Below are 72,089 nucleotides of genomic sequence, written 5' to 3'. Positions count from 1 at the left end.
GAATGATACAAGGCTTAGTTGTTTTTGCTTTCTCAGAAAATAAAAATACTTTTTCCTTGGAAAATAAAAATATGTTAAAAGTCAATGTGACACTAATGCTTTCTGGCAGAAATACATTAAAACAATATTCCAGAGGCAAACCAGCTTCTGACACAATATGAAATAAACAATTCTAACTAGCTTTCAAAAATTAGAGGTCATGTATATTGGCGACCAAATCACAATGCCTTATATCTTTGAGCAAAAATTAATCTACTAATGTAATTTTATTTATAGTGGTCTTTGACTTACATCCATATGTTGTTTTGGCCGTCATGCACTCTATTGATGCATTGCTAAATGAAAGTGAACTATGAAGTCTTCATAGCCAAAACTTTTCTTGTGTTCTTGAGGAGACACCGTAATGTGTCCGGTACAAATCTGTACTTGGTTAGATCAATAAAAATAAATCTTGCATTCATGGATGTATTAGGAAACTTCCAGAAGATTATTGGATTAGGATTATCCTAAGCAGCTATTGTTAAACCTAAAGAGATAACTGCATTTTGAAAGGGAAGGTTCTTAGAACAACAACAATAAAACACAAACCAAAACCCCTAGAATTTCTGTTCATTGACTGAAGATCGGTTTACTGTAGTAGTGATAACACAAAGCAAAGCAACAAAAGATATAGTCTACAGATTTGTCTTTACATGCGCTTCAAGTTTGTTATCATATGGGATAGTAAAATTCCAAATGTGTAGATTAAAAGAAGACTTCATTTTAAAACATCTGAAACTCATCTTTGAAATACAGAATTAATTTCTTTCTGTATCAAAACAAGTTCAGAACCATAGATTAACTCACTCCTGTTGCAATATGCTAATACAAAGATGACACCTCAAATAAAAAATAGCAGTTATTTAATAAAAAACATAAGCCTTAAAGCAAATTTTGCCTTTTACCTCTTACTTATTTTGCCTGTTTTATCTTATTCATGGCAGTTGTCCTGCCATGAGTAGTGTGACGTGGAGAGTAAGGTAGGGGGAATGAGTTCAAACCACATCATAAGGAATCCAAATATTCAAAGCACAGTGATATGCTGTAAAATACAAATTTTAATGGGCATATTTTGGGGAAAATTCTACCTTTCTCTTTTTACATTTCTTCTGCATGAATAATGGAGTCAATGTACTAGAGTCTACTTGTTTATTTATTTTTATGTTTGCGTGTTCGAACATAGACTAACTATATAACAGGAATTCCTGAAAAGCAGAATAAGGTCTGGATATGCACTAATGGATTGATGTTTGTAATTAATGCCCTGAATTGTGTCCAGCCTGATGCTAAATCAAATGTTTAATGGGCTAAAAGTACTGCAAGCCAAGATAAGGTTGAAATCCAATATGATGATACTTGTCCATTTTGTCCTAAAGGAGGAAGGAATCCTGAAAAATGGAAAATCAGAAGCAGGAGGACGGGAGTATGTAGGGAGTTACTCAACAGGGGACAAAAATGCAAGTGAGGTTGCGTATGTGTAACATGATCAAGTTGGAAAAATAATCAGATGAGCTGGGAGGCAAAACGAACCTGTAGTAGAAGTCGGCATAGTCAGGAGATAGAAATCTGATGCTGGAGAGAGTCTGAAGCTGAGCCCGATCAGTCCGATTTGAGCTTTTCAAAATGCAAATTCCTCCTGCTCAACAGGACATCATCCAGCGAACGCAGTGTACATTAGCTTAAAATAACTCCATTTGAATTGGTCTTCAATCTGAGAGTTTGTCTCAAACAATATCAGAACTCTGGAGTGTGTGAGATTCTGCAAGCCGAGCGAGAGCCAGAAGGATCCCCTGCAATTCAATATTCAGCAGCTGTTGAAGCTTTTAAGTTCCTAATGTGCAAGAGGGAGTCATGGAAAAAAGAGTCAGGGGAATAAGAGATTTTAGAAGCACTGTTGCTGACTTGCAGGTGTAAATGTCCACTGAAGACTGACGTAAATATGGGGGAACTGTCAGGGAGGGCTTGCAGAGAAACACAGGAGCTGCTGAGAGAGATGATGTTTCAACACTGTCAAAATTGTCAGTGTGTGTATTAAAGATGGCAAGGATGAAAAATGAAATGCTGGGTTAATAACACATCAAGTTGAAAGAAACTGAAGGGAGGCTGGAGAAAGATCAGGCTAGGGCATCAGAGATCACAGCAGGGTAGTGGAAGTATTATATCTACAGATGCATTAGAAATATAAAATGAGGACTTCAGCTTCCAGACACTGGGAATCTGGGTTAGAGCTTCAGCTGCCAGACCCACCTGAGATTCTGGGAGATGCACGTGAAGCCCCTTGGCAAAAGACATAAAATGAGACACTGAAAATATTAGGAAATATTATTTAAGAAAATCTGTAAAGAAGCAGTAGAAATTATAAAAGAAAAGCATTGTAACTTTAGTTATGGCTTATAAAACCCCCGATACGAATCTGTCTTAACATCTTCCTTCCTTGCTTCGTACTTATTTAACATATTTTCCACGTACAATAGTGCCTTTATGCGAAGTTTCAACTCTTCTACAGCAAGTGTTACTGACTTAATATAAAGCTGCTCTTTGAAAGAAGAGTTACTTTCCCTTTTGGCACTTCTAAATATTTCTGTTTCAAATTTGTGCTCCTTTCCCCCTGAGATCTGAGTTGCAGAGCTGCTTCCTTCAGTCCCCAGTGGAGGCCTATTTGTATTGGCTTTGATGTAAGCGGTAAGCTGCTTGGTTTAATTTTAACTTTTCAGGGGAAGAGTTTATTCACAAATGAATTACACAGCATGAAATCTTAAAAGCTGCAGTTAGATGCTCATGTCAAAAACGCATAATGAGTTTGGTTGGGGAAAATGTTACAGAACTGATGTTCTTCTCGTCTAAAAGGACAATGCACTTTCATGAAGAGAGGACGGGCACGATGGAAAAGGCATGCTTTGACATCAACAAGGAAGGAGCTGCAGAGTGACATTTGATGTGCCTGTTGGGTGAACTGCGTGTGCAGGCTGGAATGAGATCTGTTTCACAGGGAGAACACAGATTCCCAGTTTCCAAATAACACGGCCAGAACGTGGCCTGCTGAACTGGCCACCTTGCTTTTGGGATGCTTAGCAATGCTCTACCTTGTAAGCATTACAGTTAATTTTTGCCATATCATTTAAGTCTCTGTGGTCATTTGTCTAGTCCCAACAGTGTGCATCATATTTTAGAGCAATAGTAAATTGTCATGCTTGAGGCTGGGCAGCTCCCACAAGCTGTGTGTCTTTGATCCTTAGGAAGCCACAAACCTCACTGAAACTTGTAGACATCACAGCTCCTTTCATTCATTTTGTTTAATGAAAGCTGCAATAGTAGATGCTACTACGACAGCTGCAAATCAGCATGGCAATACTGGGGTAGGTTGTGAGCTGAAGCCTCTAAAAGAGATCTGCTGACTCTGAAAGCAGATGTGGGACCCAGGCGCTGTTTTGGTGGAGGTGGGTGTGTTCAAGATAAAAGCCAGAACCAGAAATGCAGGCAGAGAGGTGTTTTTGGGAAAACAGTAGTTTGAGTACATTCTTTGTAAATAAACATGATTATATATAAGAAATTACATAGAGGTTGCACCATCACCAGTTAGTCTTCCCAATGGAAAAAAACATGCAAGATACGGAAAGCTGATTAACTGCTGGGGCTAAAGAATAAACTATTGGTCTCTTCAAAATTAGAAGCTCTTAGTTTAGAGCTGGATGTTTTCTAAAAAGATTTAAAGTAACAGCAGGGAGCTTCCTGAGATGAGCTTATAAGTGATGTAGAATTGAGAAGATAAAACCTTCAGGGCAGCTACACAATGTCTGGGCAAATTAAGAAGCCCAGCTGCAATGCTGCCAGCTCAGAAAGGCAAGATGGATAGATAGAGCCACCAAATTTTCCTTTACTTTGGATATAGATGTTAGTGTTTATAGACCCAAAAAGGAGTGCCATTAGAGAGTGGAAGGTTATTACTATGAAGGTCTAAAGATTTTAGTGACGCTGCAGAATTATTCCACTGCTCTTGGTTTGGGAATAATAAATTCAAATACACCTAAACCATAAGGAGTTGGGGTGGGAATAGCAAAGATGAAAGCTTTGCCTTATAATAACTAGAAAAGGAAAATATTAGCTGTATCTGTGTTACTTCAGCACATAGGCAAAAATCTTCCCTGAAGTTCTAAGCTTGCGTCACTATCAGCCAGGTCTTCTCCATAAAGGAAAATTCACCAGCAGTTTGAGTATCACAGGTGTAGGAAAAACATCACCAATGTTATATTGGGTGACTATTTCGAAATCCTTCCATAAAGCCACTGTAATTCAGCTCATCAATGCTCTAAATCCCTGAGATAACTAGGAGTACCAACATCAGATAAAATCCAAGAAGGAGGATGGAGACGTTGCATTTCTACGCTTGCAAAACCCAGCCCTGACCCACCAGGTGGTGGCAGGAGAAGCTTCTGAGGCTGGTCACCATGTACAATTTTTTTACTCTCTCCTACAGTGTGTAGAGCAACAGAGGATGATGCATTAGGTTTCATTAGAGGGTGAAGTTACATTGGGCCTGAATCTAACAACGAAAAATTGCATAGCGTTTCCATGGGTCACAAGGAAACATGTGTCGAGGGTTTAGATTGCGGGGTGACAATAAAACCCTGGCAGATGTATTGTTAACCTCCTCTCCCCCACCACTTCCCCCTTTTGCCCCTCCCTCTCCCCCCTTCCCACTCAGGACAGGCGATCGGGAGGGAAAGAAGAACAGAGAGAAGAGCGTTGGAAAAATCAACAATGTTTTACTAATGCTACTAATAAGAATAGAGAAAATTATACAAAATATGCAAAACCAATCTTGAAAGTCTCAGCAACTGCAGAGCCGGCACCCAAAGTCCTGGATTGGACTCTGCAGCCAACCGGAGCTGGATTCAGTCTCTCACTAGGCCTCAGTTCACAGGGACGACTAGCAAGGTCCTCTCCTAATGTTGCCATAAGCAGAAGGGAAAAGGGAAAGGGACGAGATCCTCGTGATCTCCCACTTTCATATGAAGTATCACGTGAATGGAATGTTATACACAGTTGCTCAGTTTCTTGGTCACTTGTTTCTCGTCGCCCCTCTTGCAAGATGTCCATCCATGCTTATCAATAAGTTTGCATTCCATTGCTGGGTTTTACCAAAACATGTGTCTGGTTCTCCAGGAAAATGCAGCTAATATGAAGGCTTTAGCTGACAGGCAAATTCACTAAAAGAGAAACTTGTTTTTAACAAAACCAGGACAACATGGAAGAAAGTACGATTTATGGAAGGAGCAATAATGTGTCAGCTTTTTCTAGGAGGCCTGCAAAGACATGTAAAATACAGTAATGCAAAGAAGAAGGACAGTATAATTAAATTGCTTAATAGACACCACAAAGCAAAGCGAGATAAGCAAACAAGAGAGCTTGATGTGGTGCAAGAAGGGAGATTTGACAGCCTGTGAGGTAAGAATGAGTCTGTTGAATTGTGGTGGTGGTTCCTTTTTGAACAGCTATACTTGAAGGAGGTTCTCAGAAGTGACTAATTTGAAGCATTAGGAAATAAGTCTGTTAAAAAGAAATCTTGATTTGTGATTATAGAACAGGTTTCGTAATTATTGCAATGAGCTATCAGGGCAGCAGGGGGGAAAGCACTATATGTGTCCAGGAATCAGCCTCCAGAAGAGTGCGGGGGCTGCGAGGAGCGATGGGCTTCTGCCAAAAGGGATGGAGCCATGGTCCGAGCAAGGAGTGAGGGGCTGGCAACTTTGCCAGATGGCACATGGGGAGACCTGTGGTGCAGAGATCTGGCAGAAGGGCTACTGACCTCTTGGTCCCATTTAAGATTTTGAGGACTTCAGTGAGACAGGTACGATGTCAACCACAGGCTGGCCGAGCACACGTGGATGTTGCAGGGCCTGTTGCAATAGGACAACGTGTAATAGTTTTAAACTAAAAGAGGGGAGATTCAGGTTAGATACGAGGAAGAAGTTTTTTACAGTGAAGGTGGTGAAACACTGGCTCAGGTTACCCAGAGAGGCGGTAGATGCCCCATCCCTGGAGACATCCAAGGCCAGGCTGGATGGGGCTCTGAGCAACCTGATCTAGTTGAAGATGTCCCTGCTCATGGCAGGGGGGTTGGACTAGATGCCCTTTGAAGGTCTTTTCCAACCTAAACAATTCTATATTTCTATGTACTTTACCAATCATGCAGATGTTTGGGTCTGGCAGCAACACAAGAGCTCAAAACCCTCTGGACTCACAACTCTCAGCCAATGCTGTCACCTCTATATGCTGCGTCACCTTTGTTTTTACATCCCCTTAAAAAAAAAAGAAGAACCAAATATGCCTGCAGCTGCAAGGGTTTCTTAATTCTATCCTACTGGTGACACACAAGGAACATCCTCATCCGCCATAAATCATTCTCAAACTAATGTAAATATTTGTTAATCTAGGGCCCTTTTAAAGCTATGTTGCAGCTTTACCTGTAATTCTCATTAGGCAACACTGTGGCCTGTATCTGCAATAACATCTAAACCAGTCATTTTTCTGGAACATCTGTGCTCAGCTGGAGGAGGCAGGGGGGAGATGTATAGTCTTACTGATGTAACTATCCAGCTAAAACACGTTTCTGCCTTAGAAAGTTAGAGAAATGACAGTTCTCTGCCAGCCCATGACCTCTGGATTGGTGCGTATGGACTTTATCATGTGGAGCAGTCAGCTACAAATTAATAGAGAAAAAAAATACTCTTTGTCCTGTGAACCATGCTATCCACAGACTTATACCATTATTTCTTTATTCAACTACTTTTCTTGTTCAGTTCCAGTTCTGCTCTGCCTTGGCATGATCCCAGCCAGGACTGAATATGGATTTCAGCAGAAACAAAATCTCTGCTGGTTCAATGCCTCTTTCTTGTTGTGATACATATATTATCTAGGAATCAGAATGCAATTAAGATTAATGAGTATGAAGATTATTTTCTGACTTTTTGTGGTTCTCATAGTTGTATCTGTTCCAGCATCCGTGGCTATTGGAGCAAGAATGGGGGATGATCAAAATATGTATTCTATGTAAGCATATATGACATCAGAAACACACTAAACATCCCCTGCAAGCACCATCTAAAAATAAGGGAGACATATATTACCTATATCAGAGGCTTGTATAGAGACAAAACAAGAGTAGACACTATCAGCTTTGGTTATTTTGAAGCCAAACCACTCCAATCTGGACTGAAACTCTGTGACCCAAACCTCCCTCTGTTGAGGGCAGAAATAATTTTGAAATTCCAAGATGAGATGAACCCCAGTTTCAACTTCCAAAAATAAATTCAATTTTGCAACCACCATCCTGTCATGTCAACAAAACAGAGAACAAATTATGAATTACTGAAATATGTAATGATATGTCTTTTTAATTAGAAGAGGCCAACCTGTGTTTGCCCAATGATCATTATACAACTTTGCAGCACTAGATTATACATTATTTGAACACTGTATTCCTAAATGAAATAGTTGTGAAGTGCTCCCTTTTAATATGCATGTTTTACTGTCAGATAAAATGAACTGTAATGTTTATTTCCTTTCATCTGTCTCCCAATTTACCATATATATATGTGTATATATATACACATATGTCCATATATACATATATATACACATGTCCATATATTCATATGAATATTTGTTCACAGTGGAGCATAAATTCTTGGCACATTAATGAAAGGCCCAAGTTGTAACAACCTATGATATATAAATTTGGTCACCAAGTCTAAAGCAGCGAATCTCTTCCCCAATAACATTACTTGGCATTTAACACTAATTGCAAAGCTAGTGAATAAATTCTCACAAAATACACGAGTGGAAATGTAGGTATTATTGCTACTGCTGTTAATGTGCTCTTTCTTATACAGTGACACGAGGCAGAAAGAATTTAGTTCAATTAAACCGTATTACAGGTGTTACAGCAAAGAGAGGTCTGGCCCAAAAATCTCCTTTTGCCCCCTTTTCCCCATACTTTGGACTTTGAAACCTTTCTGCATATAGGAATATTTAGCAAAGACCATGATTTTGTACAACCATCTGACTTTTGAGTCACCTATACTATTTCCACAGTAAGAATCTTGGTGGACTGAGAAATAGCCAACAGTGTCACAATATTTTTGGTGTAAATTGCTACGTGGAGCATCACTGTTACTTTCGGGAGGACTGCAGGATATTTTAGACTTAGGTAAATTACAACTGTGAACTTTCTGTAGGCCAAATAAAACAGCACAAAAATATATCCCCTCCACGCCTAGCAGTTGCAAGGCTTTCACAAGAGAAAACACAGCGATCTAACTATAAATAGCAACTTAACTAAAATTAGATAGAACTGGCAGGCTCCCCTGTATGAATGGGAGCACTGTTAATATGCTCATCAGGTACTGGAAGGGCTCCAAATCTGACAAGGCCTGCTACGGCACAAACTTTCTGTGCCTGGAAAAATGAGCAGAAATGGCTGAATGAATAGGGCCAGGGATGTTTTCATAACTGGATAATAATGTCAGAGACTGCCTAACGATGCTGATTAAATTTAAAGGGGGTACTGCAAGTAGGGATATTTCTCCATATTCCTTATTGCTTTGCTTTGTTTATGCTAACAGTAAATGCTGTTAAATCTAATGAATAAAGAAATGCGGAAAATCATTTAAGGGAAAATTAATACTGAGATACTCAGCAAAGTTAAACCAAGCTGGCTAACCGTGTGAATTTAAAGCATGGAACTGCTTTTGGATGTTTTCATTCAGAAATGGTTAAGGCTTCTCTACACTCCTACATGATGAAGTTACTCAACTGAACAGTGAATAAAAGTGTGAATTGATGGTCCACCCGGTACTCTGTACTAATCTGCTGCCTGTTCCCCTGCTATGGAAACACCAAAAATGCTACTTGGCTTTCTCCAGTTCAAAATCAGCCCTATAGCATGGAAAGTGTCATTATGGTCACAAAATGGCAGAGAAACTTAGACTACACAGATGATACACACTGACCTTCTTCCTACACGTAGCACCATTGAAATACAATCACTTCTGCACCTGCTATCAGTCAGCCAACACTTCCATGGATAGCTTTTTTTCCCCTAAAAAAAACCCCCAAAATTAAGTTACCTCATACAAAGGTACCTTGAAGGCATGCTGTATTTCCACAAGGGAAATCAGAGCAAAGTAGCTGATGAATTGTGAATTTACACTGAGCTTATTGTACAGTGTCTCTCCCACGTTGAGAAACCATTAGTTTACTTCAGTTTAATTCACTTTGAGCGTGAATTAAGTTAAGGTAATTGTGGCCAGCTGACTCCTAAATGAGTGTCTGTAGAGAAATTATATATCCTCAAGTTATATTCACTTTAAATTCACATCTTTTCTTGCAAATTCATTTTGACATCTTCTGTAGGACAAGCCGTTGGGTATCTTGGGCTTGTGCCAAAGCACCTTGAAGATCAGGAAGGAGATTTTGAACTAGTCTCAACAGACGGAAGAGAAATCTGATTCTCAGAGGCTTCTAGATTAAAAATACTACAGATTTTTTTCTAATAAACAGAAAACATATAAATGGCTCAAACATAAAGGGATGTTTAACTATTGTAATTTAATGCATTTATGAAAAATATTAAAAAGAAATGATACAGTACTTAGTCTATGCCTTTCTCAAACGGGTTTTTGTCAGCAATTATGTTCTAATTAATCTAATTACTTAATTGGGCTAAAATATTTGCTATCATGGCTGTTTATACAGATATAATATTTTTATATAGCTGTACCAACTTGTTTTTAGTGTACAAAATGTTTTGCGTCATACATAATTTCATTTCCATTCTGGCTTCAGGAAATAAGCATAAGTTATTCTAACTCCAGCTCAAAATATAATGACCCTTTGAAACCGATATTGCTCCAGCCCTCCTGCAGATTTGTCACCATCATGTTAAAAAGACCGTATCAGTGGTCTGAAGTCTTCTCAAAGCTGTAATGAAAAGTAAGTTTAACCTTAGCTTGCCGATAATGTCTTTGGCTTAGGAGAAAGTTTGTGTAAACTAGGGCTTTGAAATTTAATCTTATGGCAGGTTAAAAACAAGACTGTTGTTTCTCATGGAAGGGATTTAATATTAGGATTAACAACTTGATTAGAAAGGTTATGACCTTTGTTTATGGAATAGCTTCTGTATTTTTAGCCCAATAGGAATGAAAGCTTTGATGTACAGAGTGCTGATAGTGAAGCATGTATTTTTCACTGGGAAAATGTTACGTGTCAGTTGAGGAGAAAGAATGAAGTCTAATGAGGATCCAAATGTGCTTGTTGAATCACTGTGTGTGCATGGAAGGAAAACAACCAATGTGACGAATTTACCAAAACCTTCCTATATGAAGATATAAAACCTGTTGGAATATTGCTGTATTTCTTTTGGAAAACATCTTTTTGGAAGACCACGCACACACTTATAGTAACAAACTCTGAATATTCAAGAATGGGAGTTTCAGAAACACAAATATCCTGGATTCTCAATTGGAATCTCAATAGAAAAGATAATTAATCAAAAACTAACAAAGCAGCTACTGAAAGTTCAGGCTCCACTCCACAATTCCAGCTTATTTTCCTCCTTTCTAACTGCCTCGCTTCTTCCACATCAAGTATGCTGTACACTTATTTGTGAGACAGCTGCCACTAGAGGTCAGATGTTTATCATTCTCTTTAGTGTCATTAATAACTGTTAGTGCTGTACAGTTCGAATATAACGCCACGGCAAACTGCCTAAAATTATTCTCTTATTTATATATATGTAGATATAAATACAAATTAGAAAACCGTGCAAAGAGGACTTGTGCATTTACACTGAGCTCATGAGTTATTTGGAAATCAAAACACAAAATTTAGTTGGAATTTCATGTAAGAAATTTGTAGTTTTTAGTGTGCTATGTACAAACGTGAAACTTCCCAACAAACAAAGAAACATTCATTGATTTGAGTTACTGTTCTACCAAAAATAATAGAGAAGCAATAGATTACACAGAAGTAATGGTGATGAAAATACTTGCTAGACACAGTACTTGCCCGTTTTGAGTGATGTACAGCAGTTTTTTACAGTAATTTGTACCAACCCAAAGTAGATGAATGTGCTTCTTATTTGGTGATGGATACTCCTGTCCTTTGCATTTAGACTGGGTTCTGGTAGGTGAATAGTGAGATGAAGTGGGCCCAGCAACCTAGACTCCACAGTCTGACTTAAACCAAAATTGCCAGAGGGATGTTGGATTCAAATAAACCAAGTTCTCACAAATTACAGAAAATTTGGCAACAGACTAGTCAAAAGCGACTGTGCTGGGTCAGCTGAGATGGGGTTAATTTCTACACTGCCAGGATGACTGACCCAGAAGTAACCAAAATGGGTATTTGATACCATATAAGGGCTAATGACCAGCGTGTTTTAAAATACACATTTACTATATTATTAAGTGATCACTATGTTTCTTTGTTTGTCAATATGGCTGTGTCACCTGAATTCTTACATGCCCTGTGTGTTCCCTGATGTGCTGTTTGTTACATCTGGGAAAAGGATTAGGTTTATCATGTTGCTTTCCTGTATAACATCAACCTATAAGATCGTGATTTCATTTCTTACATATGTCTATTGGTAAAAGAGATAGTTGGTAATTCCATACCTTGGGCACCATGTCTATGAATTGATTAGTAATTGCACCCAGTCTATGGAGAAGATGGGCCAGATGGGGTGGGGCAGAATTTTCCCCCGTTTCTTCACCTCTGGCTTAGGTGCAACAGTTTTTGAGGATTTTGAACACTCTGGTGATATTCAAGCTGGCATGCCCTTGTTGCTATGTCTTCTGAACGTGTGTCAGGTCACATACAGGGTTACAAAAGGGTGTGTTAAGAATATCACCCATAAATTTGCCCCAAGGTTGGATGATCATGGGTGGAATGGCATGTAGGGAAGCACAGGCAGGTATCTAGAGAATTTCTCATCTCCAATGGTTTGGAGTTTCACTCCTGGACAACTGCAGGACTCTGGTGAGGTGACAGAATATTTCAAAGGAAAATGCTCTGGCTATTCCAAAGCACAACTTATTGCACTGTGCTGGGTCCTAGCCAGTATCTCCCAAACACTGCTCAACACTATATAGCACACTTAGGGCAAAGAGGAATAACAAACCAACAGGCATTAGAGCTGCATCAAATGCTGCAGCTGCTGAAACCCCCGTGACAGGCACTGTGGCTACCCAGACCCAGGCGGCATGTGCTGCAGCTGAATCAGAGAACCAACCTGAGTCTGTATCAGTTGCCCCCGTCCATAAAAAGAAATATGCAAAGAAATCAGTTTGCTTAGTGAGGGAAGAGGATGACCCAGACCTATCACAAGAACAGGAGGAGGAGGCAGAACCAAAGATCTCTGTCCCCAGGTGAGCTGCAGGATATGCGAAAGGATTTCAGCCCTTGGGATGATGAGCACATTGTTGCTTGGCTACTCCGATGCTGGGATAATGGGGCCTGTAGCTTGGAATTAGAGGGCAGGGAAGCCAAGCAACTAGGATCCCTTTCTAGGGAAGGAGGCATTGACAAGGTGACTGTGAAAAAGACACAAACCCTCAGCCTCTGGAGGCAACTTCTGTCAGGTGGGAAGGAAAGGTACACTTTCAAGGCAGATGTCACCTGTCACCCAGGCAAGGGGACTACCATGGAAAAAGGTATCCAGTACTTGAGGGAATTAGCTGTTCTGGAGGTGATTTATAATGACCCCAACAACGAGGATTTACCCACAGATCCCAATGAAGTCCAATGCGCACAACTCGTGTGGTGGAAGTTCCTATGGAGTGCACCATTGTCCTATGCCAGCTCACTGGCAGTAATGTCCTGAAAAGAAGCAGAGGAACAAAAGGTGGATGAATTGGCTGGCCAGCTCCAGCGATACGAGTGAAGTCTGTCTTCCTCCATGCAGGCCTGTGTCTTGGCTGTGGAGAAACTGCTGGACATGCTAGCTGAAGATGGCAGGATGGATGCTGTCAGATTCCGATGGATGTGGTCAGCAAAATAGCAGCTATGTCTGCACCAATTGACAAAAAGAAAACTCAGGCTTCCTTGGGTGTTGCGGGTTTTTGGAGAATGCACTTTCCAAGCTACAGTCAGATTGTGAGCCCTCTCTATCAAGTGACCCGGAAGAAGAATGATTTTGAGTGGGGCCCTGAGTAACAGCAAGCCTTTGAACAGATTAAGCGGGAGACAGTCCATGCTGTAGCTCTTGGGCCAGCCCAGGCAGAACAAATGTTAAAAATGTGCTCTAAACTGCAGCTTTGGCAGAAAGGTTGACCCCTGGGGTTTTGGAGTCAGGGATACAGAGGACCTAAGTCCCGCTACACTCCAACTGAAAAGGAGATATTGGCAGGATATTAAGGCATTCAAGCTGCTTCTGAAGTGGTTGGTACTGAAGCACAGCTCCTCCTGGCACCTTGACTGCCAGGGTTGGGCTGGATGTTCAAAGGGAAGGTCTCCTGTAGCCATCATGCAACTGATGCCATGTGGAGTAAGTGGGTTGCATTGATCATGCAATGGGCTTGAATGGAGAACCTTGATCACCCAGGGATCTTAGAAGTGATTGCGGAGTGACCAGAGGGTAAGGATTTCAGAGTATTGTCAGAAAAGGAGGTCACGTGCTGAAGAGGCCCCACCATGTAATAAGCTACCAGAAAATGAGAAGCAATATGCCCTGTTCACTGAAGGGTCTTGTTGTATTATGGGAAAGCATTGGAGGTGGAAAGCTGCTGTGTGAAGTCCCACATGACGAGTCACAGAAGCCATTGAAGGACAAGGTGAATCGAGTCAGTTTGCAGAGGTAGAAGTGATCCAGCTGACTTTAGACATTGCTGAACAAGAAAAATGGCCAGTGCTTTATCTCTGTACTGCCTCATGGGTGGTGGCAAATGCCCTGTGGGGGTGATTACAGCAGTGGAAGAAGAGCAGCTGGCAGCACAGAGGCAAACCCACCTGGGCTGCTGAATTGTGGCAAGACATTGCTGCCTGGCTAGAGAACCTGCCTGTAAAAGCGCACCACGGATTCCCATGTGCCTAAAAGTCGGTCCACTGAAGAACATCAAAACACTCATCAAGCTGCCAAGATTAAAGTGGCCCACGTAGATTTGGACTGGCAACACAAAGGTGAGTTACTTGTAGCTCAGTGGGCCCATGATGCCTCAGGTCATCAAGGAAAGGATGGAACATATAGATGGGCTCGTGATGGAGGGGTGGACTTGACCATGGACACTGTTACACAGGTAATTCATGATTGTGAAATGTGCTGCAATCAAACAAGCCAAGTGGTTAAAGCCTGTGTGGTAGGGGGGGTGATGGCTGAAGTGTAAATATGGGGAGGCCTGGCAGCTTGACCGTATTACACTCCCACAAACCCAACATGGCAAGCGCAATGTGCTCACCATGGAAGAAGCAGCCACAGGATGTCTGGAAACACACCCTGTGCCCCGTGACACTGCCTGGAACACTATCCTGGGCCTTGAAAAGCAAGTCCTGTGGTGACACGGCACCCCAGAGAGAACTGAGTCAGACAATGGGACTCGTGTCCAGAACAACCTCATAGACACTTGGGCCAAAGAGCATGGCATTGTGTATATCACATCCCCTATCATGTGCCAGCCTCTGGGAAAACAGAACAGTACAATGGACTGTTAAAGGCTACACTAAGAGCAATGGGTGAGCAATGGATGCTGGAACTTTGAGAAACTGGGATTCAAATTTAGCAAAGGCCACCTGGTCTGTTAACACCAGGGGATCTACCAGTCGAGCTGGCCCTGCCCAGTCAAAGCTTCCACACACTGTAGGATGGGATAAAGTCCCTGTGATGCTCCTGAAGAATGTGTTGGGCAAAACAGTCTGGGTTACGCCTGCCTTGGGCAAAGGCAAACACACACGTGGGATTGCTTTTGCTCAGGGACCTGGGTGCATGTGCTGGGTAATGCTGAAGGATGGAGGAATCCGGCATGTAACTCAGGGGGATCTGATTCTGGGTGAGAATACTCCCATGAGGTGAACTGTGTGATGGTAGTTGCTGCATAATACTATACACCAGACTACCAATATTCAGTAAACATCTTTCAAGTTAATAAAGAATGAACTTCAACAAAACTCAACAAAATGTGGCAATAATGGAACCAGAGCTGGCTCCAACAACTGGCCTCCAGCCGCCCCCTCGAGCTTGATGCCTTTGACCTGCAAACCACAAGCACAAACTACCCATTCCAAATAGAGCATGCAGCAATGTAACAGTCCAACATGACATGCCAGCTTTCCTGCCCCAGGAGACTGTCCTGATAGATAAAATCCAAAGTCATGGACTCAATGAACATTTCAAAGGAATGAGATTATGCCATGAACTAAGGAAAAAAAAGATGTGCGTATACACGTATATTTAAGGTGGTTGTAGTTAGCTGAAACATATTGGTAAGTGTAGGACCTGAGCATGACATAAATAGTATAGAGTAAGAGGTGGAATGTGCTGGGTCAGTTGAGATGGGATTAATTTCTACGCTGCCAGGATGACTGACCCAGAAGTAACCAAAGGGGATATTCGATCATATAAGCTCATGCTCATTTACATAGGGGAAGAGCTGGGCAAATGGTATCTCTGGCTGGCATTGCTGGAGTGGTCTGGGTGGGCTCCTTCTCCACCACGTGGTTTGGTGCTTTTGGATTTCAGGCAATGAACTGCAGCTCAGGGCAAAGGTGGTTTCTTGGTGCAAGCTGTGCCCGGGGCGATGGGAGAGTTTTTCGGTGGGAGCTGCAGTTAGGAGCCCGCATACCCCTTTGGAGTGGGGAAGGGGCTGCAGGGGGGCTGCCTTGCGGTGGGATCCCTGTGTGGATCAGGTTGCACTGTGTGCCCATTGCTTTTGTAGTTTCTTCCATTACCGTTGTTACTGTTAGTTCAGTTTTGTTTTCTTTCCTTCACTGTTCCGTTAAACTTTTCTTATCCTAACCCACGAGTTCTGCCTTTGTTTTCTGATTCTCCTCCCCATCCCACTGGGCACAGGGGAGGGGTGAGTGAGTGGCATGTGGTTTTAGCTGCCGGCTGGGGCTAAACTACAACAGCAACACAGATCTTTCTTTGCCTAGTGATGTGTAATGTGCAAAAGTGAGCAGACAGCTGCACGGGCAGCATGAGCATAGGGATAAAACAGCTACTTCGCCCCCAGATGAGGGGAACTGGAGAAGTACCATTCAGTATGGAGCTGAAAACAATGGACATGAAGCTAAAGGAACTACAGGAGAAGACATGGCCAGCTGATGTTCCCATCACACAAAATGCATGGGAAATAAGGCTTTGTTCATTTTCCAACACACATACAATGTGTGTATGTATAGAAATAATTCTGCTTACATAAGTCTTCAATTTTTCCAGCTCCCTCCCAATAACTTTATTATCTAAACAATACGTGATACTACATTGTATAAAAATATGAAGAATATAGAAAGTTTATTGGGTTGGGTCTTTCCCAGTGAATGCAGTGAATATTCACACAAACCAATGTGAACAGAACAATCATTCCAGATCCAAATACATAATCTTTCCACAGATCATGAATACTTATATATTTTTATGCAGGATCAAGGCTCAAAATGCCTAAGAAAAACCAAGAACTTAATTGGTTAAAGTTCGATGTTATTTAAATCAATTAATAACAGTACAAGGCGGTGACATTGCTGCACTTGTACCTAGCTCTGCCGACCTCCACCTGTATGGCTGCACTCCCAGCACCAAGTCTCCATAGGAATACTCATTAAATGATCTTCTCATTATGCCATCTATAGGCCAAGGTATGCGGTAACCTGTGCAACAGGTATTTAGCAAGCAGCTTTACGGTCACTCAAAAACCCATGCAGACTGAATCCAGCTGGTTAATCTGGTGTTTCTGAAAGGTCCAAAACAGCAAAAGGAAAGGAGCTCCCTACTTAGTGTTCTCTTTCATGACACTATTCTTGTGACATGCCCCTGTTGCACAGATCTAAGCAACAGCAGGGTTGGTTTTTTTTTTTGCTTTTTATAGAAGAGATACATGCAACATCATCTTTGCTATCCTTTCTTTGTTAAATAAAACAGTTGGGTTCAACTTTTTGTCAGAAACCACTCAGTAGTAAAAAGAGAGCTCTAGGCTATCTGGATGCAGCCCTTTGGCTGTGTGCTAATCAGCTCTGAGTATTGCTGCTCTTCCAGCCATTTAAACTTCTGATTTGACTAGCTTTTCACTGGAGGCACTCTTCCCCAAGAAAACCTGGAGAGCATGCAGCTTCTCTTTAAAATATATTCTTCCTGATATGCAGAATATCTCATGTAAACTGCACAAAGATGATCTTCAAAGCTTACTCTTGCGTTCAGTACCTCTTTGAGAATGCAGTAAATTCTCTTACAAAGACTTCTGTGACAGGACCAGCAATCATTATATGTGTCCTGGAGCACAGCCTTTTATTCATTGTCATAACTATGTTTTTAAAACTTTTTCCAGGTGTGTTTGAAATACATAATTTGAATTTGCGATTCAACCTTTTACCTCCATGAAAAATTGCAGGGGAGCTTTGGTAAAGTGTTTTATAATCCTGACAGGTAGAAGGGTAGTATAAATTTAATCACTGAAAAACTCAAAGCACACTGATTGTGAATTTCTGGGAGATTTAACTTTATGATCAATTAGATAAACACTATAATTGATTAAACAGCCAGCTTTTAGAGGGCCTTACTTTCTTCTCATTGCAGTTACCCTCCTCTCTTTCTCCTGATTTATGTTCATTTTGGTTAATAGAGATTCAAGTTCCAGAACAATGAAAGACATATTCAAATTACTGTGAAAAGCCATAGGCGAGAACTGAAAACAAACCTTTATCATTTTCAAGACCATAATTTCAAAAATTGCACTTTTCTTCTAAGAAATGCAGGCCACTTCAGAATCTATTTGTAAACCCATTATATACATATATATGTATATATGTAGATCTTCATCATAGCACCTGCCTAACCTCAGGGCTGCTCTGGAGCTCTGCAATACTGTAATCATGCAATTAGCCATCGTGACACAAGGGAACATACAGAAGCAGCAGTCCATTTCCCTTGGTGGCGCAAGTCTCTTCTCAGTTATCTGATTGTATTTTGAAACTTGTTTTTCGCTTGGTAAAAGGATTCCTGGGTCTGCAAGAAGATAAGGTCCACCACACTTCTTTGATTCAATACTGCATCTATAAAAACATCTGGCTTTTCTTTTTGAACTTTACCTGAAACGACACATTTAAAAGATAGAATAGTGACTATTCAGAGAGCCTTGATATTCACCCAATCTCTGCAATCTGTGGACTCAAGACAGCTGTAAAATTAATGGTATTCACAGGCAAAGTGTGAATTTTGTTAGAAATTTTAAGCCTTTTTCATTTAAAAACAAACAAACAAAAACCCAACCAAAAAAAAAGCAGAAGCCACCTGAAGATAATTCCCCGGAGTTACAGTTCCCAAGAGATTAGAGGGAAAGGAATCCAAGAGGGGTTTTTAAATTGCAGAAACTGAATCAATACATTAAATTCATGTGGGTCCAACTTTACAGTCTTAACATGGAGAGACTGTATCCTCGTCTTGTTTTGTCTTGGGGCATGTTAGTCCCCGCTCTCTTCAACAGACAGATTTGCTCAATTTTTCTTATAAGGGATATGACTCAAAGAAACACATTGTAGGTTCAGAACATCTTTCAGGATCTGGCCCAAATTAAGAAACTGCAGACAATATTAGACAATTTTTGCTTTCTCTGCTAGAAAAGTATTTTTGATAATTTCAGGAGAGAGAATAAAAATCACAAAGCCTTGAGTATCAGTCAAAATGATTAGGAGTAAGGAGTAACTGTGGTGCCACAAGTTTCTTTGGGGTTTTGAGACGTTAGGTTTTGGTGGTGGAGATCTTTGGAAGTAGAAGTCTGGATATTCTTATAAGCAGCAGAATAGAAAAAAGTTGTAAGTTGTTTTATGTCCAGGTTTTTTCTAGTCTCTTCGTCTTGTTTTTTAACATGGCTTGATGCAGCGTAATCAGCAGTACAAAAGTCCGCAGTTACTCAATGTTCGTTTACTTCATGCGAATATTTTTGTTATGAGATAATCAGTATTTTAGAGGATGGCACAATTCTCCTGTTACTATTTTAAACCAGCTGCTGGTAATTGAAGAGTATTCGCAGAGTACTGTAGGATACTACTTTATGGTTTGCTAGAACTGGATTTAGGGTTTAGTGGTTTTGATGACTAAGTTGCTCAGATTCTGGTGTCTGTGCCATAAAGCTCTGTGTGCATCTGAGAACATCCTCAGAAGATGGCCTGCAACATTTTGTTTGAAATGTCATGTAAATATGTTTCATGTCAAAAAGTCATTCTAAAATAACAGCTATTATATCAAACTCCCGCTAATTTGTCATCAGGCCTGAAATCTCTAAAACATATTGTGCATGGTTTTTACTGGTTTTTTTTGAACAGTAATTTTTTTCCAGCTTCAGAAGCATCTTGGTATATCCTGAACTTTTATAGCAAGAGATGTTTATCCTCGTGGACAACTTTTCAATTCATTTCTTAACAATACCAACATCTTCTCTGTATCCAAGCGTAAAAGCAGTTAAGAGGAGAAAGCTACTTTTCTTTCTCTACTGTGAACCTGGCAAAAAGCCACCTCATTTATGCTGCCAGGACGAGGAAAACAGTAATAATACAGAGAAGAATATGAAAGAACTGCAGTTAAACCTAGTCCATGTGATAGATATGCACAACAAATGCAACTACGAAGAGGCAAAGTTGTGAGTTCCTGAAAAGCGGCAGAAGGTAAAGCCCAGTGAATATTAGGTAAAGAGAAGCAATATATCCCAACTAATAGAACATTCCTAATTCCTGTTTAGTGCAGCTGCTAGATGCTGTGGAGAGTACAGCAGTGTGCTCACAGCACTGTGTTACAATACAGTTCCATTTGGTGCACTACAGACGTAATGTCCGTCAGTGCTGCAGGGCCCAAAAAGATGTCCTTACAGATCCCTTCGGGCTTCAGCATGCATCATCTCTTGTGATGATGTGCTTTGCCTGAGGTAAAAACAAAAGGTGTTTTTATTCCATACATACAGGCCTTATAAAGCTGCAGTAGCTAAATTCAGTGTGACTAATATTAAGAGGAATGGCTTGAACAACTCCTGAGTACGACCTGCCAGTGATCTCGGTGAGCTCTGCTGTTGTCTGCTTAGTTCTCACAAACCATTTTATGATGATGACTACAGACTTGCGAGTGTGAGCAGTGCAAGCTTTCTGTGCACGCTGGCAAATAGGAAGAATAACTTCGTTAACACTAGATGGTTGCACTTCCTAAAGCTAAGCCACTGCAGATAGGTTTGTTATTGTAGTTGGCAGGGTTTTTAATGTTGTTGGTTGGTTGGTTTGGTTTTGGTTTGGTTCCTTTTTTTCTGAAAAGCAATGCTTTTAAAATCCATTTAATGCTAGAAAGATTAGTATAAAGTGATGTGTTGTCTCCTCCTGCCTTCACGTCTCTATAGGTTCTGGCACAGTATTTTTGAGGCATGTCAGTAAAAGGTAAATATATACAAGAAATATATGCATCCTTATATGTTACCCCTGAGACAGGCATTATACTTTTGTCTTTGTTTTGCAGTCCGCATGAGAACTGACTGTCTCATAGGCTGTAGTTTTGCTGTGTCAATCAATCACTGATACTTTTTGGTACTGATATGAGAGGAAGAGGATAATTTAATTTTGCTGTTTGTTAGGATTGTTTAAAATAACTTTCTGGTTTTGTCTCTCTTCTACACTGGTGAATCTGGCAAGGCAAAAATACCACAACACTTTTATTTCACAGAAACCAGAACAAAGTTGTTTTGCCCATGTGCTCACAGGGTATGGGCCAGACAGCTTCAGTGGTACTAGTAGAGACTAAGGGACAGAGGTGTCAATAGCCGCCCTGCCTTCAGGCTCTGCTTAAAGTCCTTCACTGCTAACAAAGTACAATCTGAAGGTCTCTGTTTCTTTCCTCCATGATGTCTGTGCATCTGGTACATCTTAGCAGTGTGTTATTTTTCCTCTTTGCATATCAGCTTCCCACTCCTGAGCCTCAATCTGAATACCACCCATAAAAACCGATGAAGCATGCTAAGTCCAAAGTGGTATTAGTAAAACGGGTGCCATGTCAAGCTTTCATCATGGCCTTTATTGTGACCCCTGTGTTCCCCTGCTCTTCCTGGTGTTATCTCCTGCTGTAGCATAAACTCCTCCAGGAGGAGCTATCCCTTTATTTGCTGCAAAGCACTCAGATTTCCTGTGATGAATAAAAAATAACAATGGTGGGTTACAGTATGCACGGCATGAAGGACATGGCTGCCAAGAACGAAGGCTTGATCCTTGCGTTCCACAAAAAGAACAGCTCAGTGTATTTAGCACATTGCTCCAAGCAATTAATCCTGCAAATAAAGGTGTGGGTTTTTTTTTTTTTCCTAAGGCACATGAGTATTATTTTTTTAAAGTACGTGTTAATTCTGCTGGAGCAACAAAGCCTCAGAATTGAATTACGTAATTTTTATGAACCCTATGATGACTTGTGATCAGGAATGGAAAAGCAATATAAAATAATAGACTACTGTATCAAACATATTTGCTCAATAATCTTTTTGGTATCCAGGAGCTTATCAGAAACCTTGTGTCAGGTACAGGCTGCTCTGTGTACAGCCTGCTGTTTCTCACCAGAACAGTATCCAGTTCAGCTATCCAGACTCAGAAAGCTGCAGGGAGATTGCAGCAAGAAGCATTCAGTATAGATTTTCATATATTTGTATTATCAAACTTCTCTTTTAATGTAGGGTTTGTCCCTTCACAATGAAGTAACTCTACCTGGAGACTGTTTAGTGAACAGCCTTGCTGGACTTGGACCCATTGGACACGGTTTAACGTTGTTTACAGATGAGAAAAGCAGGGCCACCAGATCAGCAACCAAATCTAAAACTGATTTCAAAGTACGTTCTCCAGCAGTACAATACACACCTTTCAAATTTATGGACATGAGAGTGGAAATCTGAGAAAAATACGAAATCAAGCATAAATTATCCAAAGACAGCCTGACTTTTGTGAACCATGGGGACAAATTAAATGCGAATACCTTCCAGAAGAAAACAGTGTTGCTAGGTCTCTAATCTGACTAGATTAATTTAACATCTGTAGGTGTGTTTCTAAATCAAAGCATCATTGCAGTAATATATATACCAGCTGTAAAGTTTCTGTTTCTGTAGTGAAAATAATAATGTAAAAACTAGAAACAGGAAAACTAATGAAAAAGGGTTAGTTGTTCCAACAGGGCTCTTCAGAGTTAGGGGAGTTTTTTTAAGTATTTTATTAATATTTTATTTTAAAGCAGAGATTAATTGGGTTTGGATTAAGTACATTTTGATTCCAGTATTACACTTGATTTTTTAAAATGTATAGTTCACCATCATTTACTTAACACATATTTTCCTGCATATAGTTCATGGGATTGATAGTGGGATAATGACTGATTCAAGTCTTTGTCTTTTCTCTAAGAGCAAATGAAAACTGTTAAACAACTGTCTTAGGATCTTTAGCTATGCACAGGCAAAGAGCACTCCACAAAATTAAGTGAAATTATAAGATTTTGCCCCAAAGAACTGAATACTCTGGTAAAAAAGGGCAAGAATTCTAGTATAATTATGTTCATAGCCATCAACTTGACTAAATAATAATAATAATAATAATAATAAGGTTTGCAAAAGAAATAGGCCTTTAAGGACTAATATAAAGACAACAGGAAAGGACAGCAGGGTTGCTTGCTAAAAGGGACATTGCCTCAGTCGAGGGGTTTGAACATAGGAAGGAAGAAAAGAGGAATAAAGCTAATACTGGTGCTATGGGAAAACAAATGACCCAACAGTGATTTCAACCACTCCTTGATCTACTTCTAAATATCCAAAGCGGGTGGCCTTTGCCACCTTCTTCCCAGGTGTGGTTTAACAAACAACGGCACTGATGTAACACCTCCCAGCTGCAAGGGGGAAGGTCTCGCTTCCTTCTGCCCTCTTCTGAGGTCATCAGACCCTTGGGTCTGCTCTGGTGTTTGGTGGCTCCCAGCAGACTCAGCTCACTAACCCACAGAAAACTATGCAGTCTCCTCAGCAGGTTAGTGAAGCAAATCTTGACTCACTAAGGGGCTACATTGATATTAACTCAGAAGACTGGTCTGCTGCCAGAACACCACAAAATACAGTTCTGTAGCCTGCAACACCTTGGTTTGAGAATTTCTTCCTGACTCAATTTCCAGTCCTAAAATTAAACTATGGTGTCATACTCGATGAGAAAAAAAAAAAAAAAAAATACATTTTTACTTTGTATTGTAATTAGAGCTTTACTGGCTCAAAAAAAGGAAGCCTTGGGTTTGTTTTTACTTACACCAAAGCACTCCTCTTAGAGCACAGTCATATGTAATAGTTAATCTAACTGTAAAATCTGAAGTGGAGAGACAGCACTTGTAATTCTACTACCACATAATTAGGTGATGTCAGCACACTCACACCCTTGGTTAATCTAGCCTCGTTTACCCTATAATAACATAACAGTGCCTTGCTTTCAGCCCATTTTTCAGTAGCACAGGTAGTGTGTGTGTGTGATGACAAACCTGCTGACATGTGGGAGAGTGACAGGGCACGTTATCTTTGACATAGCTTCAACAAGTAATCTCCCAGAAGGTAAACATTTCCAGATTAGACATACAGGATAGGTATCCAGAGAATATTTTTTTTTTTCTGTCCAGGTTAAATGGAAATAAATTGGAGGTATACTGAGCTATCAGATACATCAGAAAATCCTAGTCTGGATATTAAACAAATATTTGTAGTGCTGAGCCCCAGGATAAACAGCAAATATTTTGTTTTCTTTTAGCAAATATTTGCAGAGTTGCACACAGATGAATTAGGTAATCAAAGAAACTGGAAACAGTGTGACTCAAAATGGATGCAAAACTCTATGATATAGCTCTAATTATTCTTGTACAATGCTTTTTGTACTTAGCTTCTTGCAGAATGGCATCAGTGATCCACCTGTCCCGTCAGCAGTGTTTGCCAGTGGCCTGGGAACCTTTGGGACTTCCAGCTATGGCTGTTAAACCAGGGAACCCATGCAACAAGTGTATGCAAACGCGGAGAGATAGGCGGCTGGCAGGAGAGGAGGCAGCTTTTGAGGACTTGCTGCTTCACTTTCAAACATTATGAATTTTGTCTGCCAGTTTCTAGAGCCAAATGTAGCAGCAGGCTGAATGCTACCTCATGCCATAAACAGGAGGTAAAAAGTGAGAAAGGAAGGGAATTAAAAGATGCAGACCTGATAATAATTTTAAAATATGGGGGATGCTCTTTAAAACAACTCAGTTAAAAACTAAACATCTGGTGACACTAGTATTGCAGAAAAGCAGACTTCAAATAAATGCCTGCTGCTTACAGAAGTCCTTGCTGTTTCCTTTTTAAAACCATATATCCAGATCTTTATTCTGTCTCTCACTGCATTTGGAGTGAAATGAGCTGAGAAAAGGAGGTTTCTTTTTCCTTTTCTTTTTTCCTTTTCCCTTTTCATTTTTCTTTTCCTCTGGCAAGACTGTGTGAAAGCTTTGGAAAGCAATCCGGATTTGCATCCAGCTCTGAATGCAACAATTTTTATTTCTTGCAGCTTCAGTATCAAATTATTTCCATGAGGTTTCCAGAAGCACATGAAGCATTTTGGGCACAGTTTCACTAAAGAGACAGAGGACTAGCTGCACAGGGATCTGTCACATGCAATTTTGTTTACCACTGCTTATTTGCTAACCTCCAACTTCAGTGAGTCATGGTATTTTTAGTAGCATGCTATCCATTCCATAGGCTTTAACACGCTCCTCCACTTAATTATTAACAAAGTCCAAAGGTATCCACCCCTCTCCCACACGGATCTTCCAGCTAAACACAGCTCCGTAACTTCTTGTTATTGAAAATTGTTCTTTACAGTTTGGATAGAGACACTGTTAGTAGTTGATGCTTTCACATTGCTGAAATGACATCCTTTCTCAGTTCTCCAACCTCAGAAGGCTTTCCATGTTACGGCTCCTGCCGCTGCTTACATTCCTCATGTCAAAACAACCAGGACTTGCCCGCACTCCAGTCCTACAACCATCTTCTGCCTTAGCTTCTCATGATTCTGCTGAAATCACCTTCTTTTCCAGGATACCCTGTAGCTATCTTCTAACTAAAATAAGCCCTTTACTCTCTTTCGTTACCCCTCAGATCACTTGCTACAGTCGTTTCTTTGGTCAGGCTTAGCTGTGGTTGGATGCCAGGCTGATTTCAGAGGCAGCGCAGATGGAAGGAATTCAGCCAGCGCTCCATTGCAGCACGCCACCTCTCCAGGACCTGAGGGATGTGCCAGGAATTAGATCAGGAAATCATTCTTATTTCCTGCTGCTCTCTTTAATTATCTTTCAGCTGAACAGGTCTCCTGATCTGCTTCACAGCACAGCTCTGCAAAGAGTTGGAATTGGGAAAACCGAGGGGTGGTGCGCTATAGCACGAGAACAAAAAAAGCTGGTAATGTGTGTTGGGGTGTTTCTGAGGCCACGCGATCAGAAAACTGTGGCCTTTCTGCTGCTGGCCTGAGATGAGCCTTCCCTCAGTTTCTAGCAAACTTGTTAGCATGTCTCATAGCCCGGTAAATCTGCATGTGTTTTCAAGTCTCATCTGACCTCCTTCTTCTGTTTACTTTCTGTGTGATTTAATGTCTTGTTTGCGAATTGTTTTATCAAACACTTTAAACAATTCCAAAAGTTCAGTCTTGCTTTAAAAAAATCTAGCTAGGACTTAGTTATGAATAGTTCATTTTCACACAACCAAGTTGACCAGTGTAAAGAACGGGGAGATGTACTTGAATGAGAATATGGACAATCAAAGTGTGAAGGAAAAACTGGTACCTGAAAAGCATCAGCCTAAGTTTATATGTGCTGCTTTTGCTTAAAAATCTGACTTGTAGTTACACAGTGGTTGAGCAAAGAGCCCAGAAATGAAACATATGATTGTTCCTTATAAAAGGCAGTTCTAGCATGTGCTCCATGTATCAGTCATGAATGCTGGAAAAGACTGGGTGTAGCACAGTGAGTGTTAGTCATGGCCTGGAAACGGGGTAGGAAAACAATTTAAGCTGAATAGTTACTCAGCTAATTGCATTGAGTAAGTGTCAGATTTACACACCCTAGAACCCAGACTCAAAATTTTTACTTGATAGTACGAGACAAGTAATTGGCGTTTCTCCAAGTGGGGGGAAATACTAGAGGCTTTCTAAAACTGCATCTGTGGTAGTATAAGAGAACAGAAAAAAAAATCCTTGCATTAAGGATCTTGGGCTGCAACACTGTGATTAGATGAGCTCAGGAAAATGCACTGGAGTGAATACAAAGTACTGGTTCTGTGTGGTGCGTATCCTACCTGCTTACCATGTGCCACCGCTCTGAAACCAGCACCCAACCTGTACTTTCCCTTTAATTGTGCACCCTCCCCAAAAAAACACCTGCAAACAAACAAAACAAAAACAAACAAACAAAAACAAACAAACAAAACCAACAAAAAACCCCAAGAGCTTAGCTTTAAACTCACCTTCAAAAGCCACGGGACTCTGCACCAAAACAAAACTATGTGCACATGATTCACACACTGACTCTCCTTGGGTGCTCTGGCAGTAACACAACTTCTAAAATCACTGCAGCTGCTTGCTAAGTAAACATGCTTACACCTTTGGTGCATGAAGAACTGGTCTGAAGGGTACATACTTAGTATGGAGGCAAACCTAAGTTCCAACATCAGTTTTAATTTCTGCGCTTGGACTGGATTATTTACAAAGATATGAGATCACAGGAAGTTGACACTTACATGGCAATTCCTTCTTGAAACCTGCATAAAACATGAGCAAAGGTGTACAAACTACTGAACCTTAGATTAAGGCTACAACTAAAGCCAGACAAGGATAAATAAGTATTGATTGAAGTATACTGTGCGAATTTATCAGTTACAGTGTCAGCTAGTCTAGGCATGCAAGGAAATATATACATGCTGCAGAGGTATATAAGACACATTTAGAAGAAAACCAAGCAGAAGTTGCAAATAATTGTATTAAGAAACATGATTCACCATACCCTCTTGCTTCTGTGTTCAAATATGTTGTGCTAGTATACAGGCTATTCAGGGAAAGGCAGATTTTTTGCATGGTTATTAAAGGACAGTAGAGAAAGCACAGGGTATTAGAGGAAAGAAGGGTTGGGAACTGGAAGCAGACTTCAGTGGCACAGAGTTGACGTAAGTAGTAAAGAGACATGAGAGGGACAGTAAAAGATAGTTTTAGCTGGAGAGGGGGAAGAATGGAGGCCAGAAAAGATGGTGCAAGAGGCAGCTAGTGAATAAGATACAATCACAGCTATGATGGCAGTGACATGGAGAGATTTTAAAGATGTCACCCGAGAATCTCAGTGAGACAGATGAAACTGTCACATATCATGGCAAGTACCATGGGCATCCAAGGAAGGAGAAAAAAATCCCAGTAGCAGAATAACAACATTTCTCCCTTGTTCAAGATACTGAGCAATGATATGTTTTCCAAAATAGTATAATTTTATTATACTAACTGATTTTTTAACAGTTCTCAGAGACAATAAAACCATAAGTAAATCTGCTAAATCCTGCTGAGTCTGGTAATACTGTGTCCAGTACAAAAAGAAATTTCTAGAAAAGGATTCTTACACTGGAGGAAGAAATTATTCAGGTGAGAAGATAAGGGGGATTTGGAAAAGAACAGCACAATTGAGTTTGAAGAGTTATTGCTTTTTCCCATAAATTGTTTTCAAGTTGATAATTTCCCCTGTGGTTCTTTCACATCCTGCAGAAGGCTCAAGTGTGGGTTTCCCCTCAGAAAAAGTGTGTGTGGGGGGCTATTTTCCCCCTCTCTGTCAGTTCACCCTTAATGTCTGCGTCCTGCATTAAGGGAAGGTGCTTGCTCACTGCTAAAAGCTTTTCTTTAAAGAAAAACTTTATTAAAATGGAGAAATGAAACAGATTGATACTAATAATCAGGGGAGTAGGGGGGTGAGGGGGGGAAGAGAACCTTCACATTAAAAAAAATGTTAATTCATCAATTCTCAACATTGCTTCCAATAATATAGCTATCCATAGTAATGATGACAGCACCACCAGAAAAAAGAATATCGGTTATTATAGAAATTCTAAATATTTTGGGGTAAGAAGGGTTAGTGTATAAGTTTAAAGCACTATCATTTTACATGAAGCTGTTCTTAGTCTTTTTGATGCAGGAAGAGGCATATGGACATGTGGAATGTTTGATTTTGACATTCTGACAAGTAATGACTTCTTTCACTAGTAAGTAAAGAACAATGAGCAAAGTAACTTTCAAATATGGATAGAAATTATCTGAATGGCTGGGTCCATACCTTAAATCGATGAGATGGCATGGTAAACCTCTCTAACGAAAACTGAATGTAAGTGATAACCTAATCACTTCTTTTGCTGGGAAATATAATATCATCTTAGATTTAAAAAAATAATAATAAAAAAATATATATATGTATGTATCCAATATCTAAACAGTTTCGTGGAATATTAGACTTGCATAAACCTGTAGATTGCATCCTGTTTCCATTCAAAACGTGTCATATTAAAATGAGGTAGATGAGCCTTATATGATTTATCTCAAAATTTATCACCTTTAGTCTTAGAGCTTTGTTCTAATCCAGCAGAGAGATGTGCATTTAAAACCAACCTGCGGTAAAACTAACAACAACGCAAAGTAACACAGATGTTTCTGCTGTGCTGGGACAAAGCTTCATCATGAAAGGTCAAGACATAAATCTGACAGGTCTCCGCTGTTTCACCTTGCTTGGTTGTTGTCTTTTTTTAAAGGCGGTTGATTAGGTGAGAGAGAACTGGTCTTTTAACAATAATTTGCACACCGTGCATGCATGTAACCCATGTATTAACTTAAATAAATCATATGTAATCATTTCCTGTTCATTATCACATGGGACGTTTGGCTTCAACTTATTTTGGCCAGGCACAGACGGGCAGGATTCAGCATGCACAAAATTACACACAAAAAGGCTTAAATCACACTCGAATAGTTCTCTTCACTTCTGTTAGTGACCTCTGTTTATGAAACCTGTTGTCTTGTGATGGTCCTGCCACTTCTACTCTTTTAAGAAGAGTAATTCAATAATATTAAAATAATTTTCATTTAGTACATGTTAGTTCAGTAAAACTTCAGTAGTCATGCAAAAAGAAACAGAACCATGCATATGCCATTTCAGCTTATAAAATGCTGCCTGCAGTGCTTTGTCTCTGCAGTCCTGTTGAAATAAATACTTAAATGGAAAGGCTCTATTTTACTTATTATATTGACTTTGTCAGGAAAGTCTTTCACGATGACCCAGCAAAAACGAGGCACATTGTCTGTTAAAATCTCTGTCATCAGATCAGCAAGAGAAACCACAGCAAATATTTGAGCACGGGGTCAGCCCACTTCCTGCGTTTTACCCATAGTTGGAGGAGGTGGTGAAGACGCTGCCAATTTTTGCTGGTATAGTCCATTTCCCAGACTTCTGAATGAGCCTGTGCTGACTTGGATCTGCTTATCTTCTTCCACGGAATTGTTACGAGAGACTCTGTATCTGGCCTTTAAATAAGCGGAAAGGCGTTTTTGTTTTGCGAATGAAAACGTTTTGTGACAGAAATGCTGCGCATGACCATGGAGAGCCCTGACAAAGCCAGCTGGCTACTGGAAAGACAGAAAATCAACGACTGCACACGTCTGGCTGCTTGTTTCACAACTGCCAAGCTGTTAGGCAATAGTAATATGGTTATTGCATACTAATAGAATATAACATTAATTAAAGCTTATTCCAGCTAAAAGCCTAGTAAATGATCTAATTTCTGATTTCTAAAACCTTGCACGTACAAATAGCTAATGGATGTTTATGATATTTAGTTTGTTATTAAGATTTGAACTGCGATACAAATTTAAACAATCCAGTCAGTAATACACACTTAAAAAGCACTTTGGGTACAAAAGGAATCAGTACAATCTCCTGGGTAAATATTTTACATGTGGGATACATTCTACCCCTTCACTACTTTCTGCAACACCAGCCGTTTTTATGGACAAAATATATGCAACTTCTTTAGAAGAAAACACTTCCAAGACAGGGATTAAGAGAGCTTTTCTCCAAGTTTGGGAAAACACAGTCCACTTCGCTGACCGCACTGTAGACAGAGGTTGCTACGAGGTTGGTTATTAGTGAGTGTAGGATGGGGAACCCACAGCTCATAAACAGGAAACAGCCCACAACTCATTTTAAATTCCAATAAATATTTTGTGGTTTTACTGCCTTTGGGACAGCGTTAGAGTGTGAGCCAGGACAAGATGCATGAAATGTCTATTTGCCTCTCAGTAAAGCGAGCTGAGCTCAACAGCCAGGACGAAGCCTGGACAGCCTGGCATGCCTCCTCCTGGCAACAGCAAAGCCCTGATGTGGTGAATCCCTCAAAATTTGTATGTATTCCCAAGGCAAAAACCTGCAGCCATACCAAGATCTTACTTGTGAGACCTGTCCTGCAGTGCTTGTACAATGTCACCTCAGGGACCAGCAATACAAGTACACACGCAAACAGACCTCCTAAATCCAGCCTGAAAGTTCAATACGGAAACTCAAATACAAGTGTTCTGATTCTCCACAGCTTGCTTGACAAGCAAGAGGGGAAACAGTTTTAAGAGTTGATCACACCCCCAAAGAAAACAAATACATATTTGTAACTGCACATAACCTTGTTCTTTTTGTGTGTATTTCAAGGGGGGAAGAAAAAAGAAAGAAGAAAAGAGAAAAAAGACAAGAAACAGGAAAGAGGAAAAAGGAAAGAGGAAAGGGAAGAGAAGGAAAGGAGAGGGAAGAGAAGGAAAGGGAAGAGAAGAGAAGGAAAGGGAAGAGAAGAGAAGGAAAGGAGAGGGGGGGAGGGAGAGGAAAGGATGAAAGAAAAAGAAGAAAAAGAAAAGAAAAAAGAGAAAAGAAGAAAAGAAAAGAAAAGAAAAGAAAAGAAAAGAAAAGAAAAGAAAAGAAAAGAAAAGAAAAGAAAAGAAAAGAAAAGAAAGAAAAGAGAAAATAAAGAAGAAAAGAAAAGAAAAGAAAAGAAAAAGAAGAAAAGAAAATGAAAGAAAGGAAAGAGAAAAGAAAAAAGGAAAGAAAAGGAAAGAAAAGAAAAAAGAAAAGAAAAGAAAAGAAAAGAAAAGAGAAAAAGAAAAGAAAGAAGAAAAGAAAAGAAAAGAGAAAAAGAAGAAGAGAAAAGGAAAGAAAGGAAAGAAAAAAGAAAGAAAAGAAAAGAAAAGAAAAGAAAAGAAAAGAAAAGAAAAGAGAAAAGAGAAAAGAGGAAAAAAGAAAAGAAAAGAGAAAAGAAAAGAAAAAAGAAAAGAAAAGAAAAGAAAAGAAAAGAAAAGAAAAGAAAAGAAAAGGAAAAGAAGAGAGAAAAGAAAAGAAGAAAAGAAAAGAGAGAATAAAGAAGAAAAGGAAAGAAAGGAAAGAGAAAAGAAAAGGAAGGAAAGGAAAGGGAAAGGGAAAAGAAAAGAGGAAGGAAGGAAGGAAGGAAGGAAGGAAGGAAGGAAGGAAGGAAGGAAGGAAGGGCTCATCTGTTCAGATATCATCTTTTATGGAAATAGTCTCTTATACTTGTTATCAGCTGAGCTCTGTTACCCACAGGCTGTGAGGAAATGTGTAGGTGTTAAAAATGAAAATTAACTTTATAAATGAATTGATTCTTGTGACACTGGGTGTTGGCCCAGCTTGGGACAGACCTTGGAGCAGCACTACTGACTAAGAAGTTGGGCTGTGACCAGAAGCAGCTTAAAATAGCCTGAAAAAACCTTAACTTACTGTAAAAGTGAGGGGTTTTGCTAGCTTGTTTTCTGCTGTTAATATTGCCTTTTATTGGTTCATATTGAGGCATGATTTCTGGTGTTTTTTCAGTCTCTACCATTACTGTTGCTCCTGTATGGAGCGCTCTGCTGTCCAGGTCCCTGTGCTTAACCCAAATTTATAAGAAATGTACGGAATTAAATACGGTGCTCACCACAGCATGGGCCAAGCCTCCAGGGCAGTGCTCTCTTTCCCTCCCCGCTGGGCTCGTGTTTCCATTTTCTGAGCTGTCACAAACTGTTTCCATTGAGAAAAAATTAGTAGCAGCTGCACAGGTGTTTGTCCTTGCTACCTGTGCAATAACCTTTGAAATAGGTCGTGGTGGTTTCTTTTCTTGGCACCCACATTATTGACTACTCTAGCCAGTAATGAAGTGGTTTGGTCTTTTTTCTTTTTCTTTTTCCTTTTCTTTCCCCCTAAGGACAACATGAAAGTGAAAATGCAATTATATGATTAAAAAACAAAACAAAACTAAACTAAAAAAACAACAACAAAAAAACCCACAACCAAAAAACAAACCCCTAGTGATATTTCTTGTACAGTGATGACCACAATCATGAGGATTGTCGATAAATGTAATATCCATGAAGCAGCCAAAGAGCAGAAATTGGGGAGCGGGAGATGCGGAGGAGTTGACCCCCTTTTAAAACCTCTGTATTTACGTCTCTGGTTACCTTTCCCAGAATTAAGAGCTTCAGGGAGCCAAAGCCCGTTACAAAGCCTCGTTCAGGGGTTTGCCGGATTTTATTCAAGGATTTCGGGCTTTGCTCTGTAGACGTGACCCACGGTAACTTTGAGTGCGAGCGACCTTTCCTCAGCCGGCCGCACTCGGGCCCCTCTGCACCCCCTTCAGCGCGGGGACACGGCCCGGGAGGCGAACGCAGCCTTCGTTCCCCAGCAGCCAGGCCGGGCCGGGCCGGGCCGCCCCTCACGCCCGGCGGGGCCGCGGTCGCCGCTGACGGGCGGTCCGGTCTCGCCCCCTCTCCCGCCGCCCGTCCCGACCACCCTGCGCGCGCGGCGCCGGTTAGCCGCGGAGGCGCGCGGAGGGACGGCGGCGGCGAGAGGCGGGGTTGGAGGGTGGGGCTGTCTCTCCTCCTCCCAGCCAATCGTGCGCGGCTGTTGCGGGAGGTGTGTGCCATGACCTCACTTCCGGTACCTGTCACCCCGCCGCCCAGAGTCAGTCAGGCGCAGGACCGGGGTATTGCTGCCCTCCTCCTCCTCCTTCCTCCCCCCTGCCCCATTCGCACCGACCCCCGCCCGCCGGGTTGACAGCGCCCGCCGGCCGCTGCCCCTGCCCCAGCCTCAGCCTGACGGCGAGGGGGTGCTCGCACGCTGGCAGCGGCGCTTGGCAGGCGTTGGGTTGCCCCGCGGCACCGGCTCGCGGCCGGGGACGCGGCGGTGACTACCCGACCTGACTCGACCCTGCCCGGCCCGCTGCGGCTGCCCGCGGCCCGGCAGCCATGCACGGTACTGCCGCAGGGAGCACCCCTCCCGAGCCCCGCGCCGTGCAGCGGCTGCCCGTATCCCGGCGGGGGTTCCGGCGACCGAGGGGGACACGGGGAGGGGGCGGAGGCGGCAGGAGTCCGGCTGGGTGACGCCCCCGCCTCGCTGACACGGTGGCGGTTTCACTAACGAGCTGTCCTTACTCTTCTCCTCCCCCTCTTCTTTTTTTTTTTTTAATCTGGTTTAGTTGTTTCTATATCTGCCTCGTCGGCGCGTTTTGAAGCCCTCTGCGGAACTCCGGCGGTGGCAAAGGTGAGGAAAAGGAGTTAGCCGGCCCGGGGAGATGCTGTAGCTGCTCCTGCCGCTTCTTGCCAGCTGCCCGCCGGGCGGGGACCGGCTGCCCGGGGTCGGAGGGGCTAAAGGACAAGCGAGAGCCGGCCCTGGCTTTTGGAAGTAGGTGAAGAGCGACCTCTGAAACTTTGTGGGGAGGCTTCAAGGTGCTGGGGGACTGGGCAACAGATGAGAAGACAGTGTGCTGTCACAGAAGGTACTGGTTTGCAACTGTCATGTCTCTTAAATGCAGCACATTTGAATTGTCCTGAACGTGGTTTGAGAAATGAACTTGGGCACTAGGCGGAAAATACGTGCTTGGAGGTTACTTTTATTGGCTTGGCTTGGTCAGGCAGGCTGTGCTTGTACCAGCTGATTGGTCAGAGGAGAGTCCCATATTCTTGGAGTGAGGAGTGTGGGTCACTTGGAGCTCCCCCCCGTATTTGCTTTTGTGAGAAAAACATGTTCTTGATTGTCACTACGAGGCTATCCGCTTGCTTTCTGAATGGCAGTGAAAAAGAGAACATTCAAAAAGTAATAGGGAGTGCTAAAAGCTATTGCTTTGTATTCATATTAAGTTTAGCACAACCTCACTGATACAAGTTCCTAAGCTTTGATAGAAGGAGTACAGGACTCCTCAGACAAGATTATCTGGAGTAATGATGATTGGCAGTTTGGTGACATTGGATGTCTTAATAGAGTGCACAAATAAAGATGTTGCATAGGTTTTGTTGGGAAGGAAAGTTTTAATCAAACTGTACTTGTATTGTAGAACATGCACAGGCTTTCTTATCAGCATCTAACACTGGTTACTGGGTTGAAAATTGCATGATCTTTGCAGGTAGCAAAACTGATAAGCTTTAAAAATTGTTTCCTTTAGAAATTCGGAATCCCTGACTTAATAGTGAGGCTACCTGGTCTCATGCTGAAACTGATGGCAGTTGTGGTTCATGTGATGTGGTCACAAGTCTACTCAAAGCTAAACCCGTATCATAACCTTTGTTATTTGGCATGATCTAGCAAGCTGCTATTGGCTCTTAGTTACGTTCATTGGCAACTTTTTTGGATTTTAAGTAGTGCAATGTAGTGTTTCAGAAGGATGAGAATGTGTGCAGACCTTATCAGAGGTTCATAGAATGGTGTAGCCAGCACGCTCTCTTTCCTTCCCCATGTTTGGAAGGAACACTTGGCATAGTCCAAAAAAAAGTTCTTATCAATCTGCTGATGCCTTATGTTCACTCTCATCCTCTACAATAAGGTGGCATAGAAAGTTTTGGCTACCTAGTATAACCCCTACATCCTGAAAACGTTGCGTTTTTTCTACTTGCTTTTCAGTAGGTCTTTAATGTATTAGTTTTCTATTAATACCCTTCAATTCCCTATTTCTCTTAAAGAGCATTATGAATTTTAAACCATGGAGAAAGGGTTGCATTTTAGTTGTGATTTTGTATAATTATGCTTTCAATATTTTATGTGGTGAGTGTTATAAAAATATTAGAGAAGATAATGTGCTACAGGAGATGGATATGCAGCCTAGGATATTAATCTTGTTCTGGGAAATAGATCATAGTGCTCACTGTTGACCCAGAGTGGTCAGGGAAGACAATGTAATTTTTCTTAGTATGTTTTAGAAGCAGATTTACTTCAAAATTGCAAATAGCACTTCTTTTCTCTTTGTTTTAGCTTACCTGCTGAGATTTGAATTCTGAGTTCTGTTTCTCTTGCACATGGCATATTTGTCACCAGGGGAAAAAAAAGAACCCCATACTTGTCTTGGAAAATATATGAAGTTGAATTCACATTTATTATAAGTACAAACGTATTTTCTTCCCACACTTTTGAATTTTAACATTTTTAATTTAATCTGATTGTTTTTGCAATATCTCCCTGAATCTTTAATTTGCTTTTTATTTGAGTGCACAGGGCAGCTGATTTAGTCAAACTATTACTTGTTTTTATAGCTGCATATGAATTTTATTTTATTTTTTTTTAATAGGCTTTGTCTATAACAGTAAAATATCTACCTTAGGGGAGTAAATGGTACTTAAAAGGCCAGTTGCAAAGGCAACTTGTGGGATGTGTGTGAGTACCTTGGAAACCATAACTCCTCTAACAGTTTGTCCACATAAAGACTTGGACATTTGTGCGAATGCTCCTTCTAAGTAAAAGTATTTTGCTTTATGACAGATAATTAAAATAGCACAAGGCTTTCACTGCAGTAGTCTCAGTCCAGTGCTTTTGAGTTCATTCATCAGAATGATACTGGGATGTACCAGTCATACGCCCTAGTTAGCTAGATGTCAGTGTCGTCCTGCTGTAAAACTAGGTATTTTATTAAAAGCCTCAGTCATTTAAAAATTAATTTTAGGCCAAGTTTGTTAGTTTTTCTGAAGAAGCATAGAGAAATTATATTACATGATATCAATACATAAAATAGTAAGCTTTGGAAAATTTTGTTGACTTTTTTTTTTTTTTTTTTAATATATATAAAGAAAGAATGTTGGCAGCCTTTTGTTGATGAAGAGCCGTTCGTTATCACCAATATGGACATGAAATGGAAAGGGAACAGATTCTGGAAAACAACTTCTGTTTCAACTTTTCAAGATGCTGCATGAAGTGGTGAGTACATACGTGGACTTGGACCTATCTTGGCATTGTTTTTTAGCAACTGGAGAATAAAAATTTGAGGTGGAATTTCTGTAGAGTGTTAATGTATAATTAACTGACAAGGAAAGAAATCTGAGCAAGTAGTGCAAATAATCAGTTGATAAATGGAAAGTAGTAGCAGAATCAGAAGAACAGGGTAAGTAAAATTTCCCTATGTTCTGATATCAACTGCTGTATTAGACTTCTGTGTAAAAGTTATATAAAGGCATTATCCAGTAGAATTCTGAATTCTTAATATTTTAGAAGTAGAGAGCTCAGCATTTCACAGGACCAGGTCTATAAAATTAAATATTGAACACATTTTTATGAAGTAGAATACTGAATATTCACTGAATGAAAATGTGCTTATCTGGTAAGGTTAGGCTCTAGATCATCACTATCCTCAAAATAAAATTAAAATCTCTCAGTCTTAAAAAGTGTGATATTTGACATGTTTTAAAAACATTCAATTGGTATGAGCAGATTGTTGTATGACCAGATTACATATGGAGTTGAGATGTTGCCAAATCTGATTCCACTTCCTCATACCAGTTCTAATAGTTTCTGCTTATGAAACAATATTTATTTATAAGCGCATTGCATGTGTCTTTTAAGTATCTAGGGAGTATAATCTCTGTGTCCAATGAAGGGTTTAATGTGCATAGATTGATCCAAATTGTAAAATACAATTCATTGGTATTCTAATCCTGATTCAGGTTTAAGTTGTTACATGTTTTTTTGTGGTTGGTTTCTGTGTTTTAAAATGCTGTAGGCATAACTTGTAGAAAAGGGTTTTTACTTTGCAGATTGAAAGAGAACTGCCAAACAGTTTGTTCTGTGCTACTATATTCATCTACATTTATTGTTTTAAGTTCATGTTTTCTCATGCTTATGGAAACACTAACAGTGTGAGGTAGAATTGCAAGCATTTGGCAAATTACTCATTCCTTTTTAGAAATGCTGACATACTGTCGTGGTTTTGAAAAAAATATAAACTAAGAGATTATTCACTTAATGTTTCCAAATAGTAGAAGAAACATTAAAAATGGATCTGCCTTGAGGAGCTCAGAGTGTTTAGCAGCTGCTCAAGTTGTAAGGTTCTTTGGCATTTTTCCAGGCAGCTGAAATACATGTGAAAACGAGGTGATCCAATATTTTAGTATTTCTTTAGTCTATTTTCAGTTTGTTGATAAGTATGTAGAAAGAAACCAGAGCCGCTGTTTGGTGTGCAAATTAACTGCTGGTTGAGTAACTTCTTACTCATCTATGACTGTATAATATCCTGGAGCTGAGAGCATTTGTTGTTGTGAGTAGTTCAGAATGTGATGTATTTTATGTGGCAAAATAACACCACAATCTGTCCTAATGTTTTTTAAATTTAACCAAAAAATGCATCATTTCAAACTATTCTACAGCCTGTGATTAAGGTTTGAAGGCAGGGCATACTGTCTGGTTGTATTATATGTATCCATGCATACAGCACAGTTTTGCTGTCTGAGTAAGTTCTGTGATCTGCACATAGGCTTCTATTGCCAGTCATTTTTTGTTGTGCAAATAAGAGTGCTACATGCCTCTTTTGTTTTGGTTTAAATAATTATTTACTGGAAATGACTGATGTAACAATTCACAGAAGAAAACAGTGAATTTAAAACAGACTGTGAGTGTTCAGATGGGAAGAAGAACTTTTGTCTATTTGCAAAACCTGCTTGAAAGTGAAGACTTGACTGTTGACATTTCTTAGCCTCCTGTTAGTGTTACTGCTTCAGCAAGAATGTTAAAAAGTGCATGGCATTAGAGTCATGCTGCAGGCTCACGTTAAACAAAACAACCTTCTCGCATCTTTATTCAACATGTATGGAAAATGTTCCCTGGAGTAGTAAGGCTGAAAAACTACAATATAGAACCATTTGGATTTGATGGGGGGAAGGGAGAAGGTGGGCATTGTGTTAAGAGGCTGCTTTGGAGACTCCTGGGTTTATTAGCAGGCAGTGCTTGACGGGGTTCTTTACAACAGGGCTGATGAATGCTCTGTTAACAATGGTCAATGAATTCACCTGCTCTGATGTTAAAATAAAATAAATAAGTAAATAAATAAAATAAAATCAGTTGCAGCCAGCAACTCATAGTGAATATTGTTAGGTTGTTTGGCAATTTTCAGGGGAAGCTTACAAGAACTATGCATCAGTAGCATAAAATTTATCTTTCTAATCGAGGCTAGAACTACACTCTTGATGAAGGTCATACAGATAAGAATAATTTTTAGAACTAGCCAATGCAGGTGTGCACAGAGTATTGGACACTGAAGTTTACTCATCAAGGTTGAAAATGGTTAGGTGTGGGGTTTTAAATGTGTTTTCTTAGCCTGTAGGTAAATACTTGGTTTTGAACAAGTGTGCTGCGTTGCAAGGGAGCTTGGGGTGGGGGTTTTTGTGAGTGTAAGATGCTATATGGATGCAGTTTCACTATAAGAGAGAGCTATGTAAACAGGAAGCTGTTCTGTTTGTGATCATTTTTGACTAGTTCATGTCTGGAAATATTGCTCTGTGAGTGTAAGATAAACTTATGTTGTTATGTTGAATATATGTGAAATTTAAAAATGGTCTAATGTATTTATTCATATTCCACATAGCTGCCCACAGAGAAGAGTACATAAGAAATTGTAACTGTTTTTTACCTCTGAAATTCTTTTATATATATATATATATAGACAAATATATATAAAATTATTTATTCTTATCCACCTCAGGACCTAAGACTGTTTTGTGCAGTTAAGCAGGCCAGTCTGAACAGAAGTAAATCAGGTAGCAGCTTTAGTATATAAGTAACTAAGAGACAAGTAGCACAGGATACTGCTTTTGGAAAAAGCAGCAGCTGTACATTCTGTGTACTGTGCTTCCATAGAGATGTAACTACATAAGTAGGCCAATATTTTCAAACAGCTGTCAAATGTTCAACTTGAATGTATGTTTTGGACACCTTATTTTCAGCATACTGAGCTGCCATAATTCTAACCAAATTTATAAGCAGCTGAATTTTCTTAAGACTGTAAATCCTGTAATAACTCCTATGGAACTGTAATAGTGATTATTCTTTAAGAATATAGAATTGTTAGGTTTGCAGCTACCATTCATTTTATTTTTCTTCTACTTGGCATGCATGTGTATCTCTGCATGTGTTTGTATATATATGGATGAACTCGCACATATGAGTAAAACCACAACAAAAAAAGAATAAGATATCTCTGCATTGTGTTGTTTCTGACAGCCCTGCAAATACGAGGCTTAAAATGAGAGGTGGGGTTACACAGCATGGCCTCATGTGATCTAACAACTGTTGTTAAAGATCAGTCAGGCTCCCTCTTTGTGCTTCTTTGCTACCATCCCTGTGTTCCTGTCCTACCTTTTTGCTTCCTCTTAGTGAGTCTGTTCAGCTATCTCTAGCTATTTGTGTTTTTCCTGTGTTATGTTTCTACCAGCTTAATGAGCTGAACTGGTTTGCTCGTGCTGTGTCTACACACTAGAGAATAAAATATGCCAGGGACTGTTCTCTGGACCCGGAACAAAGTGACAAGATTGTGCGCACCTAACAGACTTCCTCCCGAAAGGGAGTGGTCACACCCAGACTGCCGGTGCTGAGCAGTTTGCTGCTCTGCATTTGCTGTCCCCTTAACCTGGGCATTTGTCTGGGAGAGTGCCAAGATGATCCGGGCCAACATGGTGTCGGGGAGGACACTAACAGCATGGCGTGAGCCTCTGCCCTGCCGTGTTCTATTTACTATTATAGATGTGCCAGGGGTCAGGCAAGCGCGAGAGCCAGCAGCGACGAGATGGAGCTGTGTGGCTGGAAAGGAAGAAGGGAGAGGGAAGGTGCAGGGCTGACAATGTCAGTGAGTGAGGGAAGGGAGATCCTTTTGATCTCAGGGAGCTATTACGTTACTTAAGCTGGCTTGTCTAACTGTGCCCTTAACGTAACTTTATTTTGCAACCATCAACTTCAGTCTCGCTCTGTAGGGGCTTGTGAGTGCTGTGTCCCTGTAACTGTTTTTTTGAAGTCTGATTCAGTCAGCTAAAATACCTTACAAAGTTAATTAAAACTGGTATATGAACATACATATATGGCTTTTAAACAGGTTTTCTTATCCTGTCTCTTTCATTGGACTGTTGATTTTCTTCTGCCTTCATGTAATTCAGGTGCTTCCATAGTTAAAAAAGTGGGGAGGAGAAAAGGGGTGGCAGGCAGGCAGGCACCAGCAGTGGTACTGTTGTTAATACAGGGCTGTTAAAACAGTAAATGGACACTCCACGTCACATGAAGGATGAGCAGAAGGCTTAGATGTCAGGAAAATAGTTGCTTATATTTTGATATTTTTTTGATCGTGCAGGAGTGTCAGGCTTGTTATCTCCATACTGTAGCAAGTGACCTGATTTAGAACTGTGAAGTCATGTGTCCCAAGTATATCCTCTATCTGGTGTGTCAGTAGCTTGGAAGTACAAGTACTTGATGTACATTTGCCAAAAAATGTACATTCATTGCATTCATACCTGTTGCCAAGGCTCTTGTAGAACAGTGCTAATTCAATGTAAACTTTGGGTTTGTGTGACACATCTATTGCAAAGAAAAACTTTTTAAGGTAGAAATTTCTAAACTACCAGAACAAAACTGAAGGCCTTTTTCTTAACAAAAAAAACAACAACAAAAATTGAAAGAATTCTGTCTCACATTCCACTCTGGGTACTCGGAGTTGCTGCATGCCATTAAATCAAATATAGTTTATTTTTAGCATGTTTATTTATTTATTTATCTATTTGTCTATTTATTTATTTAAATGTAGTAGCTGAGCAACAAGAGCCTGTAAAAATCCTTTGAATGAATGAGTGAAATTGTTGTACATTGAAGAATAAGTAAACTACACAACTCCAGGTGCTGTTTATAGAAGACATTTAGATTTTGTATACTGGTAGAAGAGTATGAAAGCTAGCCCACTGAGATTACTCAGTTAATTTTCAACAAGACACTTGCCAGCAGAAGGGGCCTAAATCTCTAATATCTTGTCTCAGGGTCATTCTCTTTTACAGGATATAAATTCTTCTGTTAAGCTGAATTTAGTTTATGAAATATGTCTTGTTATTATGTCTGGGGAAGGGAATAAAGTTTATCAGTGAAATAAAACCACTGAAAATACACAGTGGTGGTGTTCTCTGCTAAGGAGGCGAATTCAGGCTTCTTGAATCTCTTCCAGAAACAGATGTAAATTCCACTGTAGCTTTTCAAATAGTGAATAATCATGGTCTGTTATGTTTGGTGATGAATCATGCAAGGGGTTGCAGATGGTAAGAAAAGTGCAACTGTGCAGATACTAGAGGAGTGGAGAAAGAAGACTAGAGGATCCGAGGGGATGAAGGAGGTGATTTGAGGGTGGGCTGACATGGGTTGTGAAGGAGAAGGGTAAGAAAGCTGAAAGAGTATTGAAGCTGAGTGTGCCAGGGTAAAGCTGAAACTGAAACCTGAGATTTGGGGATGTGGAGAGTGCTGGAGACTGAGAAGATTGTATACTTGAGGCAGAAAGATATTTTTGTTGATCTTTGAAGCAAAAGTTGCAACGTCAGATGCCAAAGTAACTGGACTTTTGTCCCAAGCAGAAACAAGGAGACCAGGCTTTGGTGTGGAAGTTAAAGCTGTAAATGAAAAAAGGAAATTTAGAGTCTTCATGTTCCTTTTAAAGGTATGCTGGTTGTAAGCAGGAGGCCTAGGGTAGTAACAGATAGAGATGCAAAACTGTGCGGTTTTTATTTTGATTGTTCTCAGCAGGACCTGTATAATGAGGTTGGAGAGACAAAATTTGGGAGTTTGCCAGGTGGAGAAGTTGTATGTGACCAGATGTTCTGAAAAAAGGCCTAGGTTGTGGTTGAAGGGCAGGTAAGATTCAAGTGAAGCTTTTCACAATCTTAAACCAATATTCCAGAAAGCCCAAACCATCTTTCAACATTTTGCCTCAAGTAATTTTAGTTTAAGATCTCTCGTGTTTTGTTTTTTTTCCTTCACTCTCTTTTAGATTAAAAGTATTGTTCCAAAACAATAGCTCTTTATTCAGGAAGAATGTTGCCATTAAGATACCTGTAAGACCTAGAGTTTTTATCCACAGGTTGGAGATCCTCAGCTAAAGTGAACATTTAACCACTATTTCAAGGACAGACAATTATCTTTTTCTTAATAAAGTATGTGATTAGGAATCAAAGTGAGTGACTCCAGAAAATTGTAGAATACTCCAACTGCTGGCATAACTTCAGGCAGCCATTGTACTGTTTGTGTGTTCTACAAACCTTAGTAAAATAAAAAAGAAGTAAATAAAGAACTGAAAACAAACTCAAAAAAAGTGGGGAGCAAAAGGCCAGATCTATCTTTGAAGAGAGTTATGCTCCAAACCTGCTATACTGAAAACTGTTTTCAGGATTGTTTTCCCATCTCTTAGTCTAGCTACCTCAGGAAGTTGGGTATGTTGACTACGGTCTCCTGTCTTCTCCTCTCACCCAGTAACTTTGAACCTGCAAGTCTTGTCAAATTTGACAGAAGAGTATTAGTTGCAAAGGCATTAAAGTGCCGTGATTTTTTTCAAAGTTGGTAACTGGAAAGAAGAAAGGAAAACACGTTATTGACCCTACTGAGGAAATGGTGCAATATGAATTCAACAATTATCTGGTCTGTTTGGCCTGTCAGTTGCCAATCAGCACAGGAGCATGAGTGGAGCCAGTTGCAACACGTAGCTCTCAACCAGCTCTGGCGTGTTTGCTGTTTGCATAGTCAGTAGTTCAGGGACGTGGTGTGGGGAGGGGGAACTGGAAGTGTAGTGAGAAGGGGAAAGAGCAGGGAGACATCATTGGACAATGTGGGGTGACAACAGCATGAATATTTTGTGTCTTTGGGAGCAGATCAATAGAAATTAAAGCTTTTTTATTGCTTCCTCCCCAAAGTTGCCCCTTTCCCAGTGTTTTAATGCTGGTAACAGTAAAAACCGATAGGAATTCTACCTTTCAAATTTGTGTGCTGTCACAGCTTAATGGTCTCAAGCTTTAACCATGTTGTTTAAACTCACAAACTTAAATACCGCTTCAAAAATTCCACTGCTAGTCAACAAACTCAAAACTACTTGGTATGCATGAAATATTAGATCATGTGGCAGAATAATAACATATTGTTATATATAATATGTGGCTTTGAATTAGGTTGTATTCAGTTGAAGTTTTTATGTCACAGGAACATACACATGTCCTATGTAAGCAAGGTTGAAATCATACAGGAATAATACATATGCTCACAGAACAAATGACTAGTTAATTATTTCTTGTCCTTCATTGTATAGTAAATTTAAACTTAAGGCAGGTATTTTTATTTATGACACAGCAGGGATTCTAAGTTCTAGAGTATGTTACTACCAGTCCTGCCAATAAGGAATTAGCAACAGTATATACCAATTACTTTCACACATAGAGGTCTGTGAATATAAAACAAAAGAGATTCTTCTATTCTAGTTTATAAGAACACATTTTAAGGTATCCATACGTACACATGAACCCTAAAGATTGTTGAAATCTTACCAGAGTTTTAGAAAATGCATCTAAGTCTTTGCTTGACTCTGTAAGTTAGTGGTAATTGGTTTTTATTTCTTTTCATAAAGATAGTATGTCTGAAATTTCACATTTGTTAGTAAGAATTACTATACAGCTTTGCTTGTGAAAGTTGTGATGTCTTTCTGGATGGAACAGTCATGAAGTATGTTGTGGAAGTTGGGGGTTTTTTTGTTTGTTTTTGTATCAAGCACGTGAGCAAGTAAAACTTCTGAGTTACAGAGGTTTATGTAATATGTTTAATGGAAAATGGCCAAAAATTCTGCCTGGCACTGCCTTTGTATGTATTAGGTTATAATTTTAATTGACAATTTTAGTTGCACAGATGTCCTTAGTTTGTTACCCTCTGAAGTTTATTTTTACCATATGTGGTGAAAACATACTCTACAGGAGACTTAGCAAGGGCTTACATTTTATTTACTTCAGAAATTGATTATATTGGAGAGAATAATTTAGTCACCACACTAAAATGCAATTTGTATTTGCCTTTGCCCTCAGATACCTTTGTCCTTCAACAAATAAAGTCTCTGTAGAATATAAGGGTATGGTTAGAAAATTGTTGAGAAGCTACTTTGGATGCCGTGATCACATGCGTAAGGAAACAATTGCAACATTCCAATTTAATCTTGAGGATGTAGCTTCCAGTGAGCAGCATGTTAGGACAGATGTGCAGTCTGTTTGTAAATGCTGTACACATCAGAGTCAACTTTGACGTCACTCGAAGTTCTTTCTACATATTATTTTTAGGGGAAAAAAAAAAAAGGATAATGGTTTAGGACACCTAATCTGTGCATGCAGACATAGTTTTTGAGTGATTTTCGGTCAGCTCCTTTTCTTTCAAACTCACTTAATTCTGGGCATACCACACAACCAAATTTAGCCTCAATCTGAGCACTGACTTCTGAAGTAAAGGTATTTCTAACTGTTAATCAATTCAAAATCATTGCTTGTGTAATTAGCTCGTAAGATATTCATACAGTATTGTAAATCTTATTAAAAACAGATGACTTACAAAGAAATGGGTAAGGAGTTTTGGGACACATGAGCTTTGAGTTCATTAACATGGTAAAAAAAATATAGCAAATACTCAGATGACACATTTGTGTGAACGTGACCTTGGATCTTGGATCAAATAGCAAATACATAAATGTCACGTTTGTCCGAATGTGACCTTGGACTGGTTCAAATGTCAATCGTAAATCAAATCCTAGCTTTTAATGTGCATGTAAAGAAAAGAGCCTCTTAAATGATGCATCAAATCTTTGTTTCTCAGTGGTTGTGTTCAACAAACACACGGAGCGTATTATTTTATGTATTGTTTTAGCCTCATCGCCTACAACATGTCATCACAAATTACTTAGAATCTGTAGAAGTTTGAAGCACAAGTTGTTATGATTAACATGCGTAATCATTTGAATCTTATTCAAGTATGGAATAATTTGAGTGGAATATAAGAGCGACTTGAAGAGATATTGACCTTGAAACACATTGGATAAAGAGCAAAACCTGGAGTTTCTCTGGAGAGAGGAAAAGAAAAATGGAGAGTGTGTTGCAAGCATAAAGGTATATAAAACAGTGAAGTGGGGATTTTATTAGAAACTGCATGGAGCTGTAAGTAGTACTTGTGGAACTGTATATGAACTTGAAAGAGAACACATATTGGAGAACACAGGGTACTCTCTAAACAGTGGTTAATAAGATGTTGCCATGGCTTAGTTTCTTACAGGAAAGAAAATCTTATTGTTCTTTCGAATCTGTTAATAAAATCTACTTGCTTCAATGGCCATGTGTCAAAAATACTGGATACTATTAACTCCATTTTGAATATTTGCTTTACATGCATTAATCTGTAAGAAACAATTATTCTGCAAATGTAATAGGCCCAGGCAGGATCTCTCAGCAAAGCATATTTTAATAACGATTTTGCAAGACCGGGTGTTCTACCTAAAGGTAGGCACACCAAATAGGGCAAAAAGCCCCTGCTTATATCTCCCCAAAATCCCTGCCGCAATTTCCCTCCCGTTCCCCATTCGTTGGGTACTTCAGGGTATACAGACTATCCCGACACATACAATCCCCTTCCCCTTATCAATCTATTTAAGGATAGGGATTTCTGGTACTTGGGCTACACTTCCCCCTAAATTAACTTGTCAATACAGGTATCGGTATGTATACAGGTGTCAGTACATATTCCAGGAAGAAACTGTGTATTACATTAAGAATTCATAGTCCGATGTCTCTCAGTCCTTCCCCTCTAAATGAGTTTGTAAATACAGGTATCAGTATGTATACAGGTGTCAGTCCATATTCTGGGAAGAAACTGTCTATTACATTAAGAATTCATAGTCCGATGTCTCTCGGTCCTTCCCCCCTGCTGGGGTCGGACGCCAGGTCCTTAGCTGTAAAAACAGCAATTCTTCATTAAGCGTTTCTTACAATAAGTAATGTAATAAATTGAATAAACTTCCCTCATAATGTTGTCCAGGCTATATTTTTTTTTTAAATGTCATGTTAATAACAGTATGTTTATACTGTAGATTAAGCTTGTAGTCAATTCTCAACCATGTGTCAGAGCTCTTTATTTACTATAAAAGTGGAAACAGAGACAGGATAAATAGAGGAAGAAAAAAAATTACAAATTGCCAGTTTTTCAGGATTTCTAGGCATCTTGACAATAGAAGTTTAAGCAAGACTAAAAACTTAAACACAAAGTTTTCCACTTAAGTCTTTGACTCTAAGTCTCTTTTGACTTTAAGTCTTAAGCCTGGATTGTAATGTAGTTAAACAACAACAAAACCCACACACACAAACACAAAAACCCAAAATCAACAAACAAAAACAAACACCCCCCCAAATCCAAACAACCACAGACAACCCACCCCCCCAAAAAAAACGACCACAAACAAAAAAAATTCCACCAGCCAACCAACTAACAAAACTAACAAAGACCCCACCGAAAACACTTATTGACAAAATATAGTAAAACAAAGTAAGAAGTTATAGGTTACCAATAACCTAAATATAACAGTATAAAGTTTATTAACTAATATATACTATTGACTGATACTGAAGTCCTGACTAGTCAACTCTTACAAGAATTTAAAGGATTCAGTAGACATAGATTTAAAAGAGAGATTCGAAAGCTGTACTTTGACGTATAGATACTTTGGATTTTAGTTTCAGTTCAGCTTTCGCTACAAAGAAAAGTCAGGTCTTCCTATTCCTTATTACAGAAACCAGCCAAGTATTCTCTTTTTGGATATAAAAAATCACATTTAGAGGAGAAAAAACAACAACAACAAAAAAGATTAATAGAAACTTGAGGTGATAGACCTGCAAGTCTTGTCTCTGGAGCCTAAAGGCAAAGGTTGCAAAACATTTATGTCCCACTGCTGATGAAGTCAAATCTGGCTCCTGTTGTTCAAGGCATTAGCAGTGGCTAATTTAAAGATGGGCTTCAGATCTCTTTACTGATAACCTGGAACTGTGGTATTTGCATCTTAAGTTGAGCTCTGTCTGCTAGAGGTTGACTAGTCTAATGTTGTGGATCAAATACAATGAAGTATATTCTCTGGCCTAATATAAGGTCGGTGTAAAAGTTATATATGTAAATGTAAAGTGTTCTCAACTGAATTCCTAGTTACTAAGTTCTTGAGAGGCTTGTTGAATTTAGAATTTCCCATTAGAAATCCATTTTATGCTAGGATGTTGTTTTATTCTTTACAAGCAGCTGAAGTCTTTCTTTGAGCTACATTTTACTCTCAGTTTGAGTTTTCAGCATTGGAATTTCTATTTTATTTTATTTATTTATTTATTGGAGCATGTTGTTTCAACTCAGAGTAAATGTCTGTATCTTCCATTTCCTGGATTTCTGTGGGAGTTTTACTCCTGGAATGATGATGAATAACTGTGAGATGTGCATGATCTCCTCAGCCTATATGACAGTTCCGTGGCTCTGTCAAAAAATGATACTGCTTAATCTAATAGAGACGCTGACTGATCTGTAGAGCAGTTTTCAGCTCTTATCTGAGACTGAAGAGGCTGTTTTACTTTAGGCAATGCAAGTGCCTGGTTTACAAGTCCAGGCTGTTGATACAATTGTCGGATTCTTCAGAGGGGATTCAGGCTGCATAGACATGTTAATTTGTAATCGTGGCCTCAAAGATCAGTTATGGCTCTGGAAAGTCCTCTGAGTTCTGCTCGACCCAAACATGTAAGTGAAGTGCTTGACATTAGGTGAGATGAATACCCCTCTTATATCTGTTTGCTGAAAATCAGTTTCTGCTTTGTAATTTTTTTTCTCTGTTAGTAATTGTGTCTGTTCTATGAAGGTGAGATGATGTGATATTTGAGATAAACCATCTACCTCCTGAATAGTTTTGTTGCTGTCCCGTTATTAGTTACTTCTTAAACAGCAATCCTGGCAAAACAAACAATTTTTAGAGCTATTTAGAGTATAATGACTGTGTTACATAGTTGAAAGAAAACATTGGAGGAAATTGTGAATCTGTAATCACAAATATAGAAATATAGAAAATAGCTGAAGAGTTTTAAAGCAGAAATGTTGCATTTAAAAGGGGGATGAGTGACCCTGTTCAGGAACTTATTTTTCTTTAATACATCATGGGCAAAGAGACTGTACTTGAGAGAGTCAGGACCCATGAAGTAGCTTCTACCCTGGGCCACTAAATCTTGGACAGAAGCTACAGGGAGATGCCAACAGGGATTGATGTTGGCTCAGTAACTACAAAGTAGTTGAATAGCGGCTGTTAGTGATTATGTCATTGTTCTCTGTATTTTTCCAGTCTGTGCTTTCCCCACCTTTCTTGGCTTATTAGTTGTTTTTTTTTTTTTCCCCTGTCTTTTTCTGTCTGTTGCTGTTGCCCAAATTTTTGTAGCAAGCAGTGTCAATCATTTCAATAAGTATTTGGGGCTTTTTGGTCTTTGTAGGTTGTGATGCTAGATTTGTAGGTGCAAATGCTAAATTTTTAACTGTGTCTTTGTGTATACTGCAATTACAAGCAATTCAAGGCTGTCTTTTGTAAGGAAATGCGGTAACATTTTGTCTAGCAATCCAAGATGACATTGTATGTCTTGTCTCTAACTGTTTTTATAATCACATAGATGGAGGCTTTAGATTTTTGCTTGGGAGAGACATAAATGTTAAACAGATGTTCCTAGAGCTTAACATTTCTATTAATACAGATTCTGCATTATAGCTGCTTTGCACTTGAATGTTATGTAAGGAATCTTTCATATTTAGGATGGCTACCTGCTCTTTGACAACCTTTGTTTGTTTTCTGTGCAAATTAGTATTCTGATGTTATGTTTTACTGTTGGTGGTACTTTTCTTGCCCCATGACAGGTGTTGCTTATATTAGTATCACTTTACATATGTTCATACTTTTAAAAGTGGTTTGTTACAGGAAAAATGTGGATTTGAAGTACTGGCTTATAAATTACATTTTATAATTCTATTAAGTAATTTCCTTATTTTATTCAAAGTAAAAATAACTGAACAACTAACAAAACAGTGACATCCTGAGAACTGAGATTTTTGTTATAATAGTAGCAACCTGCATGCCAAATATATAGAATCATAGAATCATTTTGGTTGGAAGAGACCCTCAGGATCATTGAGTCCAACCATAACCTAACCTAAATCTGGCACTAAACCATGTCGCTAAGAACCTTGTCTATGTGTCTTTTAAACACCTCCAGGGATGGTGACTCCACCACTTCCCTGGGCAGCCTGTTCCAATGCCTAACAGCCCCTTCCGGGAAGAATTTTTTCCTAATATCCAATCTAAACCTCCACTGGTGCAACTTGAGGCCACCTCCTCTTGTCTTGTCACTTGCTACTTTGGAGAATAAACCAACACCCTCCAGCTACAGCCTCCTTTCAGGTAGTTGCAGACAGCAATAAGGTCTCTCCTCCTTTTCTCCAGGCTGAACAGCCCCAGTTCCCTCAGCCGCTCCTCATCAGACTTGTGCTCCAGGCCCCTCAGCAGCTTCGTTGCCCTTCTCTGAACTCTCTACAGCACCTCAAGTTCCTTCTTATGATGAAGGGCCCAAAACTGAACACAGGATTCAAGGTGGGGCCTCACTAGTGCTGAGTACAGTCACAAGATCACTCTCTAGTCCTGCTGGCCACACTGATAGACACCAAGATGCTGTTGGCCTTTTTGACCACCTGGGCACACTGCTGGCTTGTATTCAGCTGGCTGTCAGTCAACACCCCCAGATCCCTTTCTGCCAGGCAGGTTTTTAGCCACTCTTCCCTGAGCCTGTAGTGTTGTGTGAGGTTGTTATGAGCCAAGCGCAGGACTTGGCACTTGGCATTGTTAAACCTCATACAATTGGCCTCAGTCCATCAATCCAACCGGTCCAGATCCCTCTGTATGGCCTTCCTATGCTCCAGCAGATCAACACTCCACCTAATTTGGTGTCATCTGGAAACTAAGTGTGCACTCAATGCCTTCATCCAAATCATTGATAAAGAGATTAAACAGAACTGGCCCCAATACTGAGCTCTGGGGAACACCACTTGTGACTGGCCGCCAACTGGATTTGGTTGCATTCACCACAACTCTTAGGGCCCAGCCATCCAGCCAGTTCTTTATCCGTTGCAGAGTACACCCACCCAGGCCATGAGCTGCCAGCTTCTGCAAGAGAATGCTGTGGGATATGGTGTCAAAGGCCTTCCTGAAGTCTAAGTACACAACATACACAGCCTTTCCCTCATCTACTAGGTGAATCACCTTGCCATAGAAGGAGATCAGGTTGGTCAAACAGGATCTGCCTTTCATAAACCCATGTTGACTGGGCCTGATCACTTGGTTTTCTTGTATGTGCCGTGTGATGTCACTCAGGATGATCTGCTCCATGACCTTCTCTAGCACCAAGGTTAGATTGACTGAATATATATTGTACGATACAAGAGTTTCTGGCAACATCATTATACCTTCCTGAAAAACATCTGTTCTGCATATGCTACAAAATAAACTTCATTTTAAAATCTTAACACTTTGCCTACATAAGCCACGTTGACCTCATCATTACATTTTCTTTGACTCATACTGGGCTAATAGGAGCCGGTGCTGCAACACAGAATAGTTTATACTCCTGACAGTCTGTCAAATTACATCTGGTCAAAGAATACTCCTTAGTGCAACGTACAAAGTCAGTTGTTCATGTGATACTGTTCACCTCTGACCCGTAATTAATCAGCACTGTTCATGTGTGCCTCTTCTTCTTGCTGACTTACTTGTACAGCACATTCATCTGTTGTAGTCCTGTCTCTAAAAGTACTTTCTTATTGTGTTGGCTACTTACTTGTTTGGAAAACTTGATAAAAATTGTTAATTTTCAATAAGAAAATCTGGCATTTGCATTTGCAGTGTTTCAAAGCTTTACCAGCTCTTCCCATATGAAATTAATGTGTTACCTCTTCATCTTCTGATGCAATTAGAGAAATATGTTCAGAGGAGGAAGGTAAAACTCATTGTGGTCCTTACTTTCTGAAGCCAGTAGACTTGCCTCTGTGGCTTATATTCTTCCTTCAAGAAATTCTCTAGTTTTCCTCTAATTCTGCAAGTACTTATGGACCAGAGAAAGAGGATCATCTTTTCTCCCTTTTTTCTTAGGCCAAGTATGTTCTTCCTTTTTGATTAACCAATAAATTAACAGCTTTTTTCCTGCTACAGACTAATATAGACAAGGTTGCTTCACAAGCTGTGTAATTCCACTTCTGTTTAATGCACTGCACAATTATAAGTGGAGTGATTTTGGAAAATTGTACAGTATATATATATATACACACATTCTACCATAGTGCATAAAAATAAGGTAGCATAATCAAGGTTGCATGGAATTTTTCATTATGTAACTTTTAAGAGCTTAACTTTGTAATTTTGGTATAATTTTTCAAAATTACGGTATGTGAATTTTGATTTGTTTTGAAGGCAAGGATGCCTATGAGTTGTTTGTGATATCTTGGAATACAACTGTGTAGAGGGAAAAAATGCGAAGTTTTTTTGGTTTTGTTTTGTGTTGTTTTTTTGGGGGGGTGCAACTGGCAGTCCTAACAAAGAGGTGGCTTGTGAAAATTTTTCATCTAGTGTGTAGTAAACTGTCTTAGGTTCTTAATCCTTTGTCAATTTTAAAGTATTGCTAGCATGTAAGATTATAAAGTATGAAAACTAAATCAAATATCACAGGGTAGAGGAGAAAACATGCATCCTTTTCCAGATAGGAGACTGGACTTCATATTTTAGGTGCCAAATTTTATTTTTAGTTATTTTTATTTTCAGATGGTTTTGATGTGTTGAATGGGATGTTGGAAATATCCCATAGCTTACATGTTTTAGGCTCCTTCTATTCAACGAAGTTTCTTAAAAGTATCTACCGCAGGCACTAGTTTTAAACGTGCTGTGTTCAGCCCTGACATTCTCAAAGTGACCTAAAGGTAATCGTTCTTTCAACTTTAACCTTGATATTTGCAAGCAAGCCCTTTACACGATCAATTTGTTTATGCAGTAAATCCAGACTTTGTTACTGCTTCTCAGAGACCTTTGCATCTGAGAGACCTGCTTCCTTACAGGGATTATCCCTCGTGTTGCAAGTAGTAAATGTGGAAGGGCCAGGGGTTTAACCTCCCACCATCCCTTTCGGAAAATGACGCAGATAACCGGTTGCTGCACAGTTAGGTGTTTTTCTTCGATAATCTGACTATGATTTCTCTAAGACCTCTTTCTGGTTTATAGGTAAGTTACTCATTGGGTATTTGCACTGTGGTGGTGGGAAAGGAGGAAGACTTCTGAAAATAGATGTATTTCAGAGAGAACAGGCAGTGAGAGCACCAGTAAAATCTGTTTATCCTTTGAACCATAATTCCATGAAATTGTGTTCTTATTTTTCTATGTCATACTCTCTTGTTTTCATGTTTGTATGTGGGTGTAGGAAAGGGTCTATGGAGAGTAAAGTATTGTATGGGAAACTGAGAAAATCCTCTGCCAGTGTCTTTGTGGCACAGAATTTTTCTGAAGTCTTAAGATGAAGAAGAAAGGTTGAGTTATAGAGATGCTTGAGTGGAATCAGCACACTGCAGCTACCACTTCTACTGGTTCAACTTGTACAGCTTTTTTTTATAAAGCAAAATACTCTCTGTGAATACAACTTAAATGAACTTCATACTCATTACCTTTTTTATTTTAGAAGCTCTCTTCATACAAGCAAGGATCAATGTATCTTAAGTGAAACGTGCCAATGAAGGCATACGCAAGTGTAAACATGCACAAAATACAAAGACAGAAGGCAAATGGTTTATTGCATGGATACTAGACATTTTATTTAAAGGTTTTCTGTGCTTATGGGGAAAAAAAAAATAATTGTAACGTTTTCAGTAACGAAAATATTAGTATATTTTGACAGTGTTCAGAAATGGTTATGTAATGGCTATGCTTGCTAAGGTGGCTAGTTAATTATTGACAAGAGCTGTAATGATTAAGCAGCTGTAATTTACTAGTAGTGTTTGAAAGTACAAAAGGGTATGTAATTTAATAGTTAAAACAATAAGCACTTCATTTATGTTTCACTAGCTATTAGGTTGTCCTTATCTAAATTTAGCTAAAAAGACTGCTGAATTATAAACATTAAATGTAGAAAAGTGTGGTGCACTTTGGGCCATACCAGGCGTGCTGCTTAAAGAGCTGTTGCCATGTTCAGAGTTCAGCTATCAAGCCTTTCCCTTGTTTTCCTGTCAAATATTGCCTATTTTGTTTCAAGGTAGACTTCACTGTTCACTTAATCTTTTAAAAAGCCTTGTGCTGGATGAAGAAGTGATACTTGGAGAGATGTATGTGATTCAGCGGGGAACTGGAAGAAACGGTGGGTACAAGGAGCCCAGTGCCTCCTGGAACCTCCCCAGCTATCCTGGGGCAGAGCACTCTTGCCACGTATCTGTAGTGGAGTATAATGTTTCTGTGCCGTAAACAACTGTTTCAGCTTGGGAGGACTTCATGAAGAGCACGCTGGAGGAGTAGTGCTGATCATATGCTCTGCCATTCCTTTATTCCTTTTTTATTGATGGCTCCTTGGGGGGACAAATTTGGTAGTCTCCTTTGGATTGCCAGAGAACAGTTGTTATTATTCTCGGCTGTCATTACAAAAACAACTTGTGTCAAGGTTTCTTTACTCTTTTCCCTCACCACAAAATAGCTGTGTCACAGAGGTAGCAATTTAACTTTGTTTTCACTAATAAAATACATAGAAGTGATTCCTCCTTTCTCAGCTGGAGGATGTGATCTCACATCAGGGATATCAGGTGCATAATGTAATCTTTGAGGCTCTAACGACAAACAGTGGTGGGTTCCAGGTGTTACTGAGCTGGTTTGTGCCACCTCAGCAGAGAAATTGTACAGATATTCAAGACTGAAAGTATTGGCAAAGAATAACAGAAGATGTTAAACAGAAATGCTTGCAGTTGATTCTTTTTCTTACTATGTGAAAGTAATGTTTTGTAAATGCACTCTGCATCTGCAAAATCACTCTGCATCTTGAGTCTGCATGAGATTGGAAGTGTTGCTCTGAATAAACACAGATGTTTTGGTGATAAAATCTTTGTCAGATAATATACAATAACCTGTGCTGTTTTCCTTTGGTGTGTGACCACATATATTCCTAAAGCATTAGGCTAATTATTTGATTTATAAGTAGTCTTTTATTTAGAGTCCACATTCATATAATTTCTGAAATTTTTTTTCTGCAGTAACTATGGTCGTGTCTTACAATAATTTTAATTTCTTTATTATGTCTTCTGACAGGCTTATGAGTATCAAAAGTAGACGTTTCTTAATATTTTGCCAGGTTACAAGCTGGTAGGATTCATAAGAGAAACGAAGGTTATTTGGAGAGAGGGCAGCTGTTGAGCTTTAAAATAAAGTGACAATTGGAATTTATTTTACTAAATAGTTTCAGCAAATAGAAATTCTCTCGGAACTCAAACTGATAGCACTTACACTTCAGTTTTCTATGTGAAAGAAGTTATTTTGTTTCAGTTTTCCAATATGATGTTCTGTCAGGTTGTAAAATAATTAGGCATCACAACCAGTATTGTTTGAATGCTCTTCAAATAAAAGCTGCACCAGCCTTTCAACTGATCCCTTCAGAAAGAAGTTGAGATGTGCATGAGAATTCTTGTATTGCTTATAAATATTCTATTGCAGTGCTGGCAATCTGGCACAATGTCCTAATGAGTATTTAGTATAATTGAACTGGAAAACTTAATTTGACTGTTATTTTTAAATACAGCCAAGATGCGCATAGCAATAGAGTAACAATGTGACATGTCCAAGTAAAATCAACAGCAACATATCTGTTGTCTGTAACTGGTGTTAGAAATAATGGATAAATTCTAATTCTTAGTCTCCTAGGTATTCTTATTTGCTACACCATATTTTCCTTTTCTAGTTAATAACTATCCTGTTTCAAAAAAATTGGGCAAATAGATCTTTACTAAGGGTCCTTGTATTGTACTATGCAGTGGCAAGTTAGTGTCAGCATCTGGGATTTTTCCTCCTCAAAGAAGAGTGGAATTCTATCTTGTTTGGTTAATAAAACCAGATATTTAGAGGTCTGATTCTTACAGTTTGTGAGTCCTTTCAGTCTTTGGCCTGTCTATTGTATTTGGCTTAGTTTTAATAGTCAAAACACAATGAACCTTCTGAAAACTATCTCAACTCAGTTATGCTGGACAGATGGTGAAATCTTCAGTGTTTACTTTCTTAAAGAACTGATTTCGCTGTCTGAACAGAGTGAGTAGAAGCTCTGGATTTTGCTATGTGTTTGTGTCTGCTACTCCTTTAGTTCTGTCCTTCCAGGTACATGGTAAGATATATATCTTTTTAATCATCAGAGTTTATGATTACACTACAATTTCAGTCTCCTGTGGTACCTGAGAGGTTAATATTTTTATGTCTATTCACTTGGCTAAAAACTAATAATGGGTACATGGGATGTACTGCTACAGTCTTTTAGTATCATAATTAAAAATTGAGTACTCTGAGAATCCAAGGAAAGTTTTGCCAAGTCTAATGTATACACTTTAAATGACATTGATTAACTGGAAGGATGCAAATTTGGGAATAGAAAGCCTTATGCAATACAGATTTTTGGGGTTTTTTTAAATGGTTTATTTTGCCTTATAACTGTGTAATTCACATATTGGCAAACACTAAAAGAGTGATATATATTGGCTTTCCGTGAAATAGCAGAAAGCAGGAGCAGTGTGCACTAAGAAAAATAAATCATTTAAATACTGTGCATGTTGCAGGTTGTTACAAGCATAACTTCTAGTCTTCTTTAGATTAGGTCATTCTGCCATCAGTTACATCTGTCTAATACCTTGTAAACATGTGGAAATCTAATTGAAGATAGCCTATTACCATCAGCCTGGGGATAAAAGGCTTGATTGTAGACATCTTACTTCAAAATATTTTGAAGGGTTTTTTTTTATATAACCGAATACACATGATGACTGTCTTTTGTTATTAGTATGTAAAGTACTAGTCAGCACTTTGTATTGCTTTTAACTGTGCCATTTTTGTCAATTAAATAGCCAAAGAAATACATTTTTTCTTCAAAATAAATGCCTGATTTTCATACAATGAATCTGTCACAGATTATTAAAGACAAGGATAGATTTTTTTCATGTAGTAGTAGGTGACACTGGCGGCTAGTTTTGAAAGCAACTGTAAAAGCTTATTTCACTGTAGGAGATTAACTCTAGGAATTACAGATATATTGGATTGTATATGCTAGAACACTCTTGCTGAAAGTGTTCTTTGATCGAATTAGGTCAAATAGTATTAGTTTGGCCCAATTCTTTGAAGATTCTAGTATCACAGAATCACAGAATCAACTGGGTTGGAAAAGACCTCAGAGATCATCAAGTCCAGCCCTTGGTCCAACTTCAATCCATTGACTAGATCATGGCACTAAGTGCCATGTCCAATCTCAGTTTAAAAACCTCCAGGGACGGCAAGTCCACCACCTCCCTGGGCAGGCTGTTCCAATGCCTGACCACTCTCCCTGTAAAGAATTTCTTCCTAATATCCAGCCTAAATTTCCCCTGGCAGAGCTTAAGCCCATGACCCCTTGTCCTATTGCTGACTGCCTGGGAGAAGAGACCAATCCCCACCTGGCTATAACTTCCCTTCAGGTAGTTATAGAAAGTGATGAGGTCACCTCTAAGCCTCCTCTTCTCTAGACTAAACAACCCCAGCTCCCACAGCCTTTCCCCATAGGTCTTGTGTATAAGACAGTATTTTGTTCTCTGCAATGTCATAAAACCAGTCGATCAAATTTAAGAGAGATGAGAACAGAGGACCAAATCAGCATATCTAAACCTGTTAGATAAGGTGAGAAAAGACTGCTCAAACGTAATGTGTATACATACTAATATTCGTTGTTTTTCTACAAATTTTGGTGGTACCTAATGCCTGCTATAGAAACACAGTATATAACTTTTGTAAGCCAAGCTGAGAAAACTACAATCTACAGATTAATCTTGCCATAACTGTAATTCATGTTGAAGTATTTAGTGGATTTTTTCCCTGTCCTGTTGATGATTCATGTTGAATGAAGCTTCTGCAGCAACAGAATGTTGGATAGCGTTTCACTATTGGATTAGAATTAATGTATTGAGCGTGCTGTAACTGATTCAAATATTTTAAAAAAATATTCTAATGTTGTAAGTACAGGGTTTGCGTTTTTTTATTATTCTTTCACCAGTGTGAAGAAGTCGAAGTGACTGTTCTACCTGATCAAAATGATGGACACTGAAAACCAGCTCTATCCCCTTACTCCCTTGGAGGAGGATGATATAGGCAGCCCATTATCTGGGGAGTTTCTGCGAGATATGGAGAACATTCAAGACCTTTCACAGTCTCTAGGTGATGATAGCTCTGGAGCTTTAAGTTTAACAGAGTTCCAGTCACTGGGAAATGGTCCAGGATCTGATGGATCAGTTGTAACAGGTAAGAGAGTTTTGGTTTACCATAAAACTTTATTTTATAAATACATAGTGGTAGATTTTTTTTTTAATGCAATAATTGTTGTTTATGACTAAGTGATACTAGAAATATATAAGCTGATTATAGCATGGTCTTAAAATATTTAATGGTAAAGTTCATTTATTAGACAAATGTCACTGAAAAATTACTGTAACATGAAATTGCTGTTTAAAATTATCATTCATATCAACACCTTTTTCAAAATAACTTCTAAAAATCCATATTACTAGCAAAGAAGTTACTATGTGTTGTAGTCATATAAGAAATCACAATATTGCACTGGAGGAATTTGCCATTTTAAAAAGCTTCTTCAAATTGCGTACATTTGAAAAGTATCATGAAACATTTGCCAAAAATTCATAATCTAAACCTTAAAAGCTCGCATAGAATTCCAGTATATTTTAGTGCTCTCGTATTTTGAAGATGCTGTTTTCTCCCCCTTTGACGCAAGAGTAACGTTGTTCAGCTAATGACCACTACCCTGGTTCAAGTAACAGTCTGAGAGTGCTAAGACAATACAAAGTCTTTAGTCAAACGAACTTTTTAAGAGGCTTTGTTTGAGAGATCAAAATGGAAATCATTGGAAGTGGTACGGCACACTGCAATAGTGTCAGTAAGGTATTCCTTTTGAAACTATGGGTTTACAGATCTTTTAGCAGTAGAGCCACTTTAAACAGTTTGTGATTAGCTTTCTGCTTGGCTTATGTTTTGTTTTGGAGGTTTCTTACTTCAAATTGATTCGCAGACTGTGATCACTATCTTACCTTCCAAAAATTGCACTGATAGAACTGAGGTGTGCCTCTGTGCTGAAGGGGTTGAAATGAATACTGTGAGGTTTGAAGGGAGAGCTGCCTCTTGGCACTATTGCCCAAAGGAATGCTTGTAGAAATATGATTTGGGTCCCTTTTGCTTGCAGACCTTCATGTTAGAGAGATGCCTACAGGAGAAGGTATTACTTGCCGAGTTTATAACACAGTCCTTCTGAGACATGAGGTTTTTTTAATTATTTGTGTATATGAATATACAAGTCCTACAATAATTTAGATCAGCTTCTACTATCCCCTTCTAATTTGAGTATTCAGCATTCTTTATAAAAAGTTCTAGGTTTGCTGTTAGAGAAGATGGAAAATGTAAACTTCTAAGGCTCAAATGCCATAAGGCAAGTAAAAAAGAATTAAAATCATGCTTTGAAAAAGATCCTGAGTTTTAGGCTGTTCTTGATGACTCTGCCTGTGGGCTTGGCAGTGCTGGCAATGAAGACTCCGAGGTCTATGCCAAGGTTTTTTCCAACATAATACTTGCTGACCTACATTCATGAGTGTTTCTTAATCTTTCTGTTAAAGTAACACACCCATTAATTTGCTAAAGTCTTGTGGTGCAAGTTGCAAGATGGAAGATAAAAGAAATTCTGGCCTCAGAAAATATTTTCCTCAAACAAGGTGGAAATATTAATTGAAGTAATTAAGGTTGGAATGTGTTAGTTTTGTAACATGATCATCTAGTAGTAAAATGTCTGGAGAGCTTATTTCATTGTACAGCCATTCAGAGATGTTTTTCCCGTTATACTCCGCAGGTATATCTGAGCAAGGCTTTTGTTGCTGGATTATTTTAGAAGCAGACTAGCTTAGAAGGAGACATTCGTGTTGCCTTCCTTGTAATACCTGTTCTCCCTTCCCACTGATGTGAAGTAGTATGCTTTCACTTAGAGAAAACCTCTTCTTTAGAAAGAGAAGCTGTGTAATTGCTTTTTAGGCCTCAGTTTAGATCATCATTTAAAACTATGATAGTATAGTATTTATGAAGTGTTCCTTTTTCTTTTAGACACCCTTTCACCAGCATCCAGTCCTTCATCCATTAATTTTGCCACAGCTCCAGGTAGCATAGATGAATCACCCAGTGGAGCATTAAACATTGAATGTAGAATTTGTGGGGATAAAGCCTCAGGCTACCATTACGGAGTACATGCTTGTGAAGGTTGTAAGGTACAGTCATAATTTTCTTTTTAAGAACCTACATCATGTTGCTTTATTTACAGGGTTATATGGAGATAAACTTTTGTTACATTAATGGTTAATTAATAGAATTCTAGCCATTACAATTATTTAAATAATAAACAGATCTGTGATCTTTTTTTGCTGAAAGAAATTGTTCAGATACCAGAAGTGGATACTGTAACTCAATACCAGACCTTCATCAAGCAGGGGCAATTCATAATGATCATTTTAATTTTGCTTTTCTGGCTATATTTAAACACTAAAACAACTTTAAAACACTAAACTGTGACTAAAAGTCTCAGCCTACTTGCTCCACTAGTGTTTTATTTGTGTTGGGAGCACGGCTCTGAGAAGCATGTGAGTTTGCTACATTTCCATTATAACAGTAACAAATCCTGAATTTCTCATCTCCACCACATTCTGCCTGAATCACTTAGAATTATACCTCTTGTGGTTTTGGGGCCAGTGCATGTCTCTGGGGCAAATTAATTTTATCATTAATGTATAATTTTGGGGGTGATATGGCCCAGGAATTATAAGATTCTTTTTGTTTTCTTTCTAATGTTTTAATTTTACCTTTTTTTTTTTTCTAAATTATAGTCTAAGGTGAGAGAAATAATAGCATATGTGTACATTTTTCTCTCGTACTCAATGTCAGAAGATGATAATTCAAATATGAATCTTACAGAAAAATGCTAGAATCTCTTTTAGAGATGGGGAGTCAGTTCACAGTCAGGTGTGTCCCACAGTCTCAATGATATGTTATTATGTCATGTGAAGCAAAATGTTGCGCTGTCTTTAAAAACCTTTGCTAACCCTATGATTTCATAACATGAGACTAGCATTACATTGTAGTATCAAGACATCACAGGAAGATCTGTTGAGTTACAGGCTCTTCTGTAATACTTATTCTTGTCTCTTTGGCTTTTTCTATAAACTGTGCTGTGTTGTCATAGCCCTCACATTTCCTGGATGAAGAAAAGGTGTTAAATCTTTGTGTTTGTGTGACTTACACGTATGAAAGATGAAGGTTTGTTTCTACAGAGGATGCTTAGAGAATGCCTACAAAAACAACATGTGATTAATCCTTGAGAGCAAACCTGCTCAGGTACTCTGGGCTTTTGGTCTTCTCCCAAGAAAGAGGGTTGAGAGCTACTCCCTCCTTTGCACATTGTTTTCTTAATGACATCAATAAAAAATAAAAGAAAACAACAACAACAAAATCTCTATGATTGAAGCTTAGTACTCAACATTCTTTAACATTACATATTGTTTTTTTCAAACTTTTTATAGGGTTTTTTTAGAAGAACAATTCGATTAAAACTCATCTATGTCAAATGTGATCGCAACTGCAAAATTCAGAAAAAAAATCGTAATAAGTGCCAATACTGTCGTTTTCAAAAGTGCCTTTCAGTTGGAATGTCACATAATGGTAGGTAAGAGTCCCGTTAATAATTTGCTTGTTCCTGCCCAGGATCTGCTTCTGGAAGCAGGTGCTTGGACAGATTTTTTTCTTATACATATGAGTTGAACTTCGGATTTTTTTACAGCATAGACTGTAATGGGGGATGCTAGTTTCCCTAATGAGTAGTTAATGTAATTGATACACAGCTGCCAAATGTACTTTTATGAGTTTTACACAATCGTGCTGGATGTCTGTTTGTCCATATGAATGTTCATTTAGTTGCTTTTTTCACCCAGAACTTTGGCACCGTTAGTCTCACTGAAACAAATTTCAATATGGGAAGAATTCTGGTCAAGGGCATTGTAGAGGAGTGGGAGGAGAACAACTCGCTCATTGTAGAAGGGAATGACGTAGGGTAGAAGTCTGTAGGAAACTAGACTTCATTATTCTTCAGATTACAGCACAACAGCTCTTGGGCAGGTGGTTCATGGGGTGTGGGGGAAGGGTGAAGATCTGTGCTGACTGTGGAACAGGGATCCGGTAGGTTGCTTGTTAAGTGGAATGGTAAAAATTCAGAGAGTCTAGATATCCAGTTTAAAAATTATATTGTTGTTTGTGTTAATGATTTAAGATAAGGCTAGTAAGCCTGTGGTTTGTGGGCCCATTTCAACCCACGAGCCAGTTTTATGCACAGTATTAGCTTGCTAAGCAACTTTGGTAAAGAGGTAGAGGTCAAGCCATGAGAAAGCACATTTTGGTTGGCCAGGTTACAGTAGTTTGCTTTCCCTACGTGGGTCTGATAGTGTCCAAGTGAACTTGGGAGTAGGTGAAAGGCTGTGGGTTAGGAGACGAGCTTCCTAAGGAAACTATGCAGTCAGGATAGCTGGGGTGGGCACGTGGTTGGGGAAGCTGCTTGTGGCAGCGCAGTCTGGAGTCCTGGCAAGAGACACTGGGAGAGTTGCCCTTCTGGTTCTGGGGAAGTCTGGCTCTCTTGTGGTGAGCTTTGACTGAGGTTAAGGTTCATTGGCAGAGGGTTGATAGCCTCTCTGCGACTGCTGGTAACCTTCCCGACAGCAGACTTGGGAAGAGTGTGCCAGCCAACAAAGTGCCATGTCAGGGGCAGGAGTTGAGCAGGGAGCTGTGCTGGTTGGCAGGAATTAATGTTCAGTTGAAGGTGTTTGGTCCTGCTAAGAGGCTGTGGGCACCTGTGCTCCAGCTGAAGGGCGCAGTAGCAGTTTTACTGCAGCAAACACATGGGAAGCAGTGGGGGGAGGACATTGCTGCTAACTTGCAGGTGATACTTCTCAGGAAAAGAGCTAGAACTACATGTACAGCCATGATCTTAAAACTCTAAGTTTCAGTTCAGAGCAGATATTCTTCCATATTCTACCACTTTTCCAAAGACCCATGGCGAGGTTCCAGACAGGCCTTCCATGTTGGGCTTCCATTGACATTCAAAACTGTATTTCACATTACACCTAGAGACACCTCCTTATGTCATGAGACACCTCCTTATGTTACGAGAAAATTTCTTGGGTATGTTGAAGGGCTAATTCTGCACATGCTCTGAATTGCTCAGTATAAGCAGTAAGGTTGTCCTCTCACTTGTTAGATGCTGAAATGCGGTAAGAGCAACCAGCTATAGGACCCTCAAAACCTTGCAGGCTATCAGCCCCGTAAGGCTCCTTTTGAAATGGAGCTGTTTTATTTTAAACTGAAACTGAAGAAAGATGTGGACATGCCTGTGTTATTGCTAAATGGCAAGACCACTTGTCCAAGAACAGGGAGACCTCCATACCCAGTGGTGTTTCAAACTCACATCTCCTGCCTTTCAAGACAATATCCTAATGACTAGATCGGATACTCAAGCTCTGTTCTCATCCTTTCCAGTCCTGAAGGACTAAAAAAAATAAGCATTAAGTGGTGGGTTGACTGTAGCCTTTGAGCATAAATCTGGGTCTCTGGTCTGTTTTGTTCTCACTAGATAGTACAGATGTGTTGAACTGAACATCCAGGGCATAAAGACCTGAATTGTCCCAGCAGGTTCAGAGATCAGCAGTGGGGTTTGGGCCCAACTCCACTGCAGCGTTCCCTGCAGGTGACTCTCCAGGCAGCTCTCCAGCTGCCGTGTGCACTCTCTGCCAAGCTCCTGACATGAGTTTGCGCAGATTTTTAGAGTGCCCAAGATGAACTTTGAGTTTTGCATTGAGAGTTGTAGAGCATAACAAGGAGAGAGCAAAGTCCAGCTACTTAAGTAATGCAGAAGGAACAAGGCATGTGTTCTAGCTCATTGCAGATACCAGTTTGTGTTTTGAAAAGTCTGTTACCTTCAGCTTAGCATATTGACTTGGTAATTAGTCCATGTTGGAAAGGATGAGGTTTTTTTCACTTGTGAATTTATTATAATAAAGATGCTACCTCTACCTCAATTTTTCTAGATAGGAGGTCTTACTGCTCTAATCAGCAATGCTAAAAGGCACAGGTTTTTGTATAACTTAACATTTGTTTTATAATTATGTCTTCCCATCAGCAATACGTTTTGGACGAATGCCAAGGTCTGAGAAGGCCAAGTTGAAAGCAGAAATTCTGACAGGTGAAAACTATGTAGAAGATTCAGAAATGGCAGATCTTAAATCCCTTGCTAAAAGAATTCATGTTGCTTACCTGAAAAACTTCAATATGAACAAGGTTAAAGCCAGAATCATCCTTGCAGGGAAAACTAATAACAATCCAGTAAGTACTTTTACTGTAACTTTATAGTAAAGCTGGCAAGTACATAAGGTGATTATAATAATTTCTTAAACTCTTAAGCAAATCTTTTAGAAACTCAACTGTGCTCATACAGATGTGAAACATGCAAAAATAATACCTGTTGTAAATATGGTTGCTTTTAGACACTACTATACTAGGAATCTTTAGGTAAATCAGGTGATTAACTTGTAAATGGAAGCTCCTAACCTTAAATTATGGTATAGACATAAGGGAAAGAAAATCAGTAGTCAAAAAAAGAGTGACGTCTGAATGTGAATACCTCTTGCTATGGGTGGCGTAAATGGTTCAAGATTAATTTCCTATTGTGAAAGTGGAAAAAAAAATATCATGTTTTTCTGCCACAAATGCCAGGATAAATACTGTTATATTTTAGGGTGTACAGGAGCTCTGTATGACTTTTGTTTTAATCACAACAATATTAATGGCAGGAGGGAAAAGAAAACTTGAGTTTGTAATTCTTTGTTTACAGTTGTGGCCATTTCCTCACCCAGCCTTCCTGGTCTTTACTGTATGGTTACTTTGCAAAGGAGAAGCAAGCGGGGTTGTGAAGACAACGTATGCTGTAGAGGTTCTTTTTCTTTCAGGATAATTTAGCCAAGGTCTCATACCAAATAGTGAATGTTCTCTAAGAATTTTTACTTATGGTACTTGGTCATCAATGTATATTGTGTAATATTTACTAGGTACACATCTTTTGAGATTTAACTCTGAGCCACACTGTTTTGATAATTGGGCATAATTTTCCTAAAAATGATTGAGTATGGTAAGAAAATCATTATTAGACAATGAAGAGTTTGGGCTATCTAAGGCTGTCAACTGCTTTTTGTTTTGTAGCATGTGAGACAATATAACCATTGCAAGGACGGACTTGTTTCACTTCACACATATTTTTTTAAAATTCAGTTGTGATTTACGTTAATTATACATTGAAGATAAAATTGTTGGTAAAATAAGATACTCAATATTAGTAAAAATTTGCAAGGAAGAGGCTTTACATATGCTGTAATAAAACCCATGAAACCATGGGGTTAAGCATAAAAAATGTACGCAAGCTGTTTTCTAAGTTGTAGAATTCGGCATATTATAGTTTAGCCAAGTGTACAGGCTTCTACATTAAAAGAAAGACATATGCATAATCCCAGTCTTCTTCACTGTATTAAAGAGGTGCTTAAAATTAAGCACAGGCTTAAATTTTTGGGGGGCTGCAAGCTGACATACGCCTACAGTAAATGCCATGTTTCAACACCTTACCAAGTAGGTATCTGCATAAAGTCCTTCTCAGGCTTGTTGCCACATCAGAATCAAAAGCTACAGTATGTATCATACATGCAGGGATTCTAGATCACTGCATCCTCAGTTTTGTGTTTGCATTTATGCAACCAAGGCTCTCAGATCAGTCTTCCGATTGAGTAGTTAATAGCGGCTTGCATGTGTCTTGGTGAATTTACAAGTAGAAATTAATGATGAGCAGACCTAGCATATTATAATCAGGCTGCTTCCTCATTCTTCAATATGCAGGGAAGAGGAAAGGGTTTTTTAAGCTATTTCATCATCTCTTGGGAAAACAGACATTTTAATTTTCTCTTGACTTTTTAACAGGAAAAAAAAAATGAGGGGCTTGTTGTTAGTAATCCCCCTGTTTCTCAACAATGCATTAATGGCCAGTTTCAGTAAATCCTAATTCTTGGCACCACTCTAACTGTTTTCAGAGTGAACTAATATTTTTCATTATGACAAGGTATCATTTTTAAGTTTAAATGGTCCTTGGCCATACCTGTTTTCTGCATGGTGAAATGATGATAAATTCCAAAAAAGATTTATGACATAGCCTACATCTTTTAAAGGGTTTAGAAATGTGCTGGACTTGTTGATTTGTCACTTTCCACTCATTTCCACATGCACATAGAAAGTTCTGTTCTGTATAGCTCTTAAGTACTGAAGTGAGATGGAATATGTACTTGCTACAAACATTTAAAAAGTGGACAACTGTGGGAAACTGGCATGTTTGGCAGCTTTCTAAGTGAAATAAATGTATTCTATGAGCCTCTAACAGAACACCAAGTGTTCTTCATGATATTTAAACTGAGACAGGCAAAACAGCACAGGGAACGTGCTTTGCTTAGTGTTTATGAAATTAGATTTGTGTTCAAGGTCAACTGGTATGACTTTGGTAGGCTGGAAAGCACTGAGTTTTGTTATTCTAGTGATATGTCCTCTGTTGTGATTACTGCTCTTCAGCTGTGTATCAAAATATTTTTGAGTTCCAATTGTTCTTAAGAAAGTCTGAATGCTTTTTTAAATATGATGTTTTAAGAGACTGGCTCATCAGTTTGTAATGCACATACCTTTTTAAATTAAGCACATCATGGAAAAGACCGTGATCAAGACAAATTTTGTGTTGCCTGACATTCTAGCAGGTTTCTGGGTTAAGAGATGACTTGGCACTAACTGTAGCCAGAAAGATGAGCTCAGCTGGGACATGGTCTGTAGAAATCTGATAATAAAACACAAGAGTAGTACAGGGATCACATTCTTGTGCAAATATGCTGTCCTATATTTAAATGACTGTCTGTATTCCCCCTAGGATACTTCAGGAAAGCATCATGATGTGCATCGAGTGTAGTTAGTTTAGGAATCGATAGGAGTGTAGGCAGAATTACCTGGACTTCTGGAGAAGGTAATACACGTCTTTTGTGAACCTTCTGAGACTTGCTCTGAGATGCATATGTACATACTAAGCACAGTACTTCTGGATCTTCACTATAACTACTACATAAAACTAGATTAAAGATACATCGTACGTGCTTACCTTTTACTATTTGCATTGTTGTTTGCAGAACAAACTTATTCTTAGATATTGCAGTTTGTACTTCTGTAATACGTGGTATCTCTCTATGCAGAAATATGAAAGAACTCGAGGTTTATTTGTAGTTGAAGACTGATTAGCATGAAAGTTAAAGTTTATCAGAATTCCTGTTCTTTAGGAAACTGATGATTAATAACCATTACTTTGTAACTGAATCAATGTTTTTTTCTCTGTAGCCATTTGTTATACATGATATGGATACCTTGTGTATGGCAGAGAAGACGCTGGTGGCAAAATTGGTAGCGAATGGAATTCAGAACAAGGAAGCAGAAGTTCGAATCTTCCACTGCTGCCAGTGTACGTCTGTAGAGACCGTCACAGAAGTCACTGAATTTGCCAAATCTATCCCTGGCTTCTCCAGCCTTGACTTGAACGATCAAGTGACGTTGTTAAAATACGGAGTTTATGAAGCCATATTTGCCATGTTAGCATCTGTGATGAACAAGGATGGGATGCTGGTAGCCTATGGAAACGGCTTTATCACCCGGGAGTTCCTGAAAAGCCTGAGAAAGCCATTCTGTGATATAATGGAGCCAAAATTTGATTTTGCAATGAAATTCAATGCACTGGAACTGGATGATAGCGATATATCCCTTTTTGTTGCTGCCATCATTTGCTGTGGAGGTAAGCACTACATATTTGTTCTTTAAGCTAGTAAATATTAACATTTCTTCACGTGAATTAATAACTTTAATGGAAAAGCTTACGTATTTCTTGAAGATTCAATTCTACCAGTAACAATGTCATTTTCCCTTTTAGTGTGTTTCACGGAAGATGCCGTGTAACCGTTAACAGTCTTGATCCTGTATTTTGCTTTGCAGAATTGTACACACGCTTGGAATTTCTGTTTAGCCTCATTTAGAGAGGTCTAGTTACGCTCTGTTTTTCAAAACTGGGATGTGAAGAACGTTGATATTTGTTTATATTTGTCCTCCTTTGGAGGATTCCTTTTTTTTTTTTAATGTTTAGGGTTGGGTTGGAAACACTATTCGTATCTGCCAAATGAGCAGAACAATATTATGTAATGAGAATGGAGGCAGGAGCTGATTATAGCTTTGCTCATCTCTGACACTCGCTGATTGCCTCATGCACAAATGCGCAGCTCTGATGCACTTCCTGTAGTCTGGTTTTAGTATCACAGGCTGTTTAAAAACAAACAAACAAACAACAGCTTACTTAGATAATTTAAAAAATCAGCTGATGTGTCGAGGGTTTAGATTGCGGGGTGACAATAAAACCGTGGCAGATGTATTGTTAACCTCCTCTCCTACCCCTTCCCCCTTTTTGCCCCTCCCTCTCCCCCCTTCCCACTCAGGACAGGCGATCAGGAGGGAAAGAAGAACAGAGAGAAGAGAGTTGGAAAAATTAACAATGTTTTACTAATGCTACTGATAAGAATAGAGAAAATAATACAAAATATACAAAACCAATCTTGAAAGTCTCAGCAACTGCAGAGCCGGCACCCAAAGTCCTGGATTGGACTCTGCAGCCAACCGGAGCTGGATTCAGTCTGTCACTAGGCCTCAGTTGGCAGGGACAAGGAGCAAGATCCTCTCCTAATGTCAGCCATAAGCAAAAGGAAAAATAGGGACGAGATCCTCGTGATCTCCCACTTTTATATGAAGTATCACGTGAATGGAATGTTATACACAGTTGGTCACTTTCTTGTTCACCTGTTTCTTGTTGCCCCTCTCGCGAGATGTCCATCTGTGCTTATCAATAACTTCACATTCCGTTGCTAGGTTTACCAGAACATATATCTGGTTCTCCAGGAAAATGCAGCTAATATGAAGGCTTTAGCTGACAGGCAAATTCACTAAAAGACAAACTTGTTTTTTAACAAAACCAGGACATGATGGTATTTTAAATTTTTTTTCATAGTACCATAGTGCCTGTTGTTTGAGCTCTTTGTGTGTGAAGGAACACAAATATAATCCTTTCTTCTTCTCTTAAGGTTAAATTCAAAACTATCCACAAGCATTTTGAGAAAGGGAAATAAAAGATCAAGAACGTTCCAACTGCTCCCACCTTCCTTTTTTGCTTTCTGCCAAACTCATAGAATGTTTCACTGCCCCAGTTGCATCCTCAGCAATTACAAGCAGAAAGATACAATCTATAGACTTTCAACAGCTTTGTGTGCCAGTTAAGGCAGCAAGTTCCCAACAAGTCTCGAATTACTTTTGCACATGGGTATTTTGATGTTTTCAAAAGTCAAGAGAGTTCTTTGCAGGCGATATGTGGGTGTTGGTTTTGTATTTTGGTTTGTTGTTTTGTTTTATTTTTTCTTCTTTGTCCTACTCCCCGGAATTAGCTGAAGTTTTCAAAAACCATATTTAGTCTCTTGTCCCAGACTTCTGATAGAGAAATTTAATCTGGAGAGTGACTGTAAGTAAATGAAAATGAGATCACATACTAGAAAGCGTGAAACATCTTTAATAGATGCTTCACAGTTCACACAGTATGTTTGGGATTGGAAGGGACCTCAAAAGATCATCTAGTCCAATCCCCCTGCTGGAGCAGGAATGCCTAGATGAGGTCGCACAGGAATACGTCCAGGTGGGTCTTGAATGTCTCCAGAGAAGGAGACTCCACAACCCCCCTGGGCAGCCTGTTCCAGTGCTCTGGCACCCTCACTGAGAAGAAGTTTCTTCTCAAATTTAAGTGGAATCTCTTGTGTTCCATCTTGATCCCATTACCCCTTGTCCTATCATTGTTTGTCACCGAGAAGAGCCTGGCTCCATCCTTATGGCACTCACCCTTTATATATTTATAAACATTAATAAGGTCACCCCTCAGTCTCCTCTTCTCCAAGCTAAAGAGACCCAGCTCCCTCAGCCTTTCCTCATAAGGGAGATGCTCCACTCCCTTAATCATCTTTGGTGCCCTACACTGGACCCTCTCCAGCAGTTCCCTGTCCTTCTGGAACTGAGGGGCCCAGAACTGCACACAATATTCCAGATGTGGTCTCACCAGGGCGGAGTAGAGGGGAAGGAGGACCTCTCTCGATCTACTAACCACCCCCCTTCTAATACAGCCCAGGATGCCATTGGCCTTCCTGGCCACAAGGGCACAGTGCTGGCTCATAGTCATCCTGTTGTCTACCAGGACCCCCAGGTCCTTCTGCTGGTTTTGGGGGGTGAGAGGGTGAGCTGGGTTTTTGCATTTTGTAGCACGAGTTCTATTTAGCGGTATGAAATCACTCCTCAAATAACTGTGGTCATCAAAAAAAACCTTGACTAAAGTTTTTCGTTCATTGTTTTATTTAAAAAAAAATACTTGTTTAAGGCTCATTGCCTTGTGGAAATATACACTGAGGCCTGCAATATAGAATCTGTAAAATAGCCTGCTTTAAAGAATAATCACAAAATTCTGACATGGATTCTTTTGTTTGTTCTGCGAACAGATCGTCCCGGTCTCGTAAATGTAGCACACATTGAAAAAATGCAGGAGAGCATCGTGCATGTACTGAAACTTCACTTGCAAACTAACCATCCTGACGACATCTTCCTCTTCCCGAAACTCCTCCAAAAAATGGCTGACCTCCGACAACTCGTCACAGAGCACGCTCAGCTTGTGCAGATAATTAAGAAGACTGAATCTGATGCACATTTACACCCTTTACTACAGGAAATCTACAGGGATATGTATTAAGATTTTTAATATTTCTTTCCACAATATTTAAAGACAAGAGCAATACTAATAACAGATGGGAGCAAAACTACTTGCACAGTTATCTGCTGTTCACTCAGTCCAGAGCGTGAAAAATCGAAAATATGAGTAGCTGGAGTGTTACACTTCTTTTGGTTTGGGATCTTCTTCTATGGGAAGAGTTCTGCAGAAAAGTACTGGTAATAGTGCTCATAAAGTGTCTTACAATGGTTCTTTTATTTTGGAATTTGAAGATTGGTAAGGAATACGTATTTGTATAATAAATCAGAACGTTAAGTAACAGAAATGAACAAAATTGTATTTCCTCTTGGCTTAGTCTTTTTAGAATTAATTTAACAAATACAGCAAATTCTCTCCAGGTATATAAACAATCAAAGATTATGCACTTTTCGGCTAATGGTGATTACTGAGAACCAACTAACACTTTTTCTTACAGCAGTCAGTCTAGGTGTATCAAATGGTTGGGTATTCCTGTACAGACATCACTAAACATTTGAAAGGCCTTTTATCCACTGCTGCTTTAATTCCATGGAATGCAGTACGACTTTCATATAGTATTACATTTGTATACCTCAGGATTAGGACGTTGAAAAGACAGGAATTTTATGCAATGCAAGGAAATGAAATAAAATCTGGAGACTTCTCTAAAATACAGCAGAGATGCTTTATTCAGGTGGTTCTTTAAGAGTAAATGTGATAAAGCGATGGAACCTGTTTTCCAAAAGTGTCTTAAGTAAATATGAAAGTGTCCCTGAGGAAAAACATAATACTATGTGAATTCTGGAGAACCTGTAATAGCTCAAAATGCAGTTTTGACTTAAAAATACTACCTTGAATTTTTCAGTCTTGGAGAGGCTGAAAAATCTGATCCTAGCCCAGCTTCAGCTCACTCTGAAGAAATGATTGTATAGGAAAGGCACCTTCTTTCTTGAAAAGTATCTTGATGGTACAGAGTTGTTTGGACCTGTTTACTTTTCTGATGAGTACACTGTTTCATTTTTTTTGCAGTTATCCACTCGGACTTGTTTCTTTCTATTCCTTCTTACACATTGTTGATAGAAGTATTATCTAGATTATTTCATGAAATTTTGTCCTTGTCCATACAGCCACAGTGGATAAGGTGACAATAGTGCCAAGAACAGTGTTTGTAGGTGTCA

At 39.3% G+C, this 72,089-nt stretch overlaps 1 protein-coding gene across 1 annotated transcript; it reads left to right on the top strand.

The window, feature by feature from the left end:
- Positions 1–33,289: 33,289 nt before the first annotated feature.
- On the top strand, positions 33,290–71,014 carry PPARA (peroxisome proliferator activated receptor alpha). Its single transcript, XM_080363837.1, has 9 exons — positions 33,290–33,311; positions 33,804–34,009; positions 36,379–36,505; positions 57,946–58,190; positions 60,048–60,208; positions 61,514–61,652; positions 64,156–64,358; positions 67,440–67,887; positions 70,667–71,014. Exons 4-9 carry the CDS (start codon positions 57,983–57,985, stop codon positions 70,912–70,914), a joined length of 1,407 nt encoding a protein of 468 aa, XP_080219963.1. The 5' UTR covers positions 33,290–33,311; positions 33,804–34,009; positions 36,379–36,505; positions 57,946–57,982; the 3' UTR covers positions 70,915–71,014.
- The last annotated feature ends 1,075 nt before the right edge of the window (positions 71,015–72,089 follow it).

This window comes from Nesoenas mayeri (assembly GCF_963082525.1).
Source record: "Nesoenas mayeri genome assembly, chromosome: 1".
NCBI classification, from domain to species: Eukaryota; Metazoa; Chordata; class Aves; order Columbiformes; family Columbidae; genus Nesoenas; species Nesoenas mayeri.
Note: the sequence above shows the minus strand (reverse complement) of the source record. Positions and strands in the feature narration are given on the sequence as shown.

Coding starts and splice junctions, on each gene's coding strand:
- PPARA (XM_080363837.1), top strand. CDS start 57,983: ATGATGGACACTGAAAACCAGCTCTATCCCCTTACTCCCTTGGAGGAG. Junction 64,359..67,439: donor GGAAAACTAATAACAATCCA/GTAAGTACTTTT, acceptor TTTTCTCTGTAG/CCATTTGTTATACATGATAT. Junction 67,888..70,666: donor TGCCATCATTTGCTGTGGAG/GTAAGCACTACA, acceptor TTCTGCGAACAG/ATCGTCCCGGTCTCGTAAAT.